At 39.5% G+C, this 71,069-nt stretch overlaps 1 protein-coding gene across 1 annotated transcript; it reads right to left on the bottom strand.

The window, feature by feature from the left end:
• Window positions 1–21,951: 21,951 nt before the first annotated feature.
• cdon (cell adhesion associated, oncogene regulated) lies at window positions 21,952–64,796 on the bottom strand. The gene is made up of 19 exons (XM_051870791.1): window positions 64,388–64,796; window positions 47,758–47,897; window positions 46,784–47,062; window positions 45,868–46,014; window positions 45,628–45,771; window positions 45,040–45,330; window positions 44,026–44,295; window positions 39,706–39,989; window positions 38,914–39,088; window positions 38,312–38,425; window positions 36,909–37,115; window positions 36,500–36,681; window positions 33,988–34,093; window positions 31,121–31,243; window positions 28,035–28,226; window positions 25,811–26,106; window positions 24,919–24,998; window positions 22,876–23,138; window positions 21,952–22,639 (listed from the first exon to the last, which is right to left on the bottom strand). Exons 2-19 carry the CDS (start codon window positions 47,828–47,830, stop codon window positions 22,485–22,487), a joined length of 3,381 nt encoding a protein of 1,126 aa, XP_051726751.1. The 5' UTR covers window positions 47,831–47,897; window positions 64,388–64,796; the 3' UTR covers window positions 21,952–22,484.
• Between the last annotated feature and the right edge of the window lie 6,273 nt (window positions 64,797–71,069).

The following is a 71,069-nucleotide window of genomic DNA, read 5'->3' as shown; positions in this document are numbered from 1 at the left end:
TCCTTGAAGTATCTTTAGTTTGTGTCTTTGGAAGAATGCACATTGGCTAGTCGCTGCAGTCCTGTGCCAGTTGTTCTCAGCTTTGTCCTTGATGTCTCCTTATGGTGTCCTTCATCAGTTATCTAGCCAGGTGTTGAGAGGACAGCACCGGCCTGATCTCTTTGAAGGCTGTTCCATCCAGCTATCCTTCAGATTTCAATGTGAAGCCTAATCTCCTCTCTTTATTCCAATGGCATTTATCCATGAGATCATCAGAAGCAACACTGGATTGTAAAGGCTAATTGCACATAATTGCTCACTGGCTCTGAGACCGAAACAAGCAGCTCTGGGAGCAAAATAGAGCCACTGAGCTGAGGAGATACGAGATAGACATCAGAGAGAGAGAGTTCAGGAAGTCATTTACAGAAAGATACCATATTTTCCTTCTGACCAAAGGAGGAATTGTAAAACTCTTACCATCTTGTGGGATCACAAAGGGGTCACTGAGAATGTGAGAAAATAGTGTCGAGTGTCTTAAAGATTAAAGGGGTGGTTTATTATGATTTCACTTTTTTAACTTTAGTTAGTGTGTAATGTTTCTGTTAGAGCATAAACAGCATTTTTACGTTACGACGCACGAAGATCAATGCAAAGGGAGATATTTTCTTTTAAAGAGTTCTCTGTTTAAGGACTACAACAAACAGCTGGTAGGGACTAAAACGAGCTTCTTCCTGGCTTAGTGACATCACTAACCCTAAAATTTACATAAACCCTGCCCTCGAGAACACACAACAAAGGGGGTGAGGCCATGTTGGGCTGCTTTAGAGAAGAGGAAGAGTTGTTGTAGTAGAGTGTTGTCGCATGCCGTCATTTTACGCCGGACTGCTTTACAAACGAGGGTCAATTCAACGCTGGATTTGCACAAAAGCTTAACGTGACGACACATGCTAGTCGATGAGTTGAATCAACTCCACAGCAACTACATAATTTTTTCCACTAATCGTCCAGATGCATTCTAAAAGTTGTAACTTCTTCCTGAGTCTCTCCATCAGTGTCCGACTCCGGTTTGAACAATGTAAGGCTGAACACCGTTACTGACAATCCTCATTTTGGCTGCGTGAGATTCTCCAGCTTTGTTGTTGTTGAGCAACCGAAGCACAAGCTGTTAAAGCTCCGCCTTCTTCTGGAAAGCGGCCAGGAGCAGCAGCTCATTTGCATTTAAAGGGACACACAAAAACGATGTGTTTTTGCTCACACCCAAATAGGGGCAAATTTGACAAGCTATAATAAAATACCTGTGGCATATTTTGGGCTGAAACTTCACAGACACATTTTGGGGACACCAGAGACTTATATTGCATCTTGTAAAAGGGCCATTATAGGTCCCCTTTAACTCTTTCCCCCCCCATTGACGGAAATTTCCGTCATTTATGAGACAACGCTTGCCTGGCTTTGATGTAATTTTCCAGCTCTCCGTGTTTTTACTGTTATACGGAATGCTATTACGCATCTTCTGAAAAAGTACTGAATCTCCTGATCAAAACACAGGCGAAGAAGAAGCAGAAACAAGTGATAGCTTATGTAAGCATGTAAAATAACGGGATCATCAACATTAAACAGCACATAAAACAAAACTGCCTAACGTTACCAAATGAAATGTCGACCCAGGACGAGCTATAGGACTGTGCAAGCTTTGGGGGTGTTGACGGACTCATCATTGTGAATCCGATCCAAAAAACGTGATTTTCTCAGCTTTTTGCTCAAAATGTTGCTTTCTTTTATGAAACTTACCCACATTCAAGTGTTGATAAAAAAAGAATGCATGAAGTTAGAATAAAACATTTTTTTTTTTTTTTGCTTAAAAGCAGAGGGTCTGTTCTTTATTTTGATATATTACATGTTCATATATTCATATGACAAAATATTCTGGGGGCCATGAAACTTTTGTGAAAATGATAAAAATGCTGGCACTGGCTGGCAACTGTTTTCAAAAACACTGACAGGGAAGAGTTAAGTAAAACGGCCACACTCGCTAAACATTTATGCCCATGTCCCTACGGAGCTGCTTTGCGTTTCGCCACAGAGCGCAAATTGAGCTTCTCGTTTTTCCTTGGACCTTGAGAAATATGACATCACACAAGTGCAGGAAATCCTATTTTGGAGCCTGTGAATGCTTCATATACATTTGGGCCGGCAAGAGCCAAGAGCAGAGCGCCAAGATGTGAACCAAAGGGGAAAAAAAGAAATTAATTTTCACAAGCTTCTCCTTCAGCTTCTTTTGGCAAGACACAGGAAAACAAAGAGGCCTGTTAAGGGCCACCTGCTCAGGGAGGATTGTGGGTAAGCACTTCCGCACACTGAACAGCTGAAGCGGAGCCGCTGAGGCAACGGCCCTGAGGGAGTCTTTTTCTCCGACTGGGGGTCGGTAAGATTAAGAGGAAGCAGGAAGCAGAAGATGAGGTCGTCGCGGCCACTCAACCGCGGGCGTAGTTGCGAGCGCCGAGGCTTCTTCTCTCTGATGGACAGTAGAGCGGTCTGCATGCAGTACATAAACGCTCCACGCTACATTAGAGGCCAAAGCCTTTCCACATGTTGTTTGCAGAAGGCCTCTGTGGTGCTTTTTCCCATCTGTCTCTTTCCAGGTCAGCTGGACCGCCCCTTCTCTTACACACACACCGACGTGCATGATCCCTGACGTGAACCTTCACAGCCACTCCACCGAAACGCAAGCAAACATCTCCGGGGTTTTGTGGTTTGCGCATATATGCAGACAGGCCGGTCTCGCTGTGTTACGGATCTCTCGCTCCCCCAGTGGCAGGTCAGCTGAACTGTAAAACTCACTCTAGTGTGTCCGCCGCTTGGCAGAGCCACAAATACATCCACGGCACTTTGAGAAGCAGTTAAGCTCATCCATTCAGAGCCTGACACACTTTGTTGACAGGCCACAAGCACCTTTCGATCATTAGGAGGCTGAGTGGGCCTGTGAGAAGACATTACAGTATTGCCCTTGGTGTGACAGCCAAAGATATTATGCAATATACTCTAACTTTGAGCATGGAGCCTGGGAAAATCTGGTTTGTGTGTACAGTAAGAACAAAACATGAAGCTGTCAGCAGCTACGGTAATGATGGAATTAGGAATGAATAAGCAGGGCCTGTCCGCCACCCTCCCTGAAGCTAGTCTGGATAAATCTGATGCTGTTGGAATGTCCCATCAGGCATCGGGCTCCTCTGTAATCCTTCTGTGGCTACAAGTTATGAAAATTTGTTCTATTTTTTTCCGCCTCCCATAGCCTGCCTTTGCAGTGCCGTCCACTTTTGCTGTCAGCCGTCCTCTATTTTCTCATCATGCCTGTATTTCTGTCATCTGTCCCTAACCTCAAACATTGGGCCAAGACGACCGAACCAATGCAGAGCTAGCAACTGCAACTACACAATAGCCGCTTTTCCACTGTCAGGCCAGTGCGAGCCAGGGCTAACAACATGCCGTGCTGGGCCAATAGCCTCCGAGGCCAAAATCAAGTTGCATTTCCACTGACATGACCTCACCATTTCACCAGCTGACTGAAAACTAGTAACAGTAATTTTTAAATTTGTGTCAGGAGTGCACATCAATCATGCTGAATCAAACTGGTTTTTACCATTTCACATAAAAAGAAAACACATACCTATTTGGTTGCACCTGCTTCAGTTTATTTATGATCACAAGAATGCACAAAACAACTCCAGTAAGGCTTTTAAATCCAAAGGCTTACACATTTAGGAAAATATTGATAAAATATCATATGCTTACATCACATTTCTGAGCATTTCTATTAATTTTCCACAAAAAAATGCGATGATAGCGATCTGAGGTGGTTTGAGGGATCTCTCCACCTCTCTATACTGTTATTCCTTCAGCCAGAGCAACAGAGGGAGCTCATGAGAAGAAAACAGGAGTTATACGAGTTAATCGGAGTGTGTGACAGATATGCGGATGCATTAGTCCGGTATCAACAAAGGCAAAGGGGAAGACAGATAAAACATTAAACCAAAATAAACACACGATTATAATCATATATGAGTTGTCTAGCAGTCTCTGCTATTTTCCATAAATGTGTGAATTTATTATTGCAATGATTAGCATAAGTAGCCTTTAGCATCGCATATAAGTACAACCCTAATTCCGGAAATGTTGGGACGTTTTTTTAAATGTGAATAAAATAAAAAACTAAAAGACTTGCAAATCACGTGAGCCAATATTTTATTCACAATAGAACATAGATAACATAACAAATGTTTAAACTGAGAAATTTTTTACTTTTATCCACTATTCACTTTTATCCACAGTTCATTTCAAATTTGATGCCTGATACAGGTCTCAAAAAAGTTGGCACGGGGGCAACAATTGGCTGAAAAAGCAAGAAATTTTGAAAAGATTCAGCTGGGAGAACATATAGCAACTAATGAAGTTAATTGATATCAGGTCTGTAACATGATTAGCTATAAAAGGGATGTCTTAGAGAGGCAGAGTCTCTCAGAAGTAAAGATGGGCAGAGCTGTGAAAGAGTGTGTAAAAAGATTGTGGAATACTTGAAAAACAATGTTCCTCAACATCAAATTGCAAAGACTTTGCAAATCTCATCATCTACAGTGCATAACATCATCAAAAGATTCAGAGAAACTGGAGAAATCTCTGTACGTAAGGGACAAGGCCGAAGACCTTTATTGGATGCCCGTGGTCTTCGGGCCCTCAGATGACACTGCATCACTCATCGGCATGATTGTGTCAATGACATTACTAAATGGGCCCAGGAATACTTCCAGAAACCACTGTCGGTTAACACAATCCACCGTGCCATCTGCAGATGCCAACTAAAGCTCTATCATGCAAAAAGGAAGCCATACGTGAACATGGTTCGTCATGTCCTGTGGGCCAAGGCTCATTTAAAATGGACTGTTTCAACGTGGAAAAGGGTTCTAAGGTTAGACGAGTCCAAATTTGACATTCTTGTTGGAAATCACGGACGCCGTGTCCTCCGGGCTAAAGAGGAGAGAGACCTTCCAGCGTGTTATCAGCGCTCAGTTCAAAAGCCAGCATCTCTGATGGTATGGGGGTGCATAAATCCATACGGTATGGGCAGCTTGCCTGCTTTGGAAGGCACTATGAATGCTGAAAGGTATATAAAGGTTTTAAGCAACATGCTCCGCTCCAGATGACGTCCATTGTCAGGGAAGGCCTTGTGTATTTCAGCAGGACAATTCAAAACCATATACTGCAGCTATTACAACAGCATGGCTTCGTCGTAGAAGAGTCCGGGTGCTGAATTGGCCTGCCTGCAGTCCAGATCTTTCACTTATAGAAAACATTTGCCGCGTCATTAAACGAAAAATACGTCAAAGACAACCACAAACTCTTCAGCAGCTGGAAACCTGTATCAGGCAAGAATGGGACCAAATTCCAACACCAAAACTCCAGAAACTCATAACCTCGATGCCCAGACATCTTCAAACTGTTTTGAAAAGAAGAGGAGATGCTACACCATGGTAAACATGCCCCCGTCCCAACTATTTTGAGACCTGTAGCAGGCATCAAATTTTAAATTAGCTAATTTTGTGCATAAAATTGTACAATTTCTCAGTTTAAACATTTATTATGTTATCTATGTTCTATTGTGAATAAAATATTGCCTCGTGATTTGAAAATCTCTTAGTTTTCATTTTATTCACATTTAAAAAAACGTCCCAACATTTCCGGAATTCGGGTTGTATATTTCTGCCTCATACAGTGATCAGAATCCAAGGAAGCAAGGAAGTTATTTCAAATACTCGCTGGTGCCTGAAAGTGACTTTTGAGCTGAAAAGTGTTTAAAATGTCTTAAATGTTGATGTTAGCTGGTAGACTGATATAATAACATAGGAAATGAGCAGAGGTGTTGAGCGTCTCCTGACTCAGGTAAACTCCGCCTCTGTTCATGACCACTCCTCAAACCCCAGTTGGCCCGCTTTGGACCAAGGTATTCAGTGGGCCAAAAAACCCTGGCCATTGACGAGGCCCGATCAAGCCCCGGAAGTGACAGTGGAAACGCGACTAAAGAAACAAAAAAGAAAGTCCAGGCATGATGAGAGGAGAGAGAAGAGAGAAGCCTGGGGTACTGTAGGTAAATCAGTAATGATGGATAAAGTAGACCTGACCTCTTCACCCTCTAACATAATTATTAGCTAAATGAAAAAAGTGTGTGAATGCAAACTGCAATCCCAAATAGACCTACTCTGGGATACAAGAAAGAAGGGGAAAACACACTAAAGCAGAGGAGCTCTCGGCTAGGGAAGGAAATGCCAGGTTACATATTGAAGAACACAGAAGGAGACTGTGCAGCGCTGCATGTTATTAACTACACACAGAGCTCAGCCCGAGACATTAATGCCACACAGAGTGTCTGTACATACTCAACAAGTACAGCACAAACACCATATGATCCTGATACGGCGTTACTAAGTCAGTGTAAACACAGATCCTGATGCAATCATTTTCTGCAATCGTTTTAGCTGAGGCCAGACATTGAAATCATTATACGTCATGTGATCACTGAAAAGGAAATCAATGGCAGAGATTGTGCTATCTGTCTTGCTGCCTTTAACTTATAGTACATTGCATCAAATAACCGTGTCTCCATTTTAAACATACCATGGTATGACAATTTTTACCATAGTAATACATTGGCATTTTGAGGTACCTTTAAGTAAATACCAATGGTATATGATTATAGCCATCATCCAGTACCATAGTATTAATAAAATCACTGTTAACACTCTAACCAAAGCTGCTAACCAAAAGTAGCTAAAGACAGCAATAAACAAAAAACTATAAAATGGGGGGAAAAAACAATGTTAGCATTTTACTAAGCATTTTACTACATAGAGACGCAAATGAATCAGTGAATCGTTTTTAACTGGCACGTTCAATTTAATCTATCAAACTGATTCCTTCAAATGATTCAGACTTTTATAATGAATCAGAAATGAAATGGAAAAGCATTAATTTAATAAACAGATTATGTATTAAAGTGATTATTGCCACAGCTTGGCTGCACAGCTGTGTGGACACAATGCGCACATAAAAACAATGATGTAAGAGTTTCTAGCTCATTACTAGAAACACTACACTATTTTGAAATCTGAGCTGTATCGTCATACTTCTTGAAAATGCAGTCAATTTAGTAGCATTGTTACTTTTATTTATCTCTCTCTGTCTATTTATCTAAACCATGCACCACAAAACTTTGTGTACTTTTTTCCCCCCGAAAGGACAGCAGGTCCAACAGACCTGTGCTCCTCATAGCAATTCGGGCCTCTCTCTAAAGTGCTGCCAACCCCCCTGCCAGGCACAGCCGGATCTGTGTTGAAAGGGCGCAACACCTGAAAGCCTTTACCCAGAAAAAAGGCCTCAGATAAGACTCAGAGACTTGTAATACCTTCCACTCCAATCTCTCCAATCCTATCTTCTCTCATTGCCATTCCCCCCTCTCTCTCAAAAAAAAACACCCCCAAAACATTTTGTTTTTCTACTGCTCACATTTTCCAGCCTCCCTCCCTCCCTCCCTCTCTCTCTCTCTCTCTCTCTCTCTCCCCTCCCAGGGCTGTAGGTCTGCCGGAGCAGATGTGTCTGGCCTCTGCAGTCTCAGACTGCTTTAATAAGGGATGTGTTTCACCAGTAAGGAATTTGGTCAGCCATTCCGCCCCATCTGAAGCAGGCCCACTCATCCTACTCATCACAAATCAACTCCGCTTTGGAATCTCTGCCTTTTATCTACCTTTCATCATTGTCGTCGTGTGATGCAGCATCTGCTGTAATAAAATGGCAGGGGTTGCTTTTGTCTTTTTTTATGCGAACTTGCAGAACTGTGCCGTTCCTGCCAAAGAACATTTTGTTCAATACAACGTGCAAATCAACTGACTTCAGCATATCTCAGCAAAAAAAAAAAAATGATATAAACATATCATGACTAAAATTTAAGCAAATGTACAAAAAGTTACTTAAACTCTTAAAAATAAAAGTTCCAAAATTGGGTTTTCATAGCAATGCAATAGAAGAACCATTTTTGGCTCCCCAAAGAACCTTTCAGTGAACAGTTATTAAAAGAACCATTTGAAGAACAGTTTAATAATCTAAATAACCTTTTTTTCCACCATAATGAACCTTTTGTGTAATGAAAAGGTACCTTGGATGTTTTGTTGTTGTTGTTGTTGTTTTTTTTATGAACCCATCAATGCCAAAAAAGAACCTTTATTTTTAAAAGTATACCCTTACATTAGTCCAGACCTGTATGATTTTCTTCTGTGGAACTTAAAAGGAGATATTAGGCAGAATGTTCATATTTTCCTTTTTCTATATGAAAGGTGATTTAATGTGAATAGTAATTTTTATAAAAGCAAAGGTTATTAAAGAAAGATAGCCCGATGGATAGATCATTTCTATACTTTGCAATTTCCCAGCAATGTGACACACAGTGTCACAACCATTTCAATAACTCACCCCAGAAGCCATGTTGGTTTTCTTTCTTTTTTTGGAAGTGTTTTTCATCCATAACTTTTCTAAAAAGAGGCAACTCATCCTGAAGAAGTGCATCACCAAGCCCCTGTTAATTAGAGTGTTGGTGTAACGACAGAAGGCCTTTAGATCACAGCTTTGAAAAAAGGAGAGAATTTCCCACAGACCAGGAAAACATTTATACTAAGAAATCTATCTATCTATCTACACTGCTCTAAAGAATTAAATGAACACTTTGAAAACACATCAGATCTCAATGGGGAAAAATATCATGCTGGATATCTATACTGATATGGACTGGGTAATGTGTTAGGAATGAAAGGATGCCACATTGTTTGATGGAAATGAAAATTATCAACCTACAGAGGACTGAATTCAAAGACACCCTGAAAATCAAAGTGAAAAAATGATGCAGCAGGCTAGTCCATTTTGCTGAAATTTCATTGCAGCAACTCAAAATGGTACTCAGTAGTTTGTATGGCCCCCACGTGCTTGTGTGCGTGCCTGACAACGTCGGGGCATGCTCCTAATGAGACGACGGATGGTGTCCTGGGATATTTCCTCCCAGATCTGCACCAGGCATCACTGAGCTCCTGGACAGTCTCAGGTGCAATCTGGCGGCGTCGGATGGGCCGAAACATAATGTCCCAGAGGTGTTCTATTGGATTTAGGTCAGACGAGTGTGGGGGCCATTCAATGGTATCAATTCCTTCATCCTCCAGGAACTGCCTGCATACTCTCGCCACATGAGGCCGGGCATTTTCATGCACCAGGAGGAACCCAGGACTCACTGCACCAGCGTAGGGTCTGACAATGGGTCCAAGGATTTCATCCCAATACCTAATGGCAGTCAGGGTGCAATTGCCTAGCCTGTAGAAGTCTGTGCATCCCTCCATGGATATGCCTCCCCAGACCATGACTGACCCACCACCAAACCAGTCATGCTGAATGATGTTACAGGCAGCATACCGTTCTCTACGGCTTCTCCAGACCCTTTCACATCTGTCGCATGTGCTCAGGGTGAACCTGCTCTCATCTTTGAAAAGCACAGGGCGCCAGTGGCGGACCTGCTATTTCCGGTGTTCAATGGCAAATGCCAATCGAGCTCCACGGTGCCGGGCAGTGAGCACAGGGCCCACTAGAAGATGTCGGGCCCTCAGGACACCCTCATGAAGTCTGTTTCTGATTGTTTGGTCAGAAACATTCACACCAGTGGCCTGCTGGAGGTCATTTTGTAGGGCTCTGGCAGTGTTCATCCTGTTCCTCCTTTCACAGAGGAGCAGATACCGGTCCTGCTGATGGGTTAAGGACCTTCTACAGCCCTGTCCAGCTCTCCTAGAGTAACTGCCTGTCTCCTGGAATCTCCTCCATGCTCTTGAGACTGTGCTGGGAGACACAGCAAACCTTCTGGCAATGGCACGTATTGATGTGTCATCCTGGAGGAGTTGGACTGCCTGTGCAACCTCTGTAGGGTCCAGGTATCGCCTCATGCTACCAGTAGTGACACTGACCCTAGCCAAATGCAAAACTAGTGAAAAACTGTCAGAAAAGATGAGTAGGGAAAAAAAATGTCAGTGGCCTCCACCTGTAAAACCATTCCTGTTTTGGGGGTCGTCTCATTGTTGCCCATCTAGTGCACCTGTTGTTAATTTCATTAACACCAAAGCAGCTGAAACTGTAGAAGCAGTCTATATATCTATCTATGGTCTATCTATAGTCTATAAACACTCAGGCTTTTAAACAAGGAATTTGTCTTGACAAACGTTTCTTTTTAATTACAGTTATTTGAATGTATTTTAATTTTAATTAATTATAGTTCTACTTCCTTATACTATCAAGTTCGAACTGCGTGTATAAGCCACCACTAGGCCATGGTTTCAATGGTGTGAACACTCACACTTCCAATAATGAGCACAGAAGTAATTGTTACCCAGCAACCAAAGTAAATAGTGTAGAGATGTTTGTTCTTCTCACTGAACTACTCTGAACTTATACGTATTTGAGCAGGTAACAGTCAGATGGGATTTCAGAAAGTCCTGTCCCTCAATCTGCTCAATAATGAATGATGCAGTGTCACCTCCATACACTCTATACTCTTCTCTGCCTCAGAGAATGAAAGAAACCATACGAGGCACACCAGGGCAGTACTAGTAACTAATAAATTATTTAAAGTAACTGAGATGGAGTACTCTGTCAGTTACCCGAGTCCCAGTAGTCTCTTCATTGGAAGGTTCTGGTTTAGATGGGACAGAAGAAAAACTGTCCAAATGCCTGTTGTCTGTAGGTCTGCTTTCAGCATTTCCTGAAGTTTGTGGCACCATGGGGATCGCACCAATCTTCCCCCTGCTCTGTTGCTTCCTCTTGGTTTTTGTACACGGTAAGGAGAAGCGATGATGGAGGATAATGTCTGTTTTAGGTTTGTGTGTCAAAAACGTTCTTAAAGCAAATCAAGAGGAGAGAGTGTTTGTGTTTGAAGGGGAGTCATAAGTAGCGAAACGCTGAGCTGGGTGTTGTGTTTATGCTTTTCAGTTTTTAACGCAGTCATATTTGCTTGGGGTGAATGTTGTTTATGTTGAAACCAAACTAAACCAATTAGAACATCACAGGTTTTAATTGTAGTGTTTTTGTTTTTGTGTCAATTTGATAAAGGTAATACACATTCAGCCAAAGCAATTTTTTAAAAGTTGCAAACCTAGTGAAATGAGGGAGAATGTCATTTATGTCCATCATTTAATATTATATATGGCACTTAAATCTGTGATGCAGGTTTTGCACTTTATACTGACACCTATTGTATGCGTCATGCGAAACCAAAAGTTTTAGGTTACCACTGCCAATGCAAAAATATTTTTTTAAAGTTGCATTTGTCACCTATTATTATTAATTTTTCAAGATGAAAGTGTCTGATAATAGGGGTTTACCAAGATAAAACAAGTAGGCTGGTCATATAAATCTAAATTTGGTGAATACAATACGGGGCGATTCTTATGAAGAACTTTTTTTTAATTTTTTTTATCTCATGTGAGTGTGCATAATTTTATATTTAATGGTACTTGTCAAAAGTACTAGGCACAAAACTTTAGGAAAGTTATTTGTATATGATTTCTGGAATTTTACTGACAAATTTACAGTTAGACTGTGTTTGTGTGTGATTAGGTCTAGATATCGCTGACCCTGATGAAATCGAGTACATCAGGCAAGAGGTGGAGACGACAGTAAACAGCACTGTGCACCTTTATTGTGGATCCAATGTGCCCACACTGTTCATCTGGGTCTTCTCCAGGCCCGGCACAGAGAGAAATGAGCCTCTGGCCTACAACTACGGACAGGGGACTAAACTACTGGCCTTAGCCAGCACCCTGGGAGAGATTTCTCTGCTCACCAACACAACCACTCTGGTGATTGAGGGGGTCTCAGATGAGGCTGAGGGGGTCTACACCTGCCAGGCCCTATACGATATGGATGAACCGCCTAAGGTTACGTTTTACTACACCCAGCTGCATCTGCAGGATGAGGAAGAGAGATCCAGGGGGTCAGGGTCCCCGCCCCCAGAAAGTGATTTAGGGGCAGTTTAACTAACGAGAACAGTAGAATGTAACTAATTACAGTTTTTTTAAAGAGTGATCTATAATGTATACAGTATTTTGTGATAGCATACAATATTTGTGTGAAGGTTATTCATTGCAATTCAGTTAGGACTAGAGGCAACTCCCTAAGAGTGCCATATTCACATTTAAATATATTAAATGAGTTTAAATATAAATAAAATGCTGTTCAATGCTGTGTTTGTTATAAATATTCAGTTAGTTTCGTTTTCATGGACTTTTAGTTTGTATTCATTAGTTCCTGTGTTCCTTTTTGATTTTCCCACTTATCCTTTGTTGTCATGGTTACTGATATCATTAGTTTGTTTAGTTCAGCTGTGTTTCATTAATTACCTTGTTTAGTACTTCTACTTAAGTTCCTCCTTTTCTTGTGTTTGTTGTCTGGTTTTGTTTGTGTTCAGAGTGTATTCAACTTCCTTCTGTTCTGTTTTATGCTGTGGATTATTATTAAAGACTCTTGTTGGAACTTTATTCATCCTCCTCATCTGTTTGTGCAACACTTGCTGACAGAAGACCGAACTCGAGAAATGGATTATGCTGGTAAATTTTCAGCAATTGCCCAAAAGGGGTTCAGACTTTTTTAATTTCACTGAACAGTTCTGCCATCTTGCTGTCACCTGCCCCTACAATGTGGAGGCCATCAAGTCCCTGTTCTGGATTGGGGGCCATCATCCTGTAGACCTCCCAGACACCTCAGGTGACTGGAGGGAGGCCATCATCAGGTGTCTGGAGAGTGTCTGTCCCTGATCCAGGACACAGCCAGACCCAGAGCCCAGCCCACCACCACCCTTGACCACAGAGACTTCGATAGAGCCCCCCGCAGACGGATAGTGACTGGCCACCGTGATGAGTGAGCCAGAGAGCGACAAGGAAGGGAAAGCGCTGACCATCGCCCTGGAGCCCGAGCCCCAGAGTGAGTCTGACCAGGGTTGTGAGCCAGCAACGTCAGTGGCAGAGGGAATACTGGTGGAATTGGACATCGAGGACTGACTGATCAATTTGGACTCTAAGGTTCTGCTTCCCACCCTATCCAACCGTGTATAATCTGCTTGTTCATCATCACTGTTTCAAGACAACAGTGAAACAGTTGACCTGTTGGGAATTGGAATTACCATCACTGATCCCATCAAGCTTACCTCCGTCACCTTCACAGCAAACCTCAACCTGTCCTCCATCCCCACATCAGCTAGATACCTGCAGCCCTTCACCTTCCCCTGTGATGCCTGGCAGCAACGTGAAGCCTCAGGTCGGGCAATCACCAGAGGATCCTTTGGCTTCGCCTTTGGCCTCTGATACTTTCACTCCACCTTGGCCGTTGACCTGTCGGCTCTGTCTTGGCTCTTCCCACCCTCAGCTCCGCCAGGTTCTCTCATCCCACTGGCTCCACCTTTGTCAGTCATCCCTCTACTTTCACCATGGAGTAACTCAGTTCCTCCACCCCTATGGCTACAGTGGGTTCCTCCTTTTCTCTGGCTCTGCCTCTGTCCTCAGTCACACTGGCTCCGCCTCAGTCCTCGGGCACTCTAGCTCCACCTCAGATGCTCGTCGCCGCGACTCTGCTTAGGTCTTCAGTGCCAGCGATGTCGCTTGAGTCCATCGGCTCTCCGTCAGCGCCCTGGGATCCATCAGCTCCTTCTCCGTCTGTCGTCGCACGGATGTCGTTGGCCCTGTCAACACCTTGGCTCCTCCCTTCCTCAACTACACCGTGGGCTGTTGTCACTGCTATGCTCTGGGTCTTCATGAGTGGGCATCTTCCATCATCGCCGCCGGGGTTTTGTCGTCCTCCTGTCACCATCCCTCCGCCATCTCCTCGTTCTCCTCCTAAGCCACCTCCTTCTCCTCTTCACGCCACGAGGTCGCACCTTCCGGGAGGGGGCGTAATGTTACAAATTTTCAGTCGTGTTTGTTCTTAGTTCTTAGTTGATCTTAACCAAAACATCTTTTATTTCTACTAAACTAAAATTCAAGGCTTAAACACGCACATCCAACTGACTCCACCCCATATACAGCTGTCATCCAAGTTTCCATCATTCCATCTGAGGTGCACACAGTCATATATGTCTGTGAATATCTGTATAGCTAAATATTTTGTTTGTAGACACCACCAGGAAAATTACTATCCCTTAGTGTGGGAAATAAACAGCTTTTGGCTTTGAGTTATGGACCCATAAACCACCATGTCTGGGCTTCCATGCTGCAATAGATCAGTCAGAAAACCAGAAGTACCGATATAAATATTGGTCGCATAACTCAGTTATTTTTATGATGTGGAATTCAGGCTTGGCAATTGCTATACTAAAGCACCAGGATTGCAATTGTTGCACATCCAAAATGATATGTCTACAAATTATAAAGAACAAATTTGTGTTCTTATTGCTCTATCAATATGTTTGCTACCACTGATATGACTTACCATATTGATGGATGTAATTTTGCCAAGTACTATATAAGATGGTTCTGAATCAACAAACATTGTCCTAACTCTGTTGCAAAACCGCAACCCTAACCTTAACCCAAAATCGGAAGGAAATGATAGATTGGTAATCCTTAAATAGTTTGTCAAAAAATAATAATTATATCATCATTCACTCACCGTCATATCATTCTAAACTCTTACAAAATATCCGGGTTGGGTAAATTCAATACAGTGGCAGTACACTGTGATTCACTTCACCATTTAATAAAAGCACCCAAGTTTGTCAGCGAAAAAGTACTTACGACTCACTGGTCATTTTTCAAGAAGTTTTGGTGCCAAACAAGCTGATGGTATAAAAATACGAATGCAGAATGAGGAGTGCATTTCTGCCACCTCTTGGACTGGAGTGTGAAGCACTAACTGGCATTTAGAAAAGCAATGGTAACTGCCACAGTTTTACTGTTAAATTTGCTTAAATAATTTGCTTTTGTTTTATTTGTTTGTTTGTTTGTTTGTTTTTTTACCAAAATCAGTTGGAGCACTTGAAAATGACAAGCGAGACACGAGCTTATGAGCTTTATTATGTGTTAAAGAAAGTCACTACGTACTACCATTGTTTGGCATTCACCCAACTAGATATTCATTAAATTATCTCCTTTTCTTTTTCACAGAAGAAAAAAGTCATACAGATTTGTAAAGGCATGATTAGTTGATAGGAATATTGTTCCAGGACAAAGAATTATATCATACTTGGCAAAATGACACTAAGCAACAATACTGACAGACATTCTGCTCTTTCTCCCACCTCACAAAGAAAAAAATAATAAAATTGACTTTCAGAATCAGTTAGGACCGGAAAATGTTTTGAAGGTTGATTGAGGTAAAAGCTGGTGCTATCAGCATGTATAAGCGATTTGTCATCATTGGTCTAATTATGAGCAGGAGACCAGACATGTGGAACGCAGGTCTAACTTCAGAAAAGACAGAAAGCTTGTAAATTAACTTTACGGGACCTTTATCCTTTCCATACAACAGAAATATAGTGATAGCCATACATAATTTAAGCCCCATATGAAATAACAATCTAATCATCAGCTGACCCTGTAAGTCGTGCATATATTTCCTGTTAACCATGGAGATCATGGTCAAGAAAATGGTAGTTTATTTGTACAACACTGATTATGGGGCTGAAATTTGCCTAAAATAATAGAGGTCTGGGACAGGGCCAGTCCCAGAGTCTTTGTGCGGTTTTGTAACCTCTCATGGATAAACGGCTTGGAAGCTGAGTCAAATCAGGCCACTCTCAGAACAAGAGACAAGAAAAGAGAAAGAAACTCGGCCTAATTCATGAGTGTTACATTCATTCAGGGTGTGCCAAAGTGACAGGCAAAGAATGGTGGGCGGAGGAGGGGGTTGGAGAGGGCGCTAACAGGTCCACTCAGAAACTGGGGGAGGAATTTTTGGGGTGGACAATGGGCACATTTGTTTCCATGGTGCCCTTAATAAGGGTTCTGAGTGCCGTGCAGGAGGCAACAGGACAGGGTGGAGGCAGAGTAAGTAAAAAGCGACTTCAGACAGAAGCGGGTCTTTATCAGGAGGTCCTCAATCTTATCTTCATCTCATCAAATGACCTGAGACCTCTGTCAACATCTTTACTCTTCTTTCTCTCTCTGTCACAGTGAACCTATTCTTCCTCAGTGTCCTTTTCCCATCCATTGTTTCTGGTCTCTTTCTAAGTAGAACAGGATGGGCAACTTCAGTCCTGGAGGGCCAGAGTCCTGCAGAGACAGGTGTCTTTTTTTTTAAAGATGGAACAAAACTCTGCTGGACAGTGGCCAGTTGCCCATCCCTGCAGGAGAGTATCAAATGGTTTTAATATCAAATGGTTGGTGGCAAAGTGGCTCAGTGTGTAGCACTGTTGCCTCACAGCAAGAAGGTCCCTGTTTTCGAGTTCTGGCTGAACCAGGAGGCCTTTTCCTCTGGGTGCTCCAGTTTCCCCTCACAATCCAAAAACATGAAGTATAAGTGAATTGGAGACACTAAATTGTCCGTAGGTGTGAATATGAATGCGTGTGTGAATCCCAAGCCATGTGTTGGGGAAAGATCTGGTGACCTACCTCGGAAAAAATCACCACCAAGAAAATTAATGGATAGTCTCTTGTGTATAGAATCGCAAATGGAATCACCAAGAGTTGGATACAACAGAAATGGTAAATGAATCAAATTTTTTTAGTATCACCAGTTCTGATTCTCTTGGCCACGTTTACACATTTGGCAAACACTTTTATCCAAAGCGATTTACATTGCATTCAGTTCTTGCATTCCCTGGGAATTGAACCCATGACCTTGGTGTTGCTAATGTCCTGCTCTACTGTTTGTGCTACAGGAATGACTTCATGGCTCAAGCTATACAGTACACCACCCTAAAAGTCATCTTCACCATATTAAAGCAAATTCACAGGTCCAGGAGGATAAGCTTTGATATCATTGTGTGATATGATCAGATCTCTGGGCCTACCTATGCCTGTTGTTTAGATCCTGACTTTGATTTTCCAGCTGAAGCCCAGTGGAGCAGAAGGAATATTTTAATGTCCAGACACGGTAAGCTCAGCCAGAATTCAAGAAACCACCTTGAAGTGGCCTGGATTGTGTGCTAAACGGTTTGCCTGGAAACAGCAAGACCTCCTGTCTTTCCTCCATCTACATTTTTCTTTCCAACTAAAAATGACAGATGGAAGCTTCATGATGTGAGAGGGTTTGTGGGGAATAACCAGCAGGCCTGAATGTCTGGTGCTGGCACTATAATGGAAGAACAGTGAAGGGGTTTACCGAGGGCTGAGAGACTAAAAGCTGCCAGCTCTGTTAACCACTCAAACCAGCCTACTTCAACTTAGCTTAGGCTAAAACATACAAAAGTACAACATCTCAGTCATGGGTGGGCAAATTGTTATGTCATGACATGGCAAAGGCTTAACTCATGAATATTAATCAAGTTAAGTCACATAAAATTATCCCTTTATCTGCGTTTTAGAGCATTTAGCTTATTTCCAAGATACAATAGGAACATTAATGATTTATTAATACATTAGAATTAGCAGTGAAATGTAAAAATAAATTAAAACAGTTTCAACAGTACATTGGATGAGTGGGAGTTGCGGGTGCAATCGTTCTTTTCGAACAAATGTTGAGTACTCAAAAAAAATGTAGTGTAGGTGAGAGGAAAAAAAATCTTGGAACATGCTCTAACATTTATAAATATACTGTACGCAAATACATGAACACAACCGCTCGGTCAACACATGGCCTGGTTAAACATACTTGGTGTGTATTCTTGTGTTTGCCTGGCAGTAAGAAACCTCAGTACTCTAGGGTGTGATAAAGTAACATTCAAATGTCTGCATTAATATTTAGCTATGTTGCTAGAGACATTGACTTGCTTGTTTAGCAAGATTCTCTCCAAACTTGCTCTGCCATGACAACAGTGAAAACTGATCATAAAACAGATATTTGTGCCAATTCATGCTATACTGCCCCTTGTGGAAATAGTGAAAAGCAACACATACTTGAAAACCATGCATAATATAACTTTTGCATTAATACCCAAAAAATGTAAACTAAGTTAGTGGATGTACTTTATATCAGCAACACAAGCTGATTTGTTTGCATTTTATTTTGTAATATGGGAAGAGTCTGCTTTTGATGAGCTGTAGATGGGGAGTTTCTGAGAGCTTTGTAGGGCAGAGAAAAAAGAAAAAGAAAAATCTTCAAACTGCCGCACTGACATCGCCGGTTATTAGAACACACACTAATGCCTATGATCTCACCACATTCTGAATGTTTGCATTTGACTTTCTACGTGCTTTTACAGGAAGGGTGCAGCCAGGAGTCACTATTGGCTCGTTTCCACTGAGCGGCACAGTACAGTACAGTACAGTGACATTCGGGATGGTAAACCCTGATCTGGCTTGCGATAGGCATGGTATATGCTGGAAAGTAGCGATCAACGTCATTCTTGCGCGAAGAAGATATTGTGACATGGTGTTTCAACGGTATTGTGTTTCAACTGTATATTTAAAAATGGCGCCTCTTGTTGGGAAGCCAAACACACCAAAAGTGGGATGAAACAGTGCGGTGTTATAGAGCTTGCGCCACACTGTCTGTCCATTCAGTGGCACTAACAACTCATCTTCCCTGCGCGGTCGAGTTGGTCACGCGGCTTGGTCCATTAAGCTGCACCGATGACATGTCAGCGCAGCACAACCTCTATACCATGTGGTTTCGTCCCACTTGTGGTGTGTTTTGCTTCCCATACACTCCCTTTGTAGCATGCGCAAGTGACGATTCTCTGTCAACCAATCAACGTCTGCAGTGAGTCTAGCTCCACCCTTTAGGTACCGGACTACTATGCTAGGTACCCCAACAGAAGGGTCCCAAAAAAGTGGTACGGTATGATTCGGTATTTTGGTACCATTCTGACAACAAATGGAAATAATTGCCTACTGTACTGTACTGTACCATACCGCTCGGTGGAAATGAGCCATAAGTGTATAAGGTATCGCCATCGAAAGGGGATAAATAATTCTTTTTTATCATCATGGTTGTTCCATGAGGGATCGTTAACATTAAAGAAATAAGTGTCTAGGTCCAACTTCCTCCTTATCGCTTAACCTTGAGTGCACACCAGATAGGTGTCCTTGATATACATAATGGTCATTAGGGCTGGGTAAAAAATATCGATTTCACGATTTTAATCGATTCTCATTTTTACGAACCGATATCGATTCTTAAATCCCAAGAATCGATTAGTCTAGTCTGTTTTCAGTGATGAATGAACAGAACATGTAGTGCGCCTCCCATCCAATAAATCGCAATAATCTTTGTGCTTTGTTACTTTTGATATGAAGCAAAGTCTCAGATTTCAAATGACGTCCATCTTATTATGAGATTAAAAAAAAATAAATACCGTTTCGGCGCTGTTAATGTGACGTGACAGATCGCTTTAGCGCCTCAGTTAAAGAGAAGCGGCAGCGCGGATCGCATGTGAACATCTTCTCCTCCGCTTTAATACCAGTTACAGCGTAAACATGACTAAACATCTGAAGGTATGTTAAAATATACAGTACAACTTACCGAAATCCGTATCATGTCTCGTGTAATAGCTCAATCAGTGTTTCAACCTCGGAAAGACGTCAATAAAACAGCTTCTAAACAATGTCATGTAACATCACATTTACCTCAGAAAAACATATTCAGTGACCATAAACTCATTAGTCAGCTAGAAAAATGAACTCTAGAAAGTCAGCTATCTGAAAAATATAGCTATGCACTGTTACATATTCATTGTAATTTTTAATGTTCTTCAATATTTAATGCATGTTTGAATGAATCCGTTATGATAGCCACAATTTAAATGTTTATATTTAAAAAAAAAAAAAAAAAAAAATGAATTGGAGTAGAAATATGATTATGTAATTCTAAACTTTAGTTATTAAAACATTAAAATATCATAAAAAAAACATCATTAAGTGTAATTTATTTGTATATAAATAAGTTAATTATAAATATGTTAATTTTAACAATATTATAGTACCAACTGACTCCCATGGGTAGTTTACAGCATTAGTTGAGAGATATTTTTCCTCTAGAAAATTTGCCATGTATTGTTTCTGATATACTACTTCCAAAATAATCGATATCGAATCGAAATCGTAATCGAATCACAAGCATGTGAATAGAAATCGAATCGAATCGTGAAAATTGTGTCAATACCCAGCCCTAATGGTCATGCGTTTTAAATCTAGTTGATGCCAAAAAAGTCAATGTAAAAGGTTCATTTTTGAAGCTTTGTTTCAGTAAATGCTCTTTAAGGATGAGGGAGAATGTTTTGGGTCCGAAAGTTATGGTATGTTTTCATAGTTCATCAAGCTCTTGTATCTCAAAAAAAAAAAAAAAAAAAAAAAAAAAAGAAGAAGAAAAATTATGATGAAAACACATCTTCTTAATCTAGCCACCCATCGGTGCCTGCCTGAAATCAGCTGTTAAAAGACCACAAAACATGACGATGCACCATCCACCCTTTGGCAGTCTGCTTTTGTAGACAGTCAACTTGAGTACAAACCACATCATAAGCAGAAATAAGGAGACCGCAGTAAAGAGCTCCACTAAGCAACCAAACAAAAACACTCACGTTATGTGAACATGACCAGTGCCCTTCAACACATTCTGGGAGGGTCAAAGGTCATTCAAGCACTCTCATGTTTGTTTATGGTTAACAAAGAGACGTGGATACGAGGTGTGGCTGGGAAGCTGTGGGGACTGACTTCGGAAATCTTCAAAGAGCTGTTGCGATTGCCGGATACTTGAGTAGATATTTCTGATATCCCTTAGGCACCGACAGTTCAGGCTGCTTTATCAATTTTAGTAAGAGCTAACAAATTTTATGCTTGCATGGAACCTTTCTAGGTTCCAATTGTGCATTTACATATGTGCTTTAGGGGTTCAATAAGCCATTTTGAGGGTTCATATAAATCTGTAAAGGGGTGGTTATGATTTATTTCACTTTTTTTACTTTAGTTAGTGCGTAATGTTGCTGTTTGAGCATAAACAACATCTGCAAAGTTACGACACTCAAAGTTCAATGCAAAGGGATATATTTTCTTTTAAAGAATTCTCTGTTTAAGGACTACAGTGAGCTTCTTCCCGGGTTAGTGACACTACTAACCCCAAAATTTACATAAAGGGGGTGAGGCCATGTTGGGCTGCTTAGAGAAGAGGAAGAGTTGTTGTAGTAGAGTGTTGTCGGCATGCCGTCATTTTACGCCGGACTGCTTCACAAACGAGGGTCAATTCAACACTGGATTTGCACAAAAGATTAACATGACGGCACATGCTAGTCGATGAGTTGAATCAACTCCACAGCAACTACATAAATGTATCCACTAACCATTCAGAAACGTCCAGTTGCATTCTAAAAGTTGTAACTTCTTCCTGAGTCTCTCTATCAGTGTCCGACTCCAGTTTGAACAATGTAAGGCTGAACATCTTTACTGATAATCGTCATTTTGGCTGCGGGAGATTTTCCAGCTTTGTTGTTGTTGAGCAACCAAAGCGCAAGCTGTTAAAGCTCCGCTCTCTTCTGGAAAGGGGCAGCAGCTCATTTGCATTTAAAGGGACACAAACAAAAATTGTGTGTTTTTGCTCACACCCAAATAGGGGCAAATTTGATAAGCTATAATAAATGATCTGTGGTGTATTTTGAGCTGAAACTTTACAGACACATTCTGGGGACACCAGAGACTTATATTACATCTTGCAAAAGAGGCATTATAGATCCCCTTTAATATTCATTTATGTTTGGTAGTTTGAGAGCTCTATAGAAAGGTATAGCATTAAAACGTTTGAGGAGGAAATGGATAGACATAATACTTAATCTTCTCTTTATATTATAACAAAACTTTACACATACAATGGCTAAACTCCACACTGTGTGGAACAAACAAAAAATATAGTCAAATAAACAACGAAAAATAAGTTTCTCATCAAAAAAAAAAAGCATAAATAATATAAAAGACAAACTTTTTTTCTTACAACAGATACATTCATATGAAATAATATTTTACTACTACAAAAAAATAAATAAGTCATCTAAAGAGTTTTTGCTTTTACTTTTAAAAGTCCTCCCACAAATGGGATCATTTCAGCCTTTAAGTTTCCCACCATCCTTGCATAAAAGTCATTCTTTCTTTTCATTCTATTGATTTCCATCCTACTTTCCCCCGTCAGTCTTCTCCAGCTCTGTAAGCAGTCAGTTCGGTGTCCACTTCAAGTCACACAATGTCTCTGACCATTCCATCACTGGCCATTTCCTTTTTAAAAATTTGTCCATGTTCCATGTTGCTCTTTCATGTCTTTAGAGTGTATGCACATTTGATAAGTGTTTTCTGCTTTAAATGTGTTCAGATCTCCTGCACTGTAGGCTGGATGAGATCTCCAGTCAAGCTTCCAGTAGAGATCCAGGCTGTTTTTTCCTTACAGTCCAGATCAGGCAGTCCCAGCCGTTCCCAACACACCACAGGACCCTCGGAGTCTTCATGTTGCACAGGCTGAACTCCTGTTACACACACACACACACACACACACACACACACATAAATAGATAGAAAAAAATGTATGCACCAGCTCCAGTATGCAGCAGTCTAGTCAGGTAAAATAATATTGCATGATGGGTAATTTACAGTTTGCCAATGCAGTAATTTCCTGAATAGCAAGAGGAAACACTGACTTTCCTCATTCAGAGGGAGTGCAGAGTGAATCAGAGAGCTCTTTATAGCGCTGAAACTCTCTCACCTCTCTGCTGCTCGAGGGTGGACTTTGTTTCCACAGGCAGACAAGGGGAATTCTGGGAAAGGGGTGGAGCCTTGCCCTTCTCCACCTCTTCGGCTGAATCTCTCTCCTGGGAGCTGTTGAGCTGTGGGCTGTCACGTCCATGGCAGCGAGACAAAACAGGGTTGAGGGGCATCATTTCGAGGCCGTCAGGTTGGCGCGCTGCCACGCGGTGCATTAGGGGGAGAGTGCCGCCCGAGAAAGTGCCATTGGTTTTCGTGTAACACCTGTCCACAAAACAAAAATGCAAGACATAAGTGATGGCCACTGCACCACGAACTTTGATTTTCTTGAACCAAACTTAAAACTAAGAATATTCCAGATATTCTCATGAAAACAAAGCTATAAATCTATGTCCTCTTGCCAATATTTAAATTTATGAAGCATTTCTTCTCAAATTTTGCATGGACATATTTTTGACCGGAAAGCACCATGAAAGTAGTGCATATGACTTGAGCGCTATATTTCAAGTCTTCTGATTTTTTTTGTGTGTGTGTGTGTGTGTGTGTGTGTGTGTGTGTGAGAGAGAGAGAGAGAGAGAGAGAGAGAGAGAGAGAGAGAGAGAGAGAGAGAGAAAGTGTGTTATTTTAGTATCAGGGATTTATATTTTTTAATAATAGTTTAAATTAATTTTTAGTTTTCATTTTAATTTTAGATAGTGTTTACTTTTATTTTTTATTTTAGTTTTAGTTTATTTTAGTAAATCAAGTTAAAACTAAATGAAAATGACAAATGTTTCCTTGACAAACTATATGAAATAAAATAGTTTTTTTTTCTTTTTAATATTTTAGTTTATTTAATTTAACATTTCAGGCTGATATCATAAGCCGGTAATTATTTTTATGTTATGACCAATAACCAAGAAATGGGCAATATTAAAATTCTATTATATTTTGTGTAAATAAATTCAAAACAAAACACTAAAAACTAAAATCAGTTGTTTAAAATGCTTCAGTGGAGTAAATTTAGGAATTTAGGCATCACAACATTATGTGATAATGCACAGTATGAACAATTTATATTCATTTTGAGATTTGCATTTTTGCATTTTTTATTTTGCAAAGATCACATTTAACAGTTAAAGTCTTTTAAATATGAAGTATTTGATGACGGGAAAGGTAATTTAACATCAAAATATTATATTTTATTATATTTCAATGGTTCTTTTGGAGTTTAACAGCTCTTGTAACAATATACTTTTGTTGTATGGAAAAGAGCAGCATGAGCATTCTTCAAAATTTCTCCTTTTATGTTTCACGGAAGAAGGTCATACAGGAGGTTTGGTAAGAGGATGTGTAAATGACAGCATTTTAATTTCTCTATAAATTTCATCTTTACAGTTCAGCTTGAGCCTGTGCACCAGCTGTAACCGGCAACTCTGCTATGTTCAATCTGATCGCATCTGAGATCACAGATTTATTTCCGCAAGTCTCTATGCTGCCTGACCAGACTCAACAGCCTGTGTCTCTGTGTGTTTGCACACGCTGATAAGACAGAGAAGCTTCAACGCACACGTACTTACACATAAACACATAAACAAACAATACCTGAGAGTATAAATACACACGCAGATAACTGAATGCTCACTCGAGAAGTAATCAAGGATATAAAGTGTACACAGATGCACACAGTTAGTTAGTACACTGATATCAGCTCCATTCAGAAGGATTTCCCTCTGCTCCCCCGCTGGCTGTGGCTAAATAAACACTCCGCTCATTAAGACTGTAGCAAGGGTGCGTTCAGTGTAAACTGTTACTGCCGGACACACTAGAGTACACAAACAAGCCTTGTCGAGAGGAGTCGCCATGCGTGTGTGTGTGTGTGTGTGTTTAGCCCAGAACAGAATAAGCTCAGGTCAGGGGTGAAATGAGAAGCAGATGGAACAGATGATTGGTTTGCTGACTGGAGGCATGCTGAGCAAAACATAATTCTGCAGGCATGTAAACACCAAACATTAACAAGCTACTGGGCTTTACTTTTCGAGTATTACATTTCCCTCTCTCTCACCTGTTGTTGTTGCAGAAGTTTTGACAGCTCATGCAGTCTGACGAGTCATTCTGAGGCAGAGCCGTGTATATTCCTCCTCCCTGTCACAACAAACACAACAAAAGCCACATTTCACTTCTTATTACTCAAACACTACACTTACACATGACTGTTACTTTTCAATAACAATTAACAAATAACTATTATTAATAATTGAGTACCAATAATAATCAGTATATTAGAATGATTTCTGAAGGATCATGTGAGTAATGATGAAGTAATGATGCTGAAAATGTAGCTTTGCCATCACAGGAATAAATTACATTTTAAAATATATTTAAAAAAGAAATTTAAATTGGACAACAGAGATTTTAAATTGTAATAATGTTTCACAATATTACTGTTTTTACTGTATTTTTGATCAAGTAAAATTCAGCCTTGGTAAGCATAAGAAACTTTTTTCAAAAACTTAAAAAATCTTATTTATTCCATTTATATATATATATATATATAAACTTTCAGAAAGGAGGAGACAACACTTTCAAGGTTATGTAATTAACTAGTAATTTGAGTAAATTAATTTGGAAGAGGCCAATTTAGACAGATGCCAACATGAATCCTCCAAAACCATGAACATAACCACACAAAGTAAAAGAAAATATGACCCAGACTATTAAATACGAGATTACTGCACCATACCATGCTACAATTCATGCAATACACATTATAAACTTTATGGTTGTGGATGCTGATTGGTCAACACAGCATTCCACATTATAGTGACAGCTATAACACAAAAACTGTTTGTCATATCACTGCACATGAACCAAAAAGGCCAATTAAGTCAGGCACATATTTTCTACTCGATTGCTAGAAACTAAATACAACCGCACATGCACAAACATTTACTCACGTTATGAAGGTGATGAGGGTGTGGGTGTTCATACTCCATGGTGTTGTGGGGCAGAGAGGTGTCATGTGTGTGAGGATGCCCAGGAGGGTAGAGGGCTCCTGATCCATTCAGCAAAGCCAGACCATTAGGCAATTTGTGGTGGAGGTGATGGCAGGCCTGGGGCATCATGGGAGCGGTGTGTCCACAGCCCGTGTGCACGCTTCCATTCACATGGCTGGAGCCAGGCAGTGTGGAATATTCCAGAACATGACCATTCATCTCCGCAGACTGGTACATGTAACTTGGAGGGTCGTATTCTACAGAGAATATTTTTATGTTAGGACATTTTTAATGGGTAGTTGACATGCCCTGCTGTGTGACATGCTAAACTCCATCTAAAACTATTTGCAATTTCTTCTGTAATTATTACAAACTACCAGAAAGGGATAGTTCACCCAAAAATTAAAATTATGACATGATTTACTCACCCTCAAGCCATCCTAGGTGTATATGACTATCTTCTTTCAGACGGACACAATCAGAGATATATTTAAAAAATATCCTGGCTCTTCCAAGCTTTATAATGGTAGTGAATGGGAGGGGGGTCGAGATTTTGGAGCCCGAAAAAGTGCATCCATCCATCATTAAAATAATCCATACGGCTCCAGGGGGTTAATAAAGGCCTTCTGAAGCGAAGCAATGGGATTTTGTAAGAAAAATATCCATGATTAAAACTATATAAACTAAAATAAGTACCTTCCGGCAGACGACCGTATGCATTGCCACAAGAGTAACCCCTGACGTGATGTATGATGCAGGATGTAGGATGTAGGAGTAGCATAAACTTAGACAAACTCAAGCTCCTCTTATATCAAAATCCTCAGACATTTCTCTTAAATTTTTTTCATTTTAGACTTCTAATTTGTGACCGGTGTTTTGTTTTGCTCTACTGTGCCATGCGTCGGGTCAGGGGTTAATCTTCCACTGCAAAATCAATGCGTACGGCCGTCTGCCGGAAGCTAGTTATTATAGTTAATAAAGTTTTAAATTTGGATATTTTTCTTACAAAAACCCATCGCTTTGCTTCAGAAGGCCTTTATTAACGCCCTGGAGCCGTATGGATTATTTTTATGATGGAAGGATGCACTTGTTTGGGCTTTCAAATCGGGCCCCCCATTCACTATCATTATAAAGCTTAGAAGAGCCAGGATATTTTTAAATATATCTCCGATTGTGTTCGTCTGAAAGAAGATAGTCATTTACACCTAGGATGGCTTGAGGGTGAGTAAATCATTGGATCATTTTCATTTTTGAGTGAACTATCCCTTTAATAATTTTATTCAGCAAGGATGCATATAATTGATCAAAAGTTACAGTAGAAGATTTCTATTTCAAATAAATGCTGAACTTTCTATTCATTAAAGAATAATAATAAATGTTTCTTGTACACCAAATCAGTACATTAGAATGATTTCTGAAGGATCATGTGACACTGAAGATTGGAGTAATGATGCTGAAAATTCAGTTTTGCATCACAGAAATAAATAACATTTTAAAATATATATACATGAAAACATTTTAAATTATAATAAAAATTCACAACATTACTGTTTTTACTGTATTTTACTGTACAAATAAATGCAGCCTTGAGAAACAATTCACGAATATGAAACATAACATAACGCTTTTGCCAAACACACTAGCAGTGAACTGGAGTGTGTGATGAAAGTTAGCAGGCCCGTTTGTGGCCTATTTCAGGGGGAGGTGTGTCTGTGTTACTACTTATACACACCGCTGTGGCCAGCACTGTTTACTCTGTTACTCAATCTCATTGAGAGTGGAAAAAGAGAGAAAAAAAGAGGGAAAGAAAGAAAACTTCAAAGGGTTGGCAGTCGAGAAGAGGCAATGAAAACCAGGCCTGGATCAGGAGGTGGACTCTAACTCAGTTTCATAAAGACATTATTGACACAGCATAACCTCTCTTAACCTTACAGAAATACTACATAAACTAAAACAACACAGCGCTGCTGGTCTCATTACTATATATCTAAATATAATAATAACAGTAGCTGCAAAAGAAAAATGATACTTAAAAAAGTAACATATACATCATGAGGAAACAAAATATTGTAATGATTTTTGGACACTACAATGATGGCAATTCAATAGTTTTCTTAGTAATCATTCAGTACACAGTGAAAAAGCACACAAAAACTAGGAAGTAAACAGGAAGTGTGGCACTTACTATGAAGACTGTTCTGCTGACGGTTTCTCCACAAGCACATGACGATAAAGACCAGCAGAATGAGCACCATGACGCCCAGAACACAGCCCACGATCAGGTAGAGCAAGCCACCCGGCTGGCTGGGTGTATCTACGGGGGAAAACCCTGGAGGGGTTATGGGGCGCTGGCTGGGCACACCTGGAGGTTGTCGGGCTGCAGGGAAAGAAAGAGAACAAAGTGAGTTTCAGGGGATGAAACATCTGGATGTCTTTCAAGAGAATATATCAGAAGCTCTACATTTATTGGTTAATGATTTAGTGGTTTTTTTTTTTTTTTTTTTATTTACAGAAGGAAATGGTGCTTGCCTGGGCAAAAGTTACTGACACAATACTAAATTCCCAAAGTATACTTAGTTTTTTTTACTCATGCATTATGGTATGCGCATAGTGCATGTGATGTGAATTTCATCAGCAGCACAGTGTGTTTACTTCAACTTCTTTAAATAATTGTGTTTAACAGTGGAATTCCAAGTGAAGATGTACATTACTCATGATTCTGAAGAGATATCTCCACTAATCACAAAAAGCGCTGCATCCAAAATCGAATACTTCCCTACTATATAGTATGCAAAAAACAAAGTAGTTTGTCTGAATAAATAGTATTCGAAAAAGAGTATGCGAAAAGTCCACGGATTACCTACTTCTTCCGCCGAGATTATGAAATGTGCATGCGATGGACACTTTACTATCCCATGAGGTCATGGGAGAGGAATTATGAATGGAACTGAATTGACGCAACAGATGCTGGTAGGTCACATGACCGTAACAACAAGTAGTACGTCCGAATTTCATTCATATTACCCATATTCTTACTATATAGAGCGTACTTTTTTAACGGCTGCGAAGTAAATTCAAATTCAAATGTAGTACCTACTCAGACAGTACACGATTTCGGACACAGCGAAGCAAACCGCGTTGAAAGAACTCTTTAGCACACACCCACTCCTATGAAGCACTGCAAATGACAGTGTCATTCATAGAGTCACTCTCTCAAACTACTTAAATATTTGTATGCATTATATGCATATTTTGTAATAAACATAAAGGCCCTATCATACACCCGGCGCAACGTGGCACTGGGTGTGGCGCAAGTGTTTTTTGCTAGTTTCAGCCCGACGAAGTTATGATTTTTATGTCCAGCGCCATGTTGTTTAAATAGCAAATGCACTCGAGCCCATCTGTTCGCCCATGGGCGTGCTGGTCTGAAAACGAGGTGTGTTCAGGTGCATTGTTGGCGTATTGCTATTTTGAGGCAACTGAAAAACGACTGCGCCATTGACCAACAAAAACCTGGTATTTATTTTTTATTTTTTGTATTTAAAGGGCGCGTTAGTAATATGCGCCTATTTGCGGGTGCACAATGCGCGTACACTATGCTTGTTACACACACAGGGATGCGCAGCAGCACACAAAAATGCCAAATATTAAAAATAAAAGGATTCCTCTCTGGAGAACCATTCGGTCTTTCCACTGGCAAATTCCGCCATGTAAATAGCGAATCCGCCATGGTGCAAGCACAACTGGCTTTTAAAGGGAATGGGAGATGAGACTCTGATTGGTTTATTGCACATTACACCCAAAACACAACCATTACTCATTAAGAGAATAGGTACAACCCTTTTGAACCATGCGCCTGGCGCACAGACCATTTTTTTCATCGTTAAACTAGCAAAAGTGGATTCTAAGTGCACCTGCATCATGCGCTTCAGACCATGCGCTTAGATCATTAAAATAGGGCCCAAAATATGTTTCTATATACATAATTAACACCTTTAAATCAATAGTTTTATATCTTTCCATCATTTTTAATTTGATTATATTATTTGCAATGCTTAATTGGACTGTCGATCTTTCACCCATTAAAGCCGTTAAGTGCACAATCTTGTACCTTGTCCAATTTTCAAATACTTTTTTTGCTTCAAATCAAAGTTTGTAATGTTGTGATTTTTCTCGTAGCTAGTTGGTTTGATTAATGGCTTAAAACAAATCCCTACGTGAAAAATGAATGAGAAAAAATACTGCACTCCTTAGTAGCTTAGGGTGCTCTGAGTGGTTGCTGGGGCATTGCTAACCTGGAATAGCCCCTTTTCGGAGCTACACTCATTGTGTTTTGTCTTCCGATTTGTATTTCCACAGCATGAAGGTAAGATCTTACGGATTTATGAATGAACTGCTCATTTTAAAATCTTCCCAGTTTACTGACATTGTTATGACATCCGCTTCAAATATTACAATGCTCATGATAACTTTTGTTAAGTCTACAATAAGTAAATCCACTTCACCAGCTAATTACTGTTTGACAGCAATGCCATAGAAATATACAGAGCTACCACAAAAACGAAAGTTCAAAGACAATATTCTAAAGATGGCTGCGCGCTTGTATCTCTGGCGCATAAGGTCTATAGTTTGCTATGCACATTGCTATGTGTTCTAGGTGGTTGCTAGAGTATTTGTAGTGATTTACTATACGATTTCTTTGGTGTTATGAGTGGTTTCTAAATCACAAGAAAGCCCAAGTCTCTATAATATTCTATGGATTTTCTTCCCATTTATTGTGAGCAAGTTGCTTAGAACAGTGAATCTCTCCTCAATAAGCTGCACGATTTGATGCATCATTCATGTCTGTAGAACTAATGAGGTGGGAAAAATTATGTACCATTTAATACTAATGCTTTAATACTTAGGATTAGGGGTTTGTTCAAATCTCTAACCCCAAGTATAAGCAATAATAAAGCACCACTAACAAGTGCTGACATATAACAATGCATCTGTTGTCAGTCTTAAAGTTTGTGGTAGCAGCAGGTCTGTTTGCACTCCATGATTTTTATTTGCTCTGGCTGTGAATGACGCTCTGGTTTGATTTCAACAGTGTTGCATTAAGGGCAGTTATCAGTGAATGATGTCAAGTAGACACCGCACAATGTCTCTCTTTGTCTAGCTACTAATAAAACGATAGCTCGCTTTCCTCTGTCATTACCACAGAGGCTTTATGGGTTCCTGTCTACATGTTAAGTATAGCATTCCTGTGACAGTATTTCAGCCTCTCACCTCTGGTCTCGCAGATCATTACGTTACTATATTCGCTCTCGCCGCCGTCGTTAAAGCACTGCATCTTGATGTCATAGGACGTCTCAGGTTGGAGTTGACCAATCATATGCCAGTATTTGAAGCCTAAGGGTAGAAGGCGGGAAAAGGAAGGCAATGAGAGTGACTACTGAATGAGAAGTTTTTCTCAAAGGATGTGTTGTTCTCTCCAAACCACAATTCATTTGCTCAATCTCATTTTTCTCTCTTGCACACACACACTCTCACACTTTCATTCTCACAGTGTCCCAGAAGGATTCAGACAGTTGCTTTGCTGCAGACAGGCTCCTTATAAGGCAGCTTAACGTTTGTTCTGGCCTGGCTCCAGTATTCCCACTGAACATACTCAGGGCCCTGTGTACACACACACACAGATCGTAGCAGCCGCTCGCCACAGTCTCTCACACACGTACACTGAGAGCCAGCTCTCTAATTACAGTTTGTGCCACAATATTTTATTTGTGTAGCTCACTTCTCTTTTTAAGGCAGTAAAGGCATACTGTACACTAAACGACCTGCATTATAAAGAGAGTAAAACACAAAACTTTTTATTTTAAAGCTTTTGAAGTGTCAAAAGGTCATTCGGTTTAACCGTCCAAAGGCCAATACAGCCATTTCATTTGTGATTAAAATATCTTAAAATGTAATAAATGTATATATTTTTTATTCTAGCATGATTTTATAACATCATATATCAATGTAAGTGCAAAATGGTATTAAAATTATGTGTAGAAGTCGTTGCTTTTTTATGAGAAAGAATGTCCGGAAAAATAAATTTCATTGATGTCATTCGGAGTAACCAATATAAAGAGACCATTTTGGATCAAGTCATGCAGTCAGTATCATGTGACAGGATGTGACATCATTCAGACACCTGCAAAGGACCACATGGTCATGAAGCAAAGTAACTAACTCTCTTTTAACCATTTAAAAAATTCATGTTTTCACTTGCTCATTCGCATGTCCCGAAACATCAGGTCATTCGGTACAACCGCAATAAAACATGGAAAAGGTTGTAATATTTTAAAAACTTGTACTAAATATAAAATGTTTAATTGTCCTTTTGCTAGCTAGCTAGATATCAGCCTGTTAGCATTGTTTGAAAATATCGTCATTCGGTATAACCAAAAGTGTCATTTGGTAAAACCAAAATATTAGTTAAACCAAATGACTTTTTTGGTGACAAATTTTGTCCATTTTGTAAAAAATGACAAAAGCAGTGTTAATTGATTATAAAAACCACATAATCTCATTAATAACACTTACTAAAACTTCAAAATTAATATCTCCATTATGTTTTTTTTACACTTTTAAAAACCTTATTCGTCAATGACCTTATTCGTCAAAGAACTTTCAGATTATTCAAGCAAAATGAGTTGCAAACAACATTTTACATTTACTTTAAGACCAACAATCTGTAGGACACACTCCTGAGACACTTCTGTAAAAGCTGAGACTTATGAGGTCATCTTATCTGCCCAGCGTGTTTCTGACAGCTTGTTGTTTGGATGGACGAGGGGTGGTTTGAGGGGCCAATGTGAATAGAGAGAAAGGGGGTAAAAAGTAAAAATAGGAGACGGAGGAGAGGCGACGGCAGTTAACATTCCTCTCAGAAACTCGAATCCTTCTCTGAGCGGTCAGTGTTGGGTTTCAGTTCAGGCCCATTAGTGTGGCAGCCATTTATTAAAAACACATTTTACACTGACTCATTACTCTGAGCGCAGGACTCACAACACATCAATCAACAGATTACTCTTTCCTTGTCCCTCCCCCTCCGAGAATATACATTACACACTCATACTACACGGCTCTCTGCAATGCTTCATTTTGATTGGTCAATCGTAGCACTTATCTGTCAAATATTTGTGTGTAAAGACTACTAAACTGTATAACTGACCATTGTCTCAGGCAGTGGATTTCCTGTTTAGAGTGTAATAGTCAGGTTTCAGAAGTAAAAACTCCATTTTCTCCACAGGGATTTGTAAAGTAATGTTTAAAGTCAGACCAACTGTGAATTTGTGAGTTCAGAGGTTGTTAATCGATGAAATTAGCTATTGTTCAAGACATCTGTCTACATTATTTCAACTTATTATAAAATTAATCGTGTTTAACATTGCAATTCATGGTGAAAAATTACATTACCCATGATGCTGTACAGAAAATTCCACCAATCAGAGAGTAGCAGGGAGCAAATTAAGCCAAAAAAGCTCTTTAGCTCTGCCCACTCCCATGAAGCACTGCGAATTAAGCTCTCAAAATATTATATATATATATATATATATATATATATATATATGTATATAAATTATTTATTTTTCTATAAACTTAAAATATATTGTTTATGTAGATATAATCAACAATTTTAAATGAATAGTTTTATATTTCATCATCGTCATTCGCAATACTTCATGGGATTTTAGTTCTTTCCCTCACTAAAGATTTGTACCTTAGTCTTTTTGTCTGATTATCAAATATTTTTTGCTTCAAATAAAAGTTGGTGGCAATGTTGCGATTCACCTCATAACTGGATGGTTTGTTTCATGGCTTATACCACTTTAATAAAGACTTTTTTTTTTTTAATCCCTATGGGAAAAATTAATGGAAAAAATATTTCCAAAAATACTTTCTAATGAACGCTCCTGAAAAAGTGGGTGGGCAAAAATGCATTCTACAGCTGTGTTTGTTTCATGTTCCCCACATCTTTTTTGAAGAGTCTTTCTTCTCACATAATGAAATTTCAATATTTCATGTCCATTTATTTATTTATTTATTGTGCAAGGAGCCATGTAATAAGAGCAATAACAGAGCAAAGACAGACACCATGATCTCACCTTCCACCACATCCCTCTTATAATCACTGTCATTGTCGCTGTCTGTTGGCCGATAGTAGATGTAGAATCCCTGGATGGGGGTGTTGTTATTGATGGAGGGAGTGTACTATGAAAGAGAGTGAAAGAAAAAGCAAATTATATATTTTTTGTTTCCTCAATATACACTCGCTAACAATTATGCCATCAAAGATAAGAACCTAACTAAAGGTTAACTAGAATCAATACGCATCCTGCTTTACCTAAAGAGGCCATACTGTATACATGTGCATCATTTCATTCTCTGAAGTCTAGTGATAATGTTAGTCATGGTTTCTTGCACCAAAACCAGCAGTAATTTAGTTTTAAATTACATTTTTTAATTCTTCTTTTTTAATAAGACTTCTAGACATCAGTGACTTTTGTTATGATTTGGTAACCATTTAGCTAACCTTTTAGAGTTAGTTTATCCAAAAATACAATTTCTGTTTTTCTTTATTCACCCTCATGCTGTTCCAAACGTGCATGACTATTTCTTTCAAGGAACTGAAAAAGTTTGTCCATGGTGCTCTCTTCCATAAAATAAAAGTGAATGGGATTTTTTTTTTTTTTAAAAAAGCACCTTAAAAATACTAGAATGGAGGGGTCAAAGGTGGCAATGTCCAATTTGTAAAAACAATTCATTCTTTTAAGTCTGATCATTTTAAAGCATCGGTTGACCCAATTCACAAAATGATTTGTTTCTTAAAGGGACAGTTCACCCAAAAATGAAAATTCTGTCATCATTTACTCACCCTTATGTCATTCCAAACCCATAAGACTTTCGTTCATTTTCAAAACAAAAATGAAGATATTTTTTAATGAAATCTGAGCGATTTCTGTCCCTCCATTGACAGTCTACGCAACTACCACTTTGACACTTCAAAAAGTTCATGAAGAGATTGTAAAACTAATCCATATGAATTGAGCGGTTTAGTCCATATTTTCTGAAAAGACACGATCGCTTTATATGATGAACAGACTAGGCTTTTATTCACATATAAACATTGATCAGCGAACATTAACAGAAGCTCAACCGTACTTGCTTGATGCACGAGAACGAACCTCATTGGTTCTTGTGGAAGCTCAATCGTGCTGCGTAACACATGAGAATGAACCTCATTGGTTCTCACACATCAAGCAAACATGCTTGAGCTTCCGTTTACAATCTCTGATGTGTGAGTTGATGAAATTCAATCCGTTCATCATATAAAGCAATCATGTCTCTTCAGAAAATTTAGACTAAACCACTCAATTCATATGGATTCGTTTTATGATCTCTTTATGAACTTTTTGAAGCATCAAAGTGTCAGTTGCGTAGGCTGTCAATGGAGGGACAGAAATCTCTCAGATTTCATTAAAAATATCTTCATTTGTGTTCCAAAGATGAACGAAAGTCTTATGGGTTTGGAACGACATGAGGGTGAATAATTAATGACAGAATTTTCATTTTTGGGTGGACTAACTCTGGATTCAATCCAGGATCCAGATTTTCAGTCAATAATGACATAGATTTTACTGTTGTATGACTTCAGAAGACCTGGAATATACTGCAGAAGTTCAATACATTTAAGATGTCATTTTGAACCATGAAAGCTTCAAATACAAGTCAGTGTAACTGCATGGAAAAGAACAACCAGTTAATTGCTCAATTGGACTTCTTTTTCCACAAAAGAAAGTCAAATGGGTTAGGAATAACAAAGATGAGTAAATTCCAAAATGTTATTTACTCCTACTACTCCTTTAAGACGCATCGAACCTTTTCTTTCTCATGCATGTCTTCTAAAAATAGCTCATCTCACTCACTCCATTCCACTCGTTAGAGCTGGATAAGGCCTCCTAATCTGTACTGAACTCACCCACACACACACACACATACTTTTTCCAGCAAAACTCCACTAGGCTCTACAATTACAAGCCTGATTGGGCATTCTGGGGTGTTTTCTCGGGGGCTGATGGGAAAAACCACTTCACAGCGCCTGGAAAAGTGCACGGACAAACACTCTGCACACGTGCTGAAAAACACTTCAGCACAACTGGCACCCCAGAGAAGAACAAACCGGGGAAGCTTGTTGTGGGTGAGCTTGTTATGTGGTTAGTTCTGGACAGTTTTTACACTCTCATTTTCGAATTAAGCATGAAATGTGAGTATAATTAAATTGGCCATTAGATACAAAAGGCATATGTCTAAAACATTAACACACACACTAGTTTAAACCCCTGAGCTGCTAATGTGAGGTTCAGCGTTATTCCTTCAACAGGACCGAAACAGAAACAATTTTTGTTTGTACAAGTGGCGAGACCCTTTTAAAGATTAATGTGCTAATAATACACATACAGAAGCATGGAATGATAGAAAAACTCATAGTTTATTCAGTGATGAGTTATTGAGTGCCTGACAGAAACTGTTCCAAAACCTACTGAGCTGCCTTGCTGTCTACTGCCTCTATAGGCAGCTGTGTACTGCATTCGTGTGCGTGTTCACAAGTATACTCACAGTCCAGCGTAACATTATCTGAGTATCACTGACAGCGTCAGTGGAAGAGATGTGAGGGCCAGCGACTGGACGGTTCGAGACGGGTGGATTCGACAGGGACACCTGGTATGGCTTGGAGGTGGCGCTAGCAGGGCTTTCACCATAGTTATTCATGGCAATGACACGGAAACGGTATGTGGAACCTGTCATGAAAAGATTTATTCAACCAAATAAGATTTTTAGATATTTGTAGTATGCCCATCATACATTTATGTCCCCAGTAAACCACTTTTTTACAGATTTGGATGTTTTTCTCAGGTTTAAAGTGTATGTCGGTATAACAGGATTACGCACAGACACAGTTTTTAATTTTTTCTAGCCAATGAAAAATACTATAACTAGAAGTATTATATTAATATATTAACCTCACCTGGTTCCAGGTTTCGCACTTCCACCGACAGTTTAAGTGGTGAGATATTATCGGCCGCGACGATCCAGTCACCACTGCGGACTTGCTTCTTGTACTCCACTCGAAAGGCCGTGATTGGAGAGCCACCATTGGCTCGTGGGATCCATGTGACATAGACAGAGCTTTCTGTCGCCATAGAGATAGTTGGGCGATCTGGGGCCTCGGGAACTTGGGGATGAAACCAACCAATCAGAAGTTTAAAAAAAGTAAATGCAATCTAAACCATAATTATTCTGTTTTCCAAAAATAAACAGCAGCTTTTATGTCAAGTGCAAAATGTAACCTCAACATCCATCAATGAAAGACCAAAAGAGCAGACAAAGATAAAATAAACCAACACACACAACAGACCGACAGCATGCCAGAGTCAATTGAGTACTTACTGAATGGGCTCTGAGCCATAGACACAGAGACGCAAGCAGAGAGAGAAAGACAGAGCAAAATTTATGTGGCAAATAACAGTGGGCCTGAACCTATCACACACACACACACACACACACACACACACTCACTCAAACTCTAATTAGAGAAATACATCTCACACATCTGTGAATACCAGTGCATTTTATAAGAATACTTCACCCAAAATGATTCTGTCATCATTTACTTGCCCTCAGGTCATATTTTGTCATGGAACACAAAAGAAGAAATTTTGAAGAAACTTTATTCACTCCAATTATAATAATATATATTATATTAAGTCAAAACCCAGACGACTAATTCACCACGGGTTCCCTCGAGATTTTCCTATGGGGTTTTACAATGGGGTTTTTCAGTAAAATAATGCCTGTGGTAAACATAACTTGACGATACTTGGACGTTTTGTTTTACAATGTACACTGCACACACTCACACCCCAAACATTCTTATCTAGTTACTTATTAGAAACATACGTTTTCAAAAATAAACATAACTGCATAAAATTAGCATTTTCGGTATGAGTGTAATTTGTATTGTCCAGTTATGTTTACCACAGGCTTTATTTTAATCCTAAAATGAAAATCCTATTATAAAATCCCATAGGAAAATCTCGAGGGATCCAGGGGTGAATTAGTCTTCCGGGTTTTGACATCATCCCTGCTCCACTCTATTCTGACCATAAAGCTATTTTATGGCTTCATAAAAAAAAAAAAAAAAAAAAAAACAGGTTGTGTGGACTAAATTTGTAGTGCTATTTTGGAGCTCAACAGACCCTGGTCATGATATGTTTTCACTATATGGAAAAAAGCAGCATGAACATTCTTCAAAATATCTTTTTTATGTTCTGCAGAACACATATATGACAGGATTTACATTTTTTCAAGTACATCACTGATCATTAGTAAGTAGAAGTGGTGTAATAGGGTTTTGGGATGTCCTCTTACCTCTGTCATGTATGACCACTCCATAATAAGTATTAGTGGTTTTATCTTCCACTGTTTTTTCTGGAAGAGACACAATTGGAGCCTTGGAGGGGTTCTTATTGGGGGAACTTCTCTCTGAGAGGGAGAGAAAAAAAAAATGAAAAGATTTGATTCCTAACAGCGTGATCACTAATATTAATAATGTAATACCTTTCGAAAGTTACGATTTTTTTTTTTGGTTTTGGAAAGAAGGCTACATTTATGTGCTCAGAATTACAGTAAAAACAGTAACATCGTGAATGTGAATTTAAAATAACTGTTTACTAGTTTAATATATTTTGTCATTTATTCCTGTAATGGCAAAGTGCACGTGCCACATGATCCTTCAGAAATCATTCTACTATGCTGATTTGGTAAGCAAGAAACCTATTATTAATAAATCATCTTATTATCAATGGTGAAAACAGTTGTGCTGCTTAATATTTTTGTGGAAACCCTGACATACTTTTAGTTATGTATGTTGCATTCATTTTTACCCAAAACACAATTTGCTGTCTCTAGAAAATAGCTTTAGAAAAGTAAAAATAAGCTTCAGTTTGGTGTAACGCAGACTGTGTTCTCACCCTTTCCAGTGCGGAAGGTCAGCATGGCGGGCTGACCCTCTCCTGCAGCACTGCGGGCCACCATCAGAACCTCATACAGGCTGGACGGCTCCAGCTCAGACAGAGGCAGAGACTTCTCACTGCCTGGCACCCGCACTGTGTGCCAGTTCCCCACCACATTCCCCATGTCGTCCACCTACAGGGGCATACAGCACATGCACAATCAGGTAACTGTATGCGGAGATCTCATGCACACGGCTGTACCGCTTCAACCCTCATATTCTGTGTTAGACTTTACACATACTGCATGTTCAACAAAGAACAGTAACTTCTTTCTTGTTCTCCTACTCTGAATCATGACAAAAGATCAACCCACTCAACTATTCCTGAGAGCACAAGCTATGTCACTTTTTCCTGAGCCAATGTGACAAGCGCTGCCAATGCAATCTTGAAAAGAACCAGAGCAGTTTTATTAGCCAAGGGAGCTTATTATTGAAGAAAACACAGGCTTTTAAAGAGGAAATGACCAACTTCTTACCAAAACGCTGTTGGCTGGCAGAGACTGCTGAATTGTGTTAGCACTGACTTTGCAGTAAACGGCACAGGGCGTTGTTATGAGTATGTGCTCATTCTCAAATCTAATAGCTATAAATCTGACCTTATAACTAATGCCAAGGGAAAAGAAGAGGGTGGAGCGAGATTCAATCATTCTTGATGGGGTAATAATAGTCTACATTTTGTGCCCCACTTAAGAAGTACATCAGTAAAACATTAATAACGGAAAATACATAAGCATACTTTATGATTTCTTACCTTGCGGTATTTTACAAAGTATGCATTGATAGGGATGCCCCAGTCCCGACCTGCTCGCCACTCTAGATCATACATGTTGGGTTTGTGCGTTTGCGGTGGGCTGATTATGATTGGTGCTTCTGGCGTAGGTTTGTCGTTGATTCTTTCAGTGGGCGGTCCTATAGTTTCTCCAAGCCCCTTCTCACCCATGGAGAGGAAGAGTTCATCACCCTCATCACTCTGGATAGGGTGGACAGAAGGCTGCGTCTCCATGGGAGCTCCAGACATGGAACTAGACTGGGGTTCTGTAGAGGAAAAAAATAATAATATTATTAAATACAGTGTAATTACACTAATAAGTAAAATTAAAATTAATAATAATATTAATTAACTTTTTACTACTTATAGGGTTATGGTTTGGTTCAAAATTAGTTGTTTGTAATTAAGCATAACTTACTGTTATTACTATAGTAAGTTCGTGTAACGTGTAACTACACATTAAAATAAAGTGTTACCAGTTTACCTTTCAAGTATCAGTACAGTACTATACTGTATATAGAATTGTTAAACACAGCTATAGTACTTTGCAATATGCAAGGCTGGAAACTTTTACATTTTCAACTTTAACCTTTTCCTTTGGCATTAAAATAAAAAGCTGAGAACCTGCGAAGGAATGCTTAATAACACTCCATTATTAATTTTAGTTATTTTTATTAAACCCCACCAGAATGGTCCACTAATACGTGCTATTTAGAAGCAACATTACTTCTGACACTGGCTTGGCAGTCGATCATCTTGTGACCTTGTGAACTTGGATTTAATGTGGAAGACGAAATAAACTTGCACACATGTGGATTTCTTTTATGTGTGAGAAGCCTTGCACTGTGTGTGTTGTATACACATTACAATATTCAAGTCACCGCAAAGTAAGAGTCAGATAGCAACTGAATAATCCCAGCTAAACAGCTGAAAAGCAGTTGTAGGAGAGGTGAGGTTTGTTGCTGGTTCTTGGGGTCTCTCATTCTCAGATGTTGGGTGTATAGCACTGGTTTACCTTACAAAACAAACAGCCCCAGAGTCAGTAACACTAGAGCTCAAACTGGGCCTGCTGCCAGCCACCACACATTCCACCCATCGGCCATTAAAATACCACAGCGAATACACCAGCTCACATACCCACCTTCCAATCATGCCCTGTTTGAGCCATAGGGCAAGCCCTAAATTCTTTAATGATAAGCCACTGTCTTACACCTGGCATTCGAAAAGAATGAACAGAAGTAGACTTTTATAAAAATGCTATGGACTCCGTTTGAGGTTGCCAGTCTGTTGCTAGGGCAGGGATTGGCAAACTCGGTCCTTGAGGCCCACTGTCCTGTGGAGTTTGGCTCTAACCCTGATAAAACTCACCTGCCTGTAAGCCTTCTAGTAATCCTAAAGACTAGGGGTGTGACTTGATCTCGTGCCATGAGATCTCGTGAGATTAAAATGTGACGAGATTTCTCGTCGAGGTGAAAAGCTGTCTCGCGATATTGCCATGATGGAGTGTGAGGGTGAAATTAGGATAGAATATGCACCGCTACGTTTACATTATGCCTCCACTGTTGTTTAGCTTTTTATAGAAATAAAAACCATTTAATTCAGTTGGATAACAGTCGCTTCAATTCCATCCAGCTCATCCAACACCTGCAGAGTCGTATGTAGTGCAGCAGGAATCAGAGTTCACTGATCACGTGACGAGATGACTGACAAGACCATGGCGGAGGATTTGTTGCACAACAGAGCCTAAACGTCTGATAAATGTCTTATCTTACAGAATGCACGCTCAGCACCGCCACTCCCCATTCACAGAGTACACGCAATCCGTGCAACCGAAAGCGAAAGTAGTCAAGCGCAATTTCAATACACCGCATTTTGAAAGCGGCTTCCTGATGAATGCAAATATCTCCCAATATGAAAGCTATCTTAGGCTGGGTTGTGTAGTTGTAACCATCTCTCAGCTCTGTATCATGCTTGAAGAAAAATTTGGTCTCTATTTGCACTTTGAATATTGAGAGAGTACTTTGATTATGGTTACACTTATTGTTTGCACTTAATAAGACTAAGAGAAAACTGTGTTATTCATTTCTATTTATACTGTTTTTATTTCTATGATAAATTTGTGGAAAGGAGTTCAGTTAGAAGTTCAAAAGTTGTAGAAGCTCATAAATCAGGTACAGTTTTAAGGCCTGAAGAGGCTCATGTGAAATCATCCAGTCAGTTGAGTTTGTGGCAAAATCAGTGCTTGAGTATTGTTGTCTTTTACTGCATATGATAATTCATACCCAGAAAGTAGACCTGAAACGACATTCATTACAAGATGATAAGTGATAAGCACCTTCAGACTATTTTTCTAGTCATGTATTTCGTCATTGAGGATTTCTTAAAAATACTGTGTAAAAGTCTCGTCGTCTTGTTCTCGTGAACTCAATCTCGTGTCTTGTCTCGTTTTGTGAGCTAACTGACTCCTACTAAAGACATCGATTAGCTTGTTCAGGTGTGTTTGATTAGAGTTGGAGCTAAACTCTGCAGGACAGTGGCCCTCCAGGACTGAGTTTTGGATCTGCATGGTTGCTGCCTGGGACACTGTGTAGCTGCTTACTGGCACAGGTCATCTGAATAAGCGTGCATGCGACTGGAAGCAAGTGCGCAAGACTGTCCCAGATCGGACAATGCAGAAACTCAGTGCCCTTAAAAGTTCTGCACACGTGTGGTCTTCACACCTACTTGAACTCTTGGGCCTAACCACTACATGTATGTAAAAAAGTGGTCAAGTACAAAGATCACAAGTGTGGGTATTTGGGACTGGCCACAGTTTGGGGAATTTTTCAACTATTCTATCATCTACTAGGCGATTTGAGGTATTATTCCATATCATTCCATGGCAAAAACAGTACTGGTTTGTTCAAATCCCTAATCGTAAGTATGAACAATAGTAATAGTGATGCGTGCCTTAGCAAATACCACTAATGAAAGCAAAATACAGTAAATATTGTTTCGACGCTTTGATCTCGTCTCTTTCTCTGTGCAGTAAGTCTTTCTCCTTTGTGACTCACATGTGCATGATCATTAATGATTGGCGTGCAGGGTATAATATAAACATTACAAGGGAGAGCCAGAGACACAGAAAGCGAGTTTGAGAGGAACAGTCAGGCCTTAGACTGCACTCGGCTGTACATCATCCCGACTCACCCACTCTTGGGAAGGCTTCTGCCTGGGCAGAGCCAAGCTCATTAGAGGCCTTAAAATTAATTAAATTTTCTGCTAGGAAAACAAACAAAAAATATTGATGACTCATCTTGTTCACAGGGGCATATACAAATTTCTGTCCAATCAAATGCTCTCTAGAATGATTATGCCCCTCCCTCTGCCTTTGAATAGCAACATCAAGTAGCAAATCACAGTTCATGGTTGTGAACTAAAGCCTATAAAAAAAGCCTACAACAAAAGAACAAGGAAATTAAACAGCGTCAAGAACAGGAAATTAAACTAGACATTTCATGGGGTCTTTAAGAACACAAATCTAATCAGCATTCTACGCAAAATAGCTTATCACGTCTAATGCTGTTTATTCCTTTTCCAGCAGCCTACGGATCACATATCTATCTCAAATCTTGCCGTTAAACATAAACAACTCTGCTTTTACACTGACCTGAATTTTATCAGTGCAAAATAAATCACCCTTGTAGCTGAGCCAGGAAAAAAGTGATACGAGCCAACATTTGGAAAAGACCTCCGTCATGTTTTATCTATTCTGAAGTCTGCATATCTCTAAGCTTATCAATCATGTTTGGAGAGACAGAGCAAGGCTGAGGAATAGCCTCGGAGGAGGGCAGGGGAGGGCTGTGTGTGTGAGAGATGTGTATTAATAAATATAGGGCTAGTTGTGTGTGATGTTGACAGCTGGGTGGTCTGGTCCTCGTCATAACCTTGTGTAGTTACTCCTTACATTCCGCTGTCCAAGAGCTTATCCCCAACAGCACGCACAAAGCTCACTCTCACAGCCTTCTCATTGCCAGCCAAATACACCCACCCCAACTCCCCCTTCTCCAACCAAACTCCAGCTAAACTCTCTGCCCTGCTGGAAGGATATACTGTCCCAACTTACTGTACGGTAAACCTGTATCTTCTGCGAGTAAAACACTGTTTTAAATGTGTGTGTGTGTGTGTGTGTGTGTGTGTGTGAGACTGTGTGTGTATAATGAAACCCATCACAACAGCTCTAGGGGTGTTCTGGGTAGTTGCCAAGTTTTTGCTAGGGTGTTCTGCATGGTTGCTATAGGGTGCATTGGAGCATCGTCTTACCTGATTGAACACTGAGTCTTCCCGCCGATTGTGCAGAGCTAATGCCATTGTCAAACAGGCACTGGTACATTCCCTGATCTTGAACCATTACTGTAGATATATGAAGGGAGAGGCCAGAGATTTGAAGGCGGGATGAAGAAGAAAGAGGGGCGGAGTTGTGAAGCCATGTGATGCTGGGGGTTGGACTACCACTGGCAGCACAGGTAAATCTCACAGAGGAGCCCACAGTCACAGTCTGATCTGACAAACCTCGCAGGATGCTTACTTGCGCTGTAAAGAGGAGAAGCATGCTGGAGTTATTATACACATAATGAAATAATACAACTACTCCACGTGAACTACTACTGCTAGAATGTGGGACATTCCTTCTTAAGATTACCGTCATCCGATAATTCTGTTATTCATCGGAAATTATGCATAAAGAAACAAAAATGGCAATGCTACCATTTGCTGTGCAGTTGTGCACACATTTGCTAAACAGGTTTTATTATTGAGCAAATACATGCACAAGTTTCCAAGTTTTACATAATGTCTCATTTTTTGCATATTTCCCAAGTAGGAAATTGGAAATTCTGACTTTCCCAGATGAAAAAGAGTAATTCAGGCCTTTCATGCAGAGACCATCACCCAGCAGTTGAAAAAGCCATATAAAATGGTTGAGGAACTTGAGAAATCCAGCTAAAACCAAGCTGTTTGTCTGGTCTTAGCTGGTTTAAGCTGGAAGTAGCTGGTTTTAGCTGGTCTCCCAGCCTGGCTTAGCTGGTCAAGCTGGTCTCCCAGCCTGGGTTAGCTGGTGCTCAGCTGGTTTAAGCTGGTCTCCCAGCCTCCCAGTCTCCTAGCTAACCAAAACCCCTCTAAAACCAGCCATGACCAGGCTGGGAGACCAGCTAAAACCAGCCTGACCAGCTTAGGCTGATTTTAGCTGGATTTTTCAGCAGGGAGAAACATGAACTACATGGACTTAGCGGCCCTAAACCTTGGTAACATGATGAGATTTCAATAATAATTCCTTACCAAGCACATTCACAGTGTAGTTGACACTGACCACAGCTCCATGGTCAGTCAGAACAGAGCAGCAATAATGTCCTCCATCACTCATTTGAATGTCATTCAAAACCAGGTTGCTATGCAACAACATCCATTTGGAGCTCAATGTAAGCTCCGCCCCATCTTTAATCCATTTGACTTTAGAAGAAAGACTTCCTGATACGACACACTCAAGGGTCAGAGATCCAGATTGGTGCGCTGTAAGATTGCGAGGGGTGATGGGATAGACAATCCTTACAGGTGAAGAGCCTTCTGAATCTACATGAAAGAAAGAGAGTGCAGAAGTTTTATTAGTCATCTTCCCATCATATTTGCAAGATTGTTCCACTAAATACATAATTCTTCATTCTTTCAAAGATATTACATACAATTTTAATTTACAGTACACACCCAATATCTAACAATAGAACAAAAAAAAAATATCTCAGAATATATAGATGTTGATTTTTACAGCAGCATAATTTATAGAGTATGAACTGTGTGGGAAACCAGAAGTATAACTCTCAAATCTTTGTGATAGCTAGAGATAAAACTAATAGAGTTTGCTCAACCAACCTTTGACTATGAGTTTAGTGCCATGAGCCTCTACTTGAGTCTCTCGGGTTAGAGGATTATAAGCACCACACTTATACATGCCCTGATGATCTGAAGACACTGACACAATCTGAAGGTTCCCGGAGGGCAGGATTAAATACTCGTCTGAAAAATAGACAAAAGAAACAAACTTTTGAGTTGTTCAATTGTATCTTCATGTGCTTCTGGAGGGTTTGGCATTTGAGGCTGTCTCGCCTGTACCTGTAGACTGTTCAAGCCATTTCCCCCGTATCCGGAAGCGTGGCAGAGCAGGTGGATTGCTTTGAGGAAGTGGGCATTCGATAACAGCAGTGTCTCCCTTATTTACAGTAAATGATCTCCGATGGGTCTCTGCAAACTCCTCAATATCTGTATGAAGAAATCAAAAGAGCACTCAATCACCTTACAGTAATGTGCAAAAGAAATCTGAAGGGGTTTATTTTGCAAGATGACCAGTTGATTGAACATTATCCTGCTTTTTAGATGACTACCTATGAGGTAAATTTAGAGTTGAAGAAGGAAGCTGTGGAGTGATATAAGAGTCATGAAACTAGCACAGACTGTCAATTATACATTTCGGCAATCATTATACAGAATATCTAACCAAAAATTGTGGAAACTGGCCAATCAGAATCAAACATTTGTGAGGGCTGTATAATAAACTGTTATATTCATTCGTAGCAGCAGCACTTCACACAAAGACCTTCTGTCAATGAGGTGTTTATATTGGATTGTGAGTGGCAGAGAACATGTGCTTTCCACTGAATAATGCAGCCTTATCTGCAACCTTGATCAGGCCCTGGGTCAACTGCACAGTGGTTGCGTCCGATAGGGCGCCCTTCCCGGCATCAGCTCTCAGTACGACACAGGAAGCCCCTGGGCTCATTAAGGATACTGCTGAAGAGGTGTCTGGATAAGTGCCAGACTGAAAAGAAAGACCCATTTCCTTCCCTTCCAACACTCATCTATGGTTGGCCATTCTAACAGTGTTAATGGCTCGAGAAATCCGCCTTCTGATACTTCCTGCCTTTCTTCACCAGCAACCTCTTTGAAGTGCATTCTTGTAGGAGTGTTGCTCTTACAGCTGTGCTGAGAGTGTATTTGTAAGCATACTATGCGTGTGATTATATGTGCCTACCTGCAATGAGCACTCGTGCATGCCGGCTGATGATGGAGCCTGTCTCTGAGTGAGCCAAGCACTGGTAGGAGCCTGTGAGAGCCGGTTGGAGGGATGACAGTGAGAGGGAGCCTGGACTAAGTTCCACACCAGACTGGTGGCTGGGGTCTAGCGGTCGACCCTGAAAGAGCCAGCTGAGTCTGGCTGTAGCTGGACGTGCTGTACAACGCAGGTGGACCGCTTCACCCTGCTTCTGAACCACACAGAGAGGCTCCACACGAAAAGAGAGAGACAGAACAGCTGAAGAAGCGAGACAGAGAAAGAAAAGAAAGGAAACAGATCATAATCCATAAATATTCTTCCTTCAAGCCAGCTAAGAAAACTAGTTTGGATCAATAGCCCCGTTTCCACCGCAGGAACTTTCCCCAGGAACTAGGGTCTTTGGGGTGGTACTCAGTGTGTTTTGACCGCAGGAACCAGGGTCTAAGTGAAGTTCCAGGTGAAAATTCTCCCCACAAAAAGTCCCTGCTCACAAGGTAGCACTTTTTCAAAGTTCAGGAACTTTCGGGGGTGGGACGCTGAACATGCTGATTGGTTGACTCCACGCAGCATTTTATTTTAACCACAATTTTTAAAAGTCTGTTGCGGTGCGTGCAGTAAGAGTTGTTTGCTATTGGAATCAACATTGGAGTTTAAAAATACGACCGATGGACCAACGACGAGGTTCAGGCTTTATTAAGCTTATATGTGGAGGACGGAATCCAGAGGAAGCTGAGAAGTTGCGTCACCGGATTTATCTTCACGGTATTTTAGACTGTGATGGAAACACAGACAGCAACACGTCTGGGGGAAAATAAGTTCCTGGGACAAATTGTTCTGGGTAATTTTGGTGGAAACAAGGCTATTATATGCTGTTTCAATTCCAATTGCTTGACACAGGTGTGTGCTAATAAGTGTGTGCTAACGTTTTTTTTAATTATTATTGCATTACTCACATGGGCAGTTGAGGAGGAGGGTATGGCACACACACAGCACAGCGGACAATAATCTCAGGCCACCGTCCTCCATGACGCTGTTTCACCTCTGTGCACTAACCTGGGGCCTAACACACACCCCCTCCACACACACTCCACACCTGAAACACAAAGACAATTCAGAAATGTTAAAAAAAAAACAGTCATGGCCAATACAATGACTGAAAAGGCAGAAGATGGTAAATGACATAGTTTAACTTGGTTCATGCAACAATAATGACAACAAAGGCTGTTACTAGCCAAACATGCAATATGCAGACTTTTGCCACATTTTGTGTTGATTGTGGAGGAAAATCTTCATAATTCTGTAAAATGGATTTAAATAAGGTAAACTACGTCATTTGAACTGTGAGAACTTTTGTTAGCAGAAAGAGTAATCAAAAATGCTAGTAGAAAGAATGAACGAAATAACTAATAAATCAATGTCCATATTAAATTACGGTTGTTCTAAGTGGCTTTAACTAAGTGGTTGAGAGGATGTTGTGGGTGATTGCTAACTGGCCTGAATCAAAAGAGATACTTATACTCTTCCAAGTAGGGCTACACGATTATGACAAAAATCATAATTGTTGATAATTTGCTTGAAATTGTAATTGCGATTATTAATTACGATTATCACAATTTACATTGAATGATGTTTTGAATAGCTTTATACCATTGTTTGAAGCAACTGCATGCCATATTTTTATATGAAAATAAGCTGAAAACACTCTTCCTGAAAAACTTTTATTGCTTTTCTATAGCACTAAGCCTCAAATGTCAACTATACATTGGTTTGGTTTCTTCTTTAAATAAAAAAAAAAAGTAAAAATATGCATGGTATTATAATGTTATATGAAAACTAAAATTAAAACAATGGAAAAAAAAAAAACTCTACTACCCTGTACTTTTTTTTTTTTTTTGGTAATCGCACCTTTGAACGATTACGTAATTGTAACCACAATTAGAATTTCGATTAATTGAGTAATTAATTGAGTTTCAGAGTAACTGATATCTACTTCCAAGATATTATATTAGTCTGGTCACTTAGAAAGGCCATAGCACACCTCTCCTCAAAAAGAACCACAAATGCTAACATCCATGACCATAGCACAAATGGTGAGGGATAAAATATGCAGAAGTTTAATACTAAGCTAAGTTACCCACATATAGGCCTATTCTTTATATAGATACAGAGTTGCGCTGTTTTATCTGTAGCTGGCTGAGGATTTCAGCTTTTTACAATCTTAAACAATTCTTTCAATAATCTTCATGACACATCCCTTATACAAGCCTTGATCTCACACAGCCTTCCCCCAATGAGAAATTTCTTTCTGCTGATCTACGATCCATTCCCACAGAGTGCTTCTCCAGTGAAACAGAAATTCCTGAACCTCTGTGCCCCCTCACCCATCCTCAACCTACAGTCCTTCTTCTCCCTTGCTCTCTTTTGCCCCCTTCATTTCTGCCCATCTCTGATGGACTGCATTCGAGGGGTCTGCTTGTGGTCTACTCTTAATATCACTATCCTGTCACAGTGCACTGCTTTCTCACAGACTCACTGTAGCCTGAAGAGTCTACACATGGAGTTCACACACTCACAAACAATCTCAAACGCCCTAAAAGGAAGACAGGGGAGCGCCCAAAGGGTGAGACATGGAAAGGAGTGAAAGGAGCGTAATTAGGAGCATTCCTCTTTGCTTTTGAACCCATCCCTCCCCTAGCGCCAGTCCTCTGTATCTGGGCTGCGTTAATCCGGAGGGCCTTTGATCACAGGCTCCTGGTCTGTGAGTGTAGTTTGGGCCAGGGGCTGGCGGACAATGGCCACCCAGCTGTGATATTCACACTGTGGGTGCCATGGTGCTCTGTGCCCAGCCCAACATCACCCCAAAGGACAGGCCACTCGACTGGGTCAAATTAAAGGGGTGATGTCTGGGTGGGACCACTAGAGCTGAACAGGCCTTTGACAGGACACACATGCTCAAATTTACTCACACTCAAGCATACTAATACATTCTCCTGTGTTGCTTATTTCTCTACATTTTTCTTTAGCATTGCTTGCTAACAAGCATCATTATTAGCTACTATTTCTTATAGTGTTCTAAAGACATCATAGCTCAAAGTATGCACTTTGTTGAGAATAAGTGTCCTATTAATTGGACAATAAAAAGAGCAAAATTTAAAAGAAAAAAAATCTCATAAACTTACAATGAAGCACAAGTTATATCTTGAGACCAAGCTTGAGAGTGGGCTCTTTTGTCAACCACCTGGCAACCACTCATAACACCCTACAATCCACATAACAATGCCCTAGCAACCATTCATATCACCCCAAACACCTCAAAGCATTGTGTTTAAAAAAAAAAAAAAAAAAAAAAACACAGGAACATATTAGCAACCACACTGCAACGCCTTGTCAACTACCCACAACACCTTAACATTGTGGCGCAGGCTTTGGATGAGTGTTAGACGTAAAAATCTAGTTCATTTTTAAATGAATCTTACCTTCCCAACATGTATTTTAGCTACAATGTGACCTAAAACACTCTTTACAAGCATCAAACATGCACATACATACATACCATCTCCCCCGCCCCCAACGGGACCACTCAGAGGAAGACGAAGTAGGAAACACAGGAAATAATAAACTCTCCCAGCCTCCCGCTCACGCCCCCTCTAAACCAGAGGTCAAGGGTCACCGGAGAGCAGAAAATCAGCGGGTGTCTGCCAGTCATAGCCCCACCCCTTGGGGTCACCCCAAAAAACAGGGTGAGAAAAGGGGGGCAGTGTCTTCACTTGACAAACAGAAAATACACCACAACAGGCAAGAGGGGAGCAAGACTGACAGGCCTTAAATAAATCTACTCACTTCTGAAAACAAATTACATAGAAACTTTACAAAGGTTAGTCTAAAAAAAAAGCAGATCTCAAGATGTGTGCAGTGGCTATAAACATGTGTATGTACATGGTTCATCAGCCCAAGGATTTTAAGTGTAGCGTGTCTTTGTCCATAAGTCCCAACAAGCCCTCTACAGTGCCCCTATACCATCAGTGGAAAAAATCTTCTCACTCCCATAATAATAATATATAATTACAACAATAACGACAACCTTGAATGAAACACACAGACAAAGATGGGCAACATCGCCCATGTGTACGAATGTGTGCTAAGATGATGGTATGTACCCTTGGAGGGGTGGTATAACCCTGGATCAAGATATCTGTTGTGAAGAGTGACGCTGTGCCTCTTCCTATCTCTGCAACAGATCTGCCATGAAGAGGAAACACAAGCATCATTCCTGTGTTTTATCTCTATGCTTTTGACATCCGCCTGTATGTGCTAGGCTCAGGGCAGAGAGACACTTTGTAGGATATCTGCTGTCCTCCATCAGAGAGAGAGACAGGCAGCTACTACTAGATGCAGGCAAGAGAGACAGCAGGGAATTAGAGCAGTCTAGAGCCTTCAATAACAGAGATATAAGTATAGCGAGAGAGAGACAGAGCGGGTAACGGAGTGCCGAGACATGTCTGATGGCAGAGGGAAGGGAAGTCCCCTATACCTGCTAAAGATCTTCATCATACAGGCCACATAAAAAGAGAAGATTAAGGGCAAAGAGAAAGCATTGCAGAAGGAAGCAAGGAGCTAACAAACAGAGAGAATTAAGAACATAAACCTGACAGTGCCTCTATTTATAACTACTGATGACTCGAGCAAGAATGCTTGCTAATGCAGTTCTTAAACCTATTACTGAGAAAGTTTTACTATTGGCCATCCATTCCTTCCTGGAAGAGCCTGCCTAAAATTATGGAACAGCTAATTACCAGAAATTACCACCTTTGACCAACTAGAAACCATATATATATCCACCATCAGAAGATATGTTTGGCTCGATTTTCCAACACTAACACACATGGAATCTTCTTATTATCTTCTTGATTAGTTCTATTAAACAATTTACTAAAGATTAAGAATATTGGTAGTGTTACTGTTAGTAAATCATACACAGCTGATGCCCAGTTTTTTGTGCTGAAAAGAGACTAGCTTAGAATAACATGAATTTCCATGCTGGTTGAGGCTGGTTGGCTATTGGTCAAGCTTGTGGGCAAGAGCATGCGGTTTTCCTACAAACTCCGGGTTGTGAAACTGGTTGATCAACAAAGTCTAAGCTAGATAAGTTAGACTCAACTAAGCTAGATATGAAATCTGGTAGGGACAATAGCCCTCCAGCATCCCATCCCAAAACACAACATATGCTGGACAGTAGGGGTATTTGATTTACGGGGATGGATCTCTGGCCAGTTTGCTACCCTAGAGTCTCCAAATGTTGCGGAAGACCTCTCCTACATGCCTCTCTTCATTCTGTTTTTGCATTTACAAACTTGAGTCAGGATTTTCTCAAGAACAGAAGATTCACACACACTTGAGTGCTTTTCTGAGAGGCGTCCAGAGAGCTTGATCCAACAGCAGTCCAACAAACCCACAGGCAGTTGATGTTCATAAATATATCCTTATCAGTTGTCAGAGCAAAAACTGTTTTTCCTTTCTGTTTTCTCTCTGGAATGAGGGAGTAAGTCCAGGGTCATACCTGAGATCCTGCCAAAGTGCAGGGAAGGAAGACAGACTCATCTCCTCAGGATGTCTAAAAGCATCTGTCCTTAAAAATTATATCTTCTACAGTTTTACCAAGACTATCCCAGACATTATTTCATGTGTAGCACAGAATGCCTGAAAACAAAAGGTGGGTCTGATACCCTCATATCTGTATGACACATGGAATAACATTCTGCTGGAATGCTGAGGTACTCTTGCAGCAAGATGGATGCAGTGTAAGCAGAAAATGACACAGGATGACAGCAGGGAATATGAACATTCTAACAAGACCCTACGTGTGTGTGTGTGTAAAATACTTGTCTTATATATATATATATAAAAAGGTGTGAACAAGAAGAGAGGAGTCTTTCTCTGCAGGCAGTGCTTGAAGTGTCCTCTGCCCAGATCCCTGTCATATTGAATAAACATGGATAAAAGATCCCACAGGGCTCTAAAGAACAGGTCACGACTGGTACAACACTGGAGGCATGAACTTCACAGCTAGGAAACGAAGAAAGCTAGCAGTAGAAGATTCACAAAATGAACAAATACTTGTCTTAAGAAACAAACAAATAAGGGATATGGCTATTATCATTTGGGACTATGAGAAATAACCAAAAATAGAATACACAAAGCAGCATGAGGGGCACCATAATGAGAAAGAGACCGAAAGACAAAGAACAGTAGACACCTTGAAACCAGGAGAAGAGCACAAGAGTGAGCGAATATCTTTTCTGATAGTCTGATCTGACCCTATGTGGCGAGGTTGATACTCCTGCCATATCCTAAACCTGTCCACACTTGCCCCCCACAAACGCTGACAGAGGAGCCGCTCTCCACACATTCCACAAAGAGAGAGAGAGAGGTGAAGGAGAACAAATAAAGCAGTACAGAGGTTACAAAAATAAAATAAGAAAAATATGACACAAAAAGAGAGGTGGGAGTGAATGGAGTAAGCCCCTCAAAAGAGGGAAAGACAAAAAAGTGAGACAGGAAGAACAGGGAGACTGTGAGGAAGGGAGGGCCAGTGGAAAAAAGGGATTCATTGGGAGGTGAATACTTGCCAAACCTCAGCTCATTCCCCCAGATAATGCCTGACAGACAAACTCATACTGTGTGAACCTTGCTTGTAATCCTCCCAGTCAACTGACAGTACAATGTCTTGACTTGGTGCAATCAGAGAGACCTGGCAAGCCAGATAGATCAGGAGATGGAGAAGGACTGAGAGACTGGAAGTGGGGGTGGGAACCAAGGCCCAGCATGGATGGCCCGAGTGGGGCTATAACAGACTACTATTGGTCCAAATGGCAGGAATGAGGGCAGCTCCAGGCCATGCAGATGGGACTAATGAATGGAAATACTGGGCCTCTGAACTGAGCAGTGATTAAAGGGAGCAGACATTATTAAAAAAAGAGAGAGAGAGGAAGAGGAACAGGAGAGAGAATCAGAGGCATCTGTAAGGTACTAAACATTAAAATTGGAGCAATTGCTCTTTCTTTTACCGTGAACAGAGATGGGAATCAAACTACAGTTAGGCAGTGCCTATCAGTAAAGGGCAAAGAAAAGGCAAACAGAGGATAACTTTCAACTGCTCTTTTTAACGTTGTGAAAGAGTGGGTCAGCATGTATGTGTATAGAGAGCCATTATGTTAGGAGTTTGATGCTACTTTGCAGGACTGGCCTCCCCAGCCATAAAAACGCAGTTTTTCTCTGTTGACAGGAAATCACATCAAAGTCCACAAAGTGCTGATGACCTTGGGGTGAGATACTCGTGGGGTGACGGAGCACAGCCTGTGAGACTGCAGTGTGGTTAACAGAGAAAGGAAAGATGGGAAGAGAGAAGAGAGGAATGAGAACAAGAGGCCCCAGGGATCAGACAGTCACCTCTAACAAAGCACTGTTTACCAAGAACACACATCTCCTTCCCTCCTCTCTCCTCCGGGGGGGTTTTCAGAAGCAACAACCCTGTCTACCTCCGCCTCCTTCCCATGAGTGCCAGGCCTCAGACCAGGGAGACAGTGCTAATTCCTGCCTCGGGCTGCTTGGCCTTGGTCACAAACACTCCACACACAGATCGCCCGGTGAGACAGAGTGGGAGGGAGACCCTTAGACTCAGTACAGTACAGAAGAACCCTCTTAATTGGAGTTTGTTCTGTGGCGTCTTGTTTGCCTGGGAATAGAAGGAGGAGGTAGTGTGGAAAGCGAGTTGGTGAGAGAGGAGGGGTGCAGAGGTAAGGGGGCCGTTTCCCAAGGTTTTCAACAACAGGGATTAGGCAGAGGACTGAAACTCAATAGGGTCGTCTCGGACACTGGAAATGGATCTCAGGGTATCCCGCCACAGACGGCCACAGCCAAAACTGTGGCAAAGCAACACGTATAGCTAACAACACCCACAGAATTGTGGGAGCTACAGAATATCCTTCCAGCTGAGTTCACAGCTATTTAGAACCCTCGAGGGGACGTTTGCACACAGGAAGGGTAATTCTAATGGAAAGGTGGAATGTTAGAGACAGGAGAGACAGCAGTTCTGTCTGCCCAGAGGGTATGCTAAGAGACAAAGTTGATAGGCAGGCTGTGCCAAGAGTGTCTGATTCATCAGGCAAGCAGTTTAGGATGAGAGAGAGTGTGTATGGGTGGAGTTTAGAGTCAGCAGAGCATTAGATGACTTCTCCAGTAGATGCCAAGCACTCAAATTCCAAAAGCTTTGACTTGAGAAAAGAGTAACATGTCAGAGCTGTGGCCTAGTTGTTTGCACATGGTCCAGACATGTTAAGCTGTGGTTGCGCATGTGGAAAAAGCAGGTTTGAATTTGGACTGTACAGCATTCTCTGTACATACACTTTTTCAAATTTAAAAGTCTTGCAATTTTTAAGAAAGACTTCAATTTTCAATAGGACGACGACTGCAAAAAAGTTGGAGGCAGCTAGTGGTTTTCCATCTAATGTCTGCATATCTCTGCGCTCTGCGCTCTTCGCTGTCTCTCTTTCTCTCTCTATCTCTCTGCTTCAGCTTAGATTCAGTCCTCCCTCGCCCTCCTGGATTCCATCACCTCTCCATCACCATGGCAACTAAGCTGGACATACAGCTACACAACAGGTCCTGCTCAGTATCCCAACGATAGGTCTTTGGACTAAGACCAAAAGCACTCAAAGAGCAGGGACATATATTAGAAGCTGCAATTCAGAGCATGCACAAAACAAAAACAAGATGACAGCAGGACTTGAAATCATCACTGGAAAATAATGAAGATCAGGAGCGTCACTCTAAAAGACCCAAGACTGTAAGAAATAAAATTCATAAGTAGGCATGTGCTGTAAACTCACTCAAGAAGTTTTTTAAAAGGTAAACGTATCAAGATTCATCGTGAATATTTGATTAGGTTAAGGGTATAGCACTGTGCCTTTTTGACCATTGGTTTTTCTGAATTGAAAAATTAGTCTCCTAAAACAAAAACAAATAAGATCTAAGAGGCTGTGAAGGCTGAATTATTCTTTCTGAGTGTGTTGAAACCCCCCCAAAAACATGAGGCCAACTCTCTGCCTTGTATGTACAAGCTTGAGGGCTCTGAAATAAATATCCACTCCAAACACCGCCTGTGACTGAATCTATTTAGGTTGTCTAAATGTTTATCTGTCTTGTCTTGTAGTCCTCTGCAAGCCAAGAGGTCATGTTTTCTAGCGCTTCCAAAATAACAAAACAAATTGTGTGGTGCGAGTTCAACAAACGTGCTTGTCTGGATTGCTATCACTGGCTTCATGTCAAATTGTTAAACTCTCAGTCATGTTGGGCTTCAGCCGTTCTCTTATCCTCGAGGTGTGAGCAGACTCTGGACAGTGGCATCAGATGGTGCCAATACCAACATAACCTTAGTAAAATGTCAAAATAATAATAATAATAATAATAATAAAGCTTGCATTCAGTACATTTGCAATACACCTTCCCACTACTGGGAGGACAGTGGTGGCACATTGGTTTCAGCAGATGGGGAAAGCTTATAAAAGGGCTCATTCAGAGTACAAATGGATTAGGTTTTACGGACACAGACCAGGAAGCTTGTCTGTCACAGAATCATAAATATTATGCATCTCCCATCCTGTATCTTAATATAATCTGGGCTGTTCTAAAGAGATGGGTCAGAGGCATAACAATGCAGGGCCTTCTTTGAGCTAACCCCTGTAATTAATTCCTGTTTCCTGAAGCAGTTGAAAAAGACTATAAATGACCGTTTAACTCGATTCCCCAGAGGGGCTGCCTCTTCCCGCATTGCAAAGCTCAAAATGGCACTTGCAACCACAGGCAACTACAGCAGTAGTAGTACCCACAGTGCCTTAGGCTCTGATCCGTCAGTTATGCAGACCTTCCAAACAAACAGTCTGTTTGTCAGGAGCAAGGGGGAGCCAGCCGTGGCCGCTTTTGCCTTAATATAGTCCTGAAGATCTGTTGCCTGGCTTGGGCTGTAGAGAAAACCCATGTCAGATGTCGCTTATGGGCTGCAGTGTTTGAAATAGAAAGCTGCGGTGTAGCTGGGCTGGTACTAAACAAGTAGAAAAAAAAAAAATCAAGAAAGTTCTAACTGCTCTCGGGGCTGGACTGAGAACAGGAGCTGGTGAAGAAGGGTCAGTTTAGGAAGTCTGAGAGAAATTAATCTTAAACAGGAAGGTGCTGAGGATGCAGAAAACCCTTCCTACATTCTGCACAAGGTCAGGGCTCTCCTGTCTTTTTAAAATGTGGGAACTGTCAGCAGTGAGTAAAGTTTAGAAATTCATCTCAAACATTGCCAAGGGTGAGGATTCTCTAATTGCCCCAAATATTGGGAAAGACGATAATTAAATAATGCAACTTCCTGAGAAATTCATTCTTCATTCTTCTCAATAATATATTATATATATATATATATATATATATATATATATATATATATATATTAGGGCTGCAACAACTATTCGATAAAATCGATAATAATCGATAACGAAAATCATCGACAACGATTCTCATTATCGATTAGTTGGGTCTGCCCACCGTGCACGGAAGACTTCCGCCAGTCGCGTCATATTACAGCACTGAATAACGCATTTCTACAGACAAAATGCATCGAAAAATAGTGAAGAAAATAGAGTGAGCAGCTGATCAAAACATGAGAATTCTTTATTTTAAGCTTCAAGCTAATGCATTAGCATAATGGCTTGCCCTGTCAGGGGCTTTGACAGATGCATGTGCGTCCCCAGCGCAAAACGCTCATTTTACGGCTATATCCTTATCTGTAAATGTTACAAATTCGCGATCATTTCCATTTTGCATAAAGGCTCGTCCTGACAGTCTGCGTTAAACTTCAAACTTTACTGAATGAGCGCTGGCGCGCGCACCTGCGTCAGACAGACAGAACGCAGGAGAGAGGGAGACAATTAATATTCAGCGCAACAATATTTATTTTGCTGTAATATCTGTTGTTTAAAGTTAAATTTAGATTTAAAAATCAACATGTCATTTAAGTATTTTATGAGAATAGCAACTGTAAAGGGATAACAACATGTAATTGTATATAAATGTAAGACGTTTCTTATAGCCTGTATTTACAGGATAAAGAAATGACAGTAAGAGGTGTCCAGAGTGAATGTGTGTGTTCCTGCAGAACATTTATCTTGCCTGTTGGTTAACACTGAGTTTGTGTTTTTCTTTATTATCTTTATTACTATCTTCATTTTTAAGGTAGAGTAGAGAATTTAACAATATTCACTATATACACTGCTAAAGTTATTAGACATCTGATACCCAATGTATGGTTTGTGCCACAGGTCAGGGCAGCCTAAACTATCAGTATTGGTGCTAAAATCATTTTTCATGTTTCTGTAATGGTTAATCTGCCAGTATGTGTAAGCTCTTTAGTCACAGCAGTATTTCTAAAGCTACAATATATTTATTGTTGTTATCCATGAATTTTTGATTTTACTGTTTTACAAGAAAGACAGGAAAAAGTAAAACACTTTTACACTTTTTTTTTTTTTTTTTTTTTTTTTTCAGATGCCCAATTACAGTCAATAACAACAGAGACTGTTATTAAGTACTTTTGGATATCATGTGTGAATATTATTTAGAAACTATTTAGTTGTTTCAGTTTCAAAAATGCCTATTTTGGATTTATAACTTTTTTCTAATAAGAAATACCCGTCAAACTAATCTGAAAAGACCCTAGAGGTTTCTTAAACAAAACAACATCTCATTTAGTAAAGGTATAGCAACAAAGCTTGTTAAAGTTTTTAAAACGATGTCAGATGTCACAGAAACTTAACAATCTGCTAAAACAAGATAAGATTACAGTGAAAATATAGTCATTCTTTAATGAAAAACATGTTTAGTCATAGACCTACCACACACAATGAAACATAATTTGTTTAAAGACAACACCCATCATAGGCGTAAACTTCCTGTACAGTTGTGTTGTTAACTTACATTCAGGAGTCAAAGTACACCTTAGATGCTCTGAAAGTTAAACTATTGGAATAGACTTTTTCCTTGCTCTCAGAAAAGTAATTATTTTAGTTCTGTCTTTGCAGTGACGCAAAGATGTAATGACAAAGCTGAAGAGGAAAATATTCTGATATCTGGCTCATATGTGAGCAGAAAGTATGGCTTTTCTGTTTAGTATGCCAATTAATTATGCGTAAAATCTAAGGAGTAGATTTTAAGGATGGGTCTACATTTTCTGTTTAACTCCAAGGTCATTAAAACTATGATGGGCAATGAATCACAAGAAACAAATTCTTATTGTTTCCTCAGACCAGTGGGAGACGACCTTGGTGTATATTGAATTCCATTGTGTTAGGATCATCTTTTTAGAGCAAAAATTGCTCTAATCTGTTACAATCTGTTGATCGAGAAGCAAAACCTGTGTGATATACCATTCACTCAATGTACATAGCTGCTGGACGGTATCCATCACCACTACCAGGGCCTTAAATCAAAGCAAAGCTTTAGCAGCCAGCCGTAATCCTTCTCCAGTTCCTACGGCACTCCAGAAAGGATGGCGGCTGTCAGCTAACCCGAACTAATGAGACCTGGACTTCAGGGATTAAAGGCAATTATTCCGGGTGGTGGACCAACTCTATATCTCTACAGTTATGGTATGTGTAATGTACCATCATGAAATCTTCCAACTCAATGAAATATCCTTTATCCTATTCGAAGTCAGACGTCACGGTCGCAATTAAAAATAACCTCAAATTTGTTTGGTGGTTCCTCTAATCAGAATGGGGCTGATTAAGTATGCAGTGTGACGGTATGCTTGCCACACCGCATAACCACATCTGTCCTGTCTGCATGGAATGAGGGCAGGGCAATATATTGAATATCCACCATATACTCACAATGACTTTCATAAAATTAAGCAACACAGTGTATTTTGGCTACAAATGTTAAAACATATATAACAAACTGGATTAAAATATAAATGTATTCAGCAACATGACTATGTAAAACTAAATAATTTAATCTCACCATCTATGGCCAACAGCTAATCTCAGAATAGTGCTGAGAGCAAAGTTCATAGCCCAAAGCTAAATAAAACTTCAAACCACACAACCCTACAAAATCACTTTCATCCCTCCCTACCCAGGGTGGGGGTAAAAAAAAAAAAGCTGCCTAACATCTGTTGGGCAACAGAGGCAGGGCAGAGGATGACTCTAAATACTGCCTCGGTGCCCCCTTACTGACTCTCCAACTTTCACTCTTTCGTTCAAGTCTCCCACACCAACACGCCCGGACTGCCGCTCAAAGCTACTCAAACACATTCATCACTCATTTTTAATGTGCATTTACATTCTATCCTGCCCACAGCCCAAACACACAGAGATGGAACTAAAAAAATAGCAGAAAACATCTGAATTGCTCAATCCGCTTTTATGAAAACTCGCCCGCCTCTTCCTTCCCAGACTGATCTCTCACAACAACCACAGACCTTACTACTGAGACAAGGTTTGTGCTTGCACACGTATTGATCTAAAGCAGTTTCCAACCCATAAACTGCGACAAAATACAACAGACCACCAGAATGACTGGAAAGGCCATCACTAGGTCCGAATCATTACACATGCTTACATTCAAATTGGCCACTTAGCATACCTTTTCAACAGCCCCATGTGTTTATCATTACCCAGAACTCTCTAAACGGCCAAACATTATTCTAGCGCTCTAAATAGAACTGCAGCGTTTAGCTCCAGTCTGCACTGGATAACCAATGCCCTTCTAATGATTTATAAATGCTCGCAATTAACGAAGGAACACTGATGGGTCATGACTTTTCAATCACAAAATGTCATCAAGTCATTTAATTAGGAAGCTAAGAGGGCTTTGATCACAAATGTGAAAAGAAACAAAACGGGAAAGCAAAAGCAACTGAAGACGCGTACTTCTCTATTCAAATTATCTAGCAAGGCTAAGTTGTGCAAAAAGAGTGACCTTAGAAACTACACTCAAAAAATGAACTTTTACTTTTGTTAGTTTCACTTAAAACATCCTTGTTCACATTACTTAAAAACTCACGTAACTACATGAACTTAATTTAATGGAGTTATTTCTCAGACTAAAGAATGGATGAGTTAACAGGAAATGCTTTCTCGTTCCCCCCTCCAGGACAAAACTCAGATTGAGAGTCTCTGAGCATGGGTTCTCTGAAGGTGCCCACCTGTGGCCCAAAGAGTCAAAGAAAAAAAATCAGGACGCTGCTTTCAGGAACATCAACTCTCCCAGATTCTAAGTGCAGCCCCTATGTAAGAAAAGTCTTTTTGAAACAGTGGAGGCATACGGGCATTATTCTTGTAACAGGCAGAAAATGGAGATCTCATCTGAGATGTGGGAGCTTAATAAACACTATCAATAAATGATCAAAGGAGACAGAGGAAGAAGACCGGAAAACTTCCTTTTCATACGTCCCTTTTTGAGCTGATAAAAAAATAATAGGGATGGCGAAACATCACCATGAAGGTATTCAAAGATACACATTTCCTACAAGTAATACTTGTACATGGAGGAGTATTATCTATATAACTATTCAGTTATTTTATCAGAACTGTTTTTTTCTGGCAACAAAGCCATAAGGGCTTCTCAGTTAGAGTGACAGCATTAAACTAACAGATAAAGAAAAAAAAGTTATAAAATGCAGGGACTCAAATTAAATGGGTTCATTTACATTACTATGTGAACAAACTGATTCCCTAGAATGAACCAATCAATTTCTAATGCTACATGATGTTTAATTATTATTTCAGCTCTCTCGGCTCTAAACTATGTGTGCAATTTAATATAACATAAAAACAGTGATGTAGCATTTTGTCACAATACAATGCTACTCAGAAAAAGTTTTTATTGTAAAAGTTACTGTTTGAGCCATTATCAATACTAAAAAAAAGTATGTTATTACATTTCTACTAGCTCTGATAACAGAAAAGACGAAAACTAAAGGGAAGGGAAAAGTGACATCCTGAACTGTACAGTCACATGGAAATTGAGAACAAACCAAAAATACAACCAAAACAACAAAACTGAAACTTTCTATTACACTTTCTATTTAACTCAAGCTGTATATATATTTGTGGTTTTAAACTCTAAACATTGTTTTATCTCTAACCAGAGGGACAGGAAACGATTTAGACAGCTCCAACTGTGCAAAGTGAGATTTTATAGTGTAGTGATTATGTTTATGATGAGATGATAAGCATATGTTTAACCCATCAGCACAGTTGTCTTTCTCGCCATATTTTATTCTGAGAAGACCGTCGAAAAAAAACAAAAAGAGAGCCAACAGGTGAAAGAGAACAAGTTGGATTATACGTGACCAAGCTCAACATTCCTGCCTGGACAAAAATAAAGACATGATAAAAGTTCACTCCGCTGTCCTACAGTCCCTTGTCAGCAATTTTCAGTTAAATGTATGGTTTGGTAAAAAGCTGTGAATGTAGCAAAAATTAAACTGAAAAAAGTCACATTCTTACGTTCATTCATTACACTTGCCTTTTCCTGGTAAGCACTTTTTAAATCTTTTATTGTGTTGGTATCTTGAGACGATCTCTCAGTCTCTTTCTCTCCAGAGCAGAAAGCATGAGGGCTTTGTTACCCAGCAGTCATGTTGTCCTAACCTCTCTGATCACACAAAAGCCACTCACATGCCACATGTAGGCATCTATTTACGCCTCTTTAGAAGCAGAAGATCAAAAGAGTCATTACGCCCACAGGAGGAACAATACAGAGATACAAACCTCTATCTGCTCCTGGAATCATAAACATCAGTATGCAAATAAACAATCTTTTTTTTTTTTTTTTTTTAATAATCTACAAAAGCTTATTCAGTTACCAAAGATATGACAACTCCTCAAATATAAGACAATCTATTACACTGTGACAATTATGAGACGTTTAATATGAATTTGGGTTAGTTTAAACTCTACAGAGAGTTTGACCTTTTAGCTGAGAAGTTTTTACAGATATCAACACGTTTCCTTAAATCACTGTAAACCAACTAATCATGGCACACCTTAAAATATTTGTAACTTCTGGCAGAGTTTGTCTCTTTAAAAATACCAATCTATGTTTTCATCTACAATGAATAAGCACTTCAATCAGATGTGGTGTAGTTTAAAAAACACTTTATCTGCAAATACAGAAATTGAACTTGTGGGTCATTATGTCGGTTACTTATTTTATGTTATTTAAAATGCAACTCTAAAATAACCAATTCTGCGAATTCTCTTACTTTTTCAATTGTATTGTCTTTAGTTCTAGTGCTATTTATTTTCCAGAATCAAAAAAACCCATGGGTTCTGTCTCACAGGTATCTCATTTCAAAGACCCGAGTGTTTGGGGTCTGACTAATACATATTGTGGGGTTTGTTTTCATCAAGAAATAGCGATAATCAAGCTGCAATAGAGGTGAAGAAATGCCTTCTTTCCATGTTAATAAAGACGTACAATTAGAAATACATTTATTACATAAGGTGTGGATGTCAACTGAATGCCGACAAAAAGCAGTATTACGTTAAGTGATTATGCACACAAAAATATGCATTCAAAAGCCAAAACTTCCCTATACACACACACACACAAGAGCTTTTGGTCACACTAACAATACAAACAAATCACTTGTCACAGAGGAAAGCATTTCCAATAGTTTCATGTTTTCATAGATAAATCTGAACGCCCCCATCATGTTGTGTTCATACGGCTGCAGTAATGATTAAAGTCACTGACTTAAGTCAACTTAGGAAAACTGAAGTGGTTTCATTCATGGGATTGAAAGTTTTTTTATGCTTGCCACTTTTACACAGCAGCAGTTTGAACAGTCTGACTCTAGAAACTTTCAAAACACTTTACACTCGGGCAAAAGGGTCTTCATACATTCCAAAATAAAAATCTTTTAAACTTACACTCTGTAAACTTTTTTGAGTGTTTACACTCAAAACTTGGTTTATACACTTCAAATTTGTTTCAAATTCTTGAAACTTTGTTCATAAACTTTAAAATTTCTTTCTAATTTTTTTGTTTATGCACTTTACATTCAAATACTTTGTTTCAAGACTTTAAACTTTGTCTCTACACTCTTTACACTTCTGTAATACACCCTGTAACACTCAGTTTGTTTTAACTCTTGAAACTTGATTTCTACACTTTAAACTTTGTTTGTACACTTTACATTTTGGAAAGAGGGTTGTTTATGCATGCCAAAACAAAACTTTCTCATTTGGAACTTTATACCTATACATTACACTTTGACATCTACACAGTTTACAGTAAAGTCAAGTTTGGTGTAAAACTTTGTTTTCACATCTAAACGTTCTGAGGGGAAAAGATTCCATAACTAAAATAATGTTTAACACTTGGCACTTTACAGTGTCTCCTCATCTATGGTGTTTGCGGTGCAGACAGCTGCGTCTCGTGCAGGATAAATAAGTGAATACACATGAACTCTTCGCACTGTTCAGCGGAAGAAGCTCTTCACGCAGTGGCGGTGTGTGAAGACTCTCCAAATTGTCTTACCTTTTCCAGGAGGGCAAAAGCTGCGGGCAGCCGGACACTCTAGCAGTGAAACACATTCTCTTGATGGCAGATCCGTACGGGGCCCTCCATTAGACGCGGGCGCAAAGTGCAAAACAACGGGAAAAAAGAGTAACGATATGCCGTTTCGCTCACTTTCTGTCCAGGACGTATAGACGCGTGACCGCCGCCGAGTCAAAGTACGTACTCAAACCTTCAGATCCCGGTGAAGTTCGTAGTAAGTGAACCCTACTCGTCTAACTGTTTCACTATGTCTTCTCTTCTCCCTGCACAAGTTCACTCTCTCTACTACTACTGTCTTTTTCTACACACACGGAGAGAGAGAGGGGATCATATTGCTCAGCAGCTCGTCAGAGCAGGAATGTTCCAGCCCTACAGCAGCAGGGCAGAGCTTCAGTATGCAGGGGGTTGCCCTACTGCCTCAGTGTGTGTGTGCGTGTATATGTGTGTGTGTGTTTGTACTTAATGAATATTAGCAACAAGCCCGCCGCCTGCACCCATGCTACCCCAATCATCCTCAGCCTGCATTTGTCTGACTGGAATTATTTTCACTTCAATATTTATTTGCATATTTATATATGTTTGGTTTTAACAAAAATAATAAAACAAGGCTATTTTATCTATCTATCCATCTATCTATATAGATATAACAACATACATATATGCAGTACCTGTCAAAAATTACAATTTTTTCATTCTCTGAATTCTCTTATGCTCACCAAGGCTGCATTTATTTAATTAAAAATACAGTAAAAACAGCAATATTGCGAAATATTATTACAAATTAAAAGAACTGTTTTCTATTTGAATATATTTTAAAATGAAATTTATTCCTGTGATGGCAAAGCTGAATTTTCAGCATCATTACTCCAGTCTTCAGTGTCACATGATCCTTCAGAAATCATTCTAACATGCTGATTTGCTGCTTAAAAAACATTTCTTCTTCTTCTTATTATTATTATTATTATTATCAATGTTGAAAATACTTGTACTGCTTAACATTTTTGTGGAAATAGTGATTTTTTTCAGGATTCTAGTATGAATAGAAAGTTCATTGAACAACATTTCTATGCATGTATTATTATTTTTATTTTATTTCATTGAAGAAATCTTTTTTTAAATGTCTTCAGTGTCACTTTTTATCAATTTATTTATTTGCATACTGATGTTTACTTTTTTTTTAATCTTACCTCAAATGTTTGAATGGTATCATTGTATATACATTTTTTTTGTTTTTGCAGTATGAAACAGGAATTAGAATTGTAATACATTATTAATATTATTAAAGAAACATAATTAAAATTAATAGAAAATGATGTACCTGCAATGTGTAATTTTTAACTTGAAAAGTGTTTGGCTTGACAACTTTTAAAAAGTTTAATAGTCTTGAAGAACAGAATAGTCATACAGACAAGTACAAATGTTTAAATAAAAGGACATTGCTTACAAGTATTTTAAAAATGGCTTTTTATTTATTTTGCCACGTAACTAAATGTTTCAAAATTTCTCTGATCTACATCTAATATAATGCATTTCATATTTGTTCCATTGCGCTAAACCTGTGAAAGGTGAAATTTACTGAGCATTGCTGACAGATGTTGTTGCGATTGGCAGGTGGTGTCCCTGTTTGCATGCCTCCATAATCCTCAGCAATGCAGGAGTTTTCAGGAAGAATGTGATATATTTGTACAGAGCACATTCCTCAATCATTCACCAACAAGGACAGGTACAAAAAAGGACAGAGTTTTAAAAGACCATAACATGGATTAAGAACAGCATGCGACTATTGCATTTGCTTTTATAGCGACTGTGTTTGTGACTTGTTTTAGTAGCAACATCCTGTGGGTCATTTTTTGGGCTCAGGTTCATTGGTTGGATGTAGCTTATGTTGTTTGGCTGGGACTATTTTGTGAGATGAGGATGTGTGTGGGGAGAAATTCAGGTGTGGGAGGAATGGCTGGCTGGTTAGTGTGTGTGTGCCTGAGCTTGTGTGTGAAACAGTCATCTGTTCTGTGTATGGGCATGTGTAAATAACATAATCATCTTTGCACATGTAATCATTGGACTAGGCCAGTGATGGGACGGCCCACCCGGACCGGAGGACAGCAGGTGCTGCCTGCCTTCTGACAGCCCATTCCAGTGGAAGGTGTGATTCAATTCCTCCCAGGTCTGCAGAGAAACATGCTGTTTGTGGAACGGCCTGTAGATTCCTGACACCAGAGAGAGAGAGAGAGCTGTTGGAGTGTGAAGGCCCTCTTATCTGACAACTGCTGCTTTTTATTCTGCTTGAGAGGATCTGGACATGCCAACATGCCCTCGGCTCTCCACTTTTCTCCCCTTTGATTTTTATTTGAAACAGATTTACAGCTGTTATCAATACTAAAATATTGTGAAATAATCAAATGTAAACTTTTTAGTGGTGGTTGCATCACTATTATTATTGCTCATACCTGTGGTTAGTGATTGAACAAGTATTAAGATTTGGCATGAAAATATTTTTCTAATATTCTGGCTCATATAAACAAAATGTGGTACAGTATGGTGCTTACCACAGGTAATGATAGAGAAAAGAAGCATTATTATACTCCAGTAAATAATAACAAAGCTAAATATGACAATTTTTGTTAGTTAATAGGTTTTTGTGGTGTTTGATATAACATTAAACTATATTCACTGTTAAAAAAAAAAGAGTAGGTTTAACTTAAAAAAGTAAGTTACCTTGTTGCCTTAATTTTGAGTTCATTGAAATAAAAAAAATTGAGTTAATACAATGCAGGCGATTGGTTTAATCAACAGAAACTCAAAATATTATGTTATCTGAACCACATTAATTATTGAAGTTGATTTGACAAAAGAAAAAATGTTGTGATAACAAATCATGAAAATAATTTTTTACAGTGCAGGTATACACTAATTAAGATTTTTTTAAATATTTTTAAAAGAAGTCTCTTATGCTTACCAATGCTGCATTAATTTGATCAAAAATACAGTAAAAACATTGATGTTGTGAAATATTATTATAGTTTAAAATAACCATTTTGCATTTGAATGTATTTTAAAATGTAACTTTTTCCTGTGATGGCTTTATTTAAGCTGAAAATTAGCTATATTTATATAAAAATATCTATATTTATCTATATTCTAAATATAATAGCTATATTTATATATAAACAATCAAATAGAAAACATAAAAAATCTAAATTATTTTAAACTTTTGACCGGAAGTGTAGTTAAATGATAATATTCTATAATAGTTGTTAATGAGTGGAAAACAAAGGAGTAATGTCAGCATCAGCTTTTTAATATTAACGGCCATAATTACCCATTTTATCCCCACAAATCACTAAAAGTTTCTAAAATTTTATACAGGTATTTGTGATGATATCAATTATATAATTATTGATAGTACTTGATGTTAGCTCAAAAATGTATCACCCACAAGACTTTTTGCCTGGCAACAATAAAAAGGGCAGAAAAAAAATCAAATATTAATGGAAACTGAGCCATATCTAGGAACCAGCATATCATTTTGAGGTGGGGTCTTTTGAATTGGCCCTGTAAGTAAACATACTAAAAACCCACTGCATAGCAACACCCGCTTAACTACCAACAACAACCTGGTGACAGCAAGCACCACTCACATTTTCTCACATGTAGCTATAGCTTTAATGTTTAATGTATCTACACTCAGGTTCTTTATTGGCATCAGTGATTCCATGAAGAACCTTTAACCTCCATGGAACCTTTCCATTGAACAAAAGATTATTTATAATGGGAAAACATTTGTTAGATTATTTAAATGCTCTTTAGGACTGAGAACTGTTCATTGAAAGATTCTTTGGGAAACCAAAAATGGTCCTTCTATGGCAACACTGTGAAAACCTCTATTTGAAACCTTGATTTTTAAGAGTGTACCTGTAATTATTCTTAAATAATGTGGTTCTGGACTTGATTTTAACATTTCCCCAGCCCATATTATTGGCCTTTGCTCCAACAGTTCCTCTCACCTCTCAGCACATTGAGCTTTTCGTCTTCTTGAATGGGATTTTGTCAAGGAAAAAAGCTCAGCCCAAGCCAAGAGCAGCATGCTGTCCGTGAGCCCTGCACTGGCTCTAAAGGCCTCATTATTGGGCTGCATGGATTCAACAGGTCCTGGAATGAAATCAAAGGTGTTAGCATGAACCAGAATCCTGGAGAGTAGGTGTAGACCTTTCCTCACACTGGTCATGTATGTTACATCTCTCTGTTCAGGCTGGAGATCGTTCCTCATCTAGTTCATTACCTCTCTTTTGCCCTTCTTTTCTCTGGCTTTGTGTTTTGGGCTGGTGGGAGTGTGTGCGTGCACGTGAGAAAGATAGAGCTACTGCTCAGAGGAGGGGGGGTTCGAGGGGAATAATTTGACACAGTCTCATGTGAAAGGCCAGAAAGCGGGCAGTCCACAGCGAGCAGGGGTCTTCGCACAAAAGAGTTTGGAGGGGGTCAGGCACAGCAGTGAGAGACTTAGAGAGGCCGGAGCCATGCTGGGAAGTGAAGCCGGCTACAGAGATTCCTCTCTGGCCCTGCAGTCTCTGTTTCTCATATCAACATGTCAGTTCGGAATGAGTAACCTTTCTGATGGCCATGTGTGCTTCTGAAAAGCGTTTATTTTATAACTATGAGTTATGAACTGATCTTAGTGTTTGGTAATGTTTTGACTTTTTAGTGACTTTTTAAAGCCTACACTCTAAAAACAAACTTAATAATTTGTAGCATATACACAATTTTTTAAAGTTGATTACTCAAAAAAAAAAAAAAAAAAATCAACAATTGAGTGTTGGCTCTGGAACCAATTAATCTTATCTATATCAGTTCAAATTGACAGTTAGCATATCACATGCTAATTGTCACTTATTTAGCATGTAAATTTAATAAACAAGTAAAATAATATTTGTCACTGGAATTAGCACTCATATTGTCAATATACTTCCATGTAGCCACTCACAACATAACCATGAGCTCTACTCTTAAGCACAATGACAGCACAATGACAACCACAAAAACCTAAACATTACAGAAACTCTTTTACATTTTAAACATAACAGAATTAATCAGATCTTCCCTTTACATTAGGGCCCTATTTAACAATCTAAGCACATGGTCTGTAGCTCATGGCTCATGTACCTCTTAAGGCATGTCCGATACTTCTTTTGCTCGTTTAACGATGGTGTTTTGAGCGTAACACGTAATAAACCAATCAGAGTCTCATCTCCCATTTCCTTTAAAAGCCAGTTGCACTTGCACCATGGCGAATTCGCTATACGTGGTGGAATTTGCAAGCGGAAAGACTGAACGCTTCTCCAGAGAGGAATCCCTTTATTTTTAATATTTAAAAATGTTTGTGTGCTGCTGCGTGTCCCTGTGTGTGTAACAAGCAGAGTGTACGCGTGTTGTGCACTCACCTAAAGGCGCATATTACTAACGCACCCTTTAAATAACAAAAAAATACTGCACCATTGACTTTAGACCAGGTTTTTGTAGGTCAATGGTGCAGTTGTTTTCAGTTGCCTCAAAATAGCAATACGCCAACAATGCACCTGAACACACCTCGTTTTCAGACCAGCACACCCATAGGTAAACAGATGGCCATGAGTACATTTGCTATTTAAACAACATGGCACTGGACGTGAAAATGATTGCAAAAACACTTGCATCACGCGTGGCGTCGCATTGCGGCGGGTGTATGATAGGGCCCTTAATTTTAACATATATTTTCTATTGCTGTCAAATCGATTAATCATGATTAATTGCATCTAACATAAAAGTTTGTACATTTTATATATATATATATATATATATATATATATATATATACACATTATATATTTACAAACTTTTATGTTAGATGCGATTAATCTATTTGACAGCACTAATATTTTCCTTATCCTGTCATGTGCAAAGCATGCTGGGAACTAGAAATCCACTGCCTAATTTGAAAGTTATCAAGACAATTTCACTAAGTTACTATTTAAAAATAAAAATCAATTAACGCAGAAATTTCGGGTAAAAGTTGATGTACTGATAAACATTACATTGTCAATAGAACTCATCAAAATAATGTTTGCAACTTAAAATATTTATTTAAATCAATATATTGGCAATTTTGCAGTAATAGGTCCCCTGGATTTCTTTTTAGTGTGTATGCAAATGAGATAAACATTTTGAGGTCATATTCTACCCCAATATCAAAAGAAAAAAAAAAATATTTTGCTTAAAAATTAGAAGTTGTAGCCTATTTTTTCATGACAATTAAGCACATTTTACCACAATGCAAATGAATCTCATTTTCGTTATAGTAATGAAAATGAAAAAAAAAAAAAAAAAACAATTAAGCATAAATTAAAAGGTAAAATATTTATACATTATGTTAATATTTGTAGTACTGCAATGATTTTATGATTAATCAATTAATTAATTTATTTATTTTTTACTTCTAATTCAATGAAATATGATCTAGACATTTATTGTGCGATTCACATCTGCTTTTTTAGTGGAACAGTAAAACACAAACAGACCCAAAAATAAGATCCTTCAGATTCCACGTCCTAACTTCAAGCACCTTAAAATTAGCCACTGTATCACAAATCCCCCACACCCCTTTCTGTCAGGTGCTCAACCCACGGTCCTG

Source organism: Ctenopharyngodon idella, chromosome 18 (genome assembly GCF_019924925.1).
Source record: "Ctenopharyngodon idella isolate HZGC_01 chromosome 18, HZGC01, whole genome shotgun sequence".
NCBI lineage: Eukaryota > Metazoa > Chordata > Actinopteri > Cypriniformes > Xenocyprididae > Ctenopharyngodon > Ctenopharyngodon idella.
The sequence above is the reverse complement of the archived record's forward strand: the minus strand, read 5'-3'. Positions and strand labels throughout refer to the sequence as shown.

What these genes read in the sequence shown, in the direction of transcription:
- cdon (XM_051870791.1), bottom strand. Translation starts at nt 47,830, where the DNA reads ATGGAGGACGGTGGCCTGAGATTATTGTCCGCTGTGCTGTGTGTGTGC. An exon ending in ACTTTGTAAAATACCGCAAG is followed by an intron (nt 39,089 to 39,705) that starts GTAAGAAATCAT and finishes ATGCCCCTGTAG; the next exon opens with GTGGACGACATGGGGAATGT. An exon ending in AGATAATGTTACGCTGGACT is followed by an intron (nt 34,094 to 36,499) that starts GTGAGTATACTT and finishes TCTCTTTCATAG; the next exon opens with TACACTCCCTCCATCAATAA.